Source organism: Humulus lupulus, chromosome 5 (assembly GCF_963169125.1).
Source record: "Humulus lupulus chromosome 5, drHumLupu1.1, whole genome shotgun sequence".
Taxonomy (NCBI): Eukaryota; Viridiplantae; Streptophyta; class Magnoliopsida; order Rosales; family Cannabaceae; genus Humulus; species Humulus lupulus.
The window spans coordinates 25,287,866-25,359,954 of NC_084797.1; the positions used below are offsets into that span (position 1 = coordinate 25,287,866).

At 36.2% G+C, this 72,089-nt stretch overlaps 2 protein-coding genes, 1 long non-coding RNA gene and 1 other non-coding gene across 6 annotated transcripts; 2 read left to right on the forward strand and 2 right to left on the reverse strand.

The window, feature by feature from the left end:
- The first annotated feature begins 6,205 nt into the window (after positions 1 to 6,205).
- Positions 6,206 to 6,312, forward strand: LOC133780940 (small nucleolar RNA R71). The gene has a single exon (XR_009869745.1). It is a non-coding gene; the product is annotated as a small nucleolar RNA R71 (small nucleolar RNA).
- A 20,895-nt stretch (positions 6,313 to 27,207) lies between these two features.
- LOC133834646 (uncharacterized) lies at positions 27,208 to 37,691 on the reverse strand. 3 transcript variants are annotated; one of them, XR_009893406.1, is made up of 8 exons: positions 37,225 to 37,691; positions 37,093 to 37,129; positions 36,806 to 36,875; positions 28,719 to 28,814; positions 28,393 to 28,634; positions 27,980 to 28,318; positions 27,762 to 27,856; positions 27,208 to 27,680 (listed from the first exon to the last, which is right to left on the reverse strand). It is a non-coding gene; the product is annotated as an uncharacterized LOC133834646 (long non-coding RNA). The 3 variants fall into 3 exon arrangements; XR_009893407.1 differs by having other exon boundaries at positions 27,762 to 28,037; XR_009893405.1 differs by having other exon boundaries at positions 27,762 to 28,318.
- On the reverse strand, positions 30,244 to 32,139 carry LOC133777635 (uncharacterized). The gene is made up of 5 exons (XM_062217321.1): positions 32,049 to 32,139; positions 31,849 to 31,961; positions 31,311 to 31,631; positions 31,142 to 31,231; positions 30,244 to 31,066 (listed from the first exon to the last, which is right to left on the reverse strand). Exons 1-5 carry the CDS (start codon positions 32,137 to 32,139, stop codon positions 30,380 to 30,382), a joined length of 1,302 nt encoding a protein of 433 aa, XP_062073305.1. The 3' UTR covers positions 30,244 to 30,379.
- A 1,065-nt stretch (positions 37,692 to 38,756) lies between the features above and the next one.
- On the forward strand, positions 38,757 to 40,988 carry LOC133834644 (ABC transporter G family member 8-like). The gene has a single exon (XM_062264318.1). It carries the CDS (start codon positions 38,908 to 38,910, stop codon positions 40,744 to 40,746), a length of 1,839 nt encoding a protein of 612 aa, XP_062120302.1. The 5' UTR covers positions 38,757 to 38,907; the 3' UTR covers positions 40,747 to 40,988.
- Positions 40,989 to 72,089: the final 31,101 nt, after the last annotated feature.

The following is a 72,089-nucleotide window of genomic DNA, read 5'->3' on the forward strand; positions in this document are numbered from 1 at the left end:
TAAAAACATAAAAGGAGACTACATCCTCGAATCGAATAACGCTCGGCCCCTTGACTCCATTCACCATCGATACACATCCTCTAAGCGTCATGAATCTTACCGCTTCTAAAGCTTATTTTCCTGCACATAAACAGAAAGGAATGAGCCTAATGCCCAGCAAGGAAAATCTAACACATAGTCATATACATAATTTCATAAGAAACATAAAGACTTAACATAATACATATAACATACACTTATTATAATGGCCATTATTACTTGGGGTCCCATAGACTAAACAAGCATATGCCCATGGAATTAGTGGGGTCCTACTAGCTAAGTAGGTCATATGCCCATAATCCATTTGGGGTCTTGTTAGTCATATGGGTCATATGCCCAAGCCTACAAACATACATACATATCATAACACATTAATAACACAAAGCATATAGATAACATAAGCACATAACATATTGATTCTAGCCTATTTTCCTTACCAAAGTTACCGGGATATAATGGACTGAGTTGGGACTTTTTGGAACACTCCTAAAACCATAAGAAAGAGTGAGTCTAAAGAAAGGAGATGAAATGAAAGAGATGGAAAGACTAAACCATTTGAGAAACACGCTTACCGAACTTATGTGCTCAAGAACTTAGATTCCCTAACCAAAATGAAGATTAAGGTTAGAGATTGAGTAGAAGACTATGAGAAAGAAAATAACATAATACAGAAAGGAACTAGAGTTTTGGTTACCTCAAAGACTTGAAAGACCAATCTACACCTCCACCGAAATACTATAGAACTCACTTCCCAAAGTGTTTGATAAGCTTATGATGTTTAAGCTTATAGTTTTCCCAAACCAGGTGTTTACACTCTCACACTCACTTAGCACTAGCAGCTTCTGAACTTAGAGCAAAAGGTGAATAATGGCTGGGTACTAGGTCTTATTTATAGAGTTTGGGAATGAAAGTATCTTGATTTTACTTGAATAAAAATAATGGCTTTTTAGGTGAAAATCATTTGAATAATCGTTCAGCAGAGGCTGAAGACTCGTTCAAAAGATGCTGGACTGTTGAAGGAGTTTGAATGGCTGAAAGGAAATGAATTCAAAAACGTTTGAAAACATACTGGAGGAGGCGATATATCGCCCCCTATAGGCGATATATCGCCTGGGCCAGTATGCCCGAGGCGACCGTGCATCGTTTCGTGTTTTCCGTATTTACGTGCTGCGATATATCGCCCCCTATAGCTGCGATATATCGGCACACGCTGAATATTTAAACACAAAATTACACATTTTTAGCTAAGTTTGAATGGAGTAAACAGCCTTGACTAAGCCTTCAACGTATTCAAAGCTGCTGACTGACCCTATAACATTCAAACTTTATTCCTTATTAAATTAAATCCTCAAAAATCTTTAATCCTTAATCACCATTCATAACATGTGCTTAAAATCCTATTGGTTGATGTCTAAACCTTATAATATAATAAATATAATCCTTAATATCAGTCACATTAATCAAACCTTAGGTTATACTTAATATTCTTAAACTATAGATTAAACTTAGAAAATCTATAAGTACTACTATGAGTGTCCAAATAATTCCCGGTCTGAACCAAAAATCCATAGTAACAAAGATAACACTAAACATACTATAACACTGCTAAACAATTAGCTAAGTAAAGTTCTTGGACTCTACAACAAGTTAAAGAACTCAAATAATACAATCAGTTAGAATACTAACCACTCAGAATTGAGATTGAATTGACCTATGATCAACTACATGATATGACTAGAATAGATAATTACGGTATGTTTACTTATCTTATCAACTATCAATATCGGTCATGTCCGATGTAACAAATACATCCGATCTTATCTACTTTGCTAATGTTCTGGAAAGAACATAACACCACAATGTGTAAGTAGATCATATCGTAGATTGACAAGTCAGTGTAAATCATGTGCACTGACTAATCTTAGGACTAACTTATTTTGAACATATAATCATATTTATATTCCATTATGATTACGTCACTATAAATACGATTAGCTATATGATTGGGATTTAATAGAAGTTTATATTAAACAAATAATCATGAAAATAAAACATATGAGCAAAGTGATTGACCAAGTCAAAAAAATTATTTCTATTCTTTTATTGATAATAAAATGAGATTACAAAGAATTTGAGTTTTAATTAGGGCATAAAACCCCAACATGATATGCTATGAGTTTTACGATATGAATATGTTCCTATTGTGTTTCCTTGAATATTGTTATATTTGTTTGTACTTCCTTACTGGGCTTTTAGCTCACCCCCTTACTTTCCCTCTTTCATGTAATAAATAGGGTTTCTCTTTGGCACGTGTTGTGATGTGGAGAGCTCCGTCTTCTAGGTGTGTATGGCGTGGGGAATATCCTACGAATGAATAAACGATCAGCATAAGCGTCGAGTTTTAAAGAATCATGTTATGGACTTTAGGTGTAAACTTATCACTGAGACTTAAATTTTTATTTTCCTTAAACATATCATAAGAACACTTTATTTTTTTTTATTTTAGATATTGGGCCCAACTTGCATGTTTTATCAAGGCCCCACTAAATTTCATATGTTAAATGCTATTTTCTAATTATTTATGGGATAAGAAGCATTTTACAAAGTAATAGAATATGACGCTTTACAAATTGCCTAAATCATCTTCCTAATATTAAAAAATATACAAAATATTACTAAATCTAATTATAAAATTTGGATTAATATAAAAAAAAATAACTCAAACAAAGTTTGTAGGATCAAGCCTATTCATTGATGATTGAAATAGCTTCTATCACAATTTTGAAACTCAAACACCTATACACATTCAACACAAAATATGAGAACAAAAAAAATTGAAAAAAACTTAGAAAAATAAAATATTATCATCAAAACAATGATTTAGTAATTCATGCCTATTTTGAAGCTCAAAAACACCTTACAATGACAAAAATCCTGTCAAAATCTGACAAGAAACACCAAGAACCCATGAGAAATAATACCCACGGCCAAATGTATTTTTTTCCTCTAAAAAACCAAAATAGAATGATTTCTAGGCTATATATCAGTTTATAATGAAGAAAAGTTGTAAAAAATGATGAAAAAACAAAAAAAAAAGTTTGAAAACCAAACCCTCGTCAATCGTACAACCAGAAATGGCGTTTTTGGCTTTTGGGTTTCTGCTTCAGAGAGGGAGATGAGGGAAATGAGGTCAAAGTGAAGGGGAAAGGGGTTTTAAAACCCTTTTACTTCGGTTTTTATATATAAATCGAAGTGAAAGGGTCTCAAAAAACTAAGGACCTTGTTTGGTACGTGCACTTTTCCACTTCGGTTCTTTCATAAAAATCGAACTGGAAACTTCCCTTTCGGTGTACCAACCAAACATGACCCTCATCTTATTGCTCTATTTACTTCGTTTTTTATGAAAGCGAAGTAGTAGGATATTATTTTTAAGCGCCATTCCCACAAGCGAAGTAAAAACCCTTTTAGAAGCTTTTACTTCAGTTTTTAATAATTGTTTGTATAAAAAAACGAAGTAGAAGCCTATATTTCTAGTAGTGCTAAGCATGTATCATCTAGGATTTCATCTCAACAAGCAAGCAAACAAGTTCTAGGAAAACAACATTTTCATATATTATTTTTATTTTCAAAATTCCGCAAACATAGAGATTGTCCAATCACAAAAAATGTATTCAAAATCATGATCAAGCTATCAAATATTTAAGTGGACCCATGTAAACCAAAAGAAATATTCAACCAAGCACATATATTTTTAGGTTTCATTCCATTCAATTTATACAACAAACTAATCAACATATTGTCATTGGCTAATCATTATCAGCTTGATTCAACAACACTCTAAACACCTTAAGCAAACCACAACTAAAACAAAATAAAATAAACAACAATGTAATATATAAAGACACAACCTAACAACTATAAATCCCCTCCCTAAACTTAACCCAAACATTGTCTCCAATGTTTAAAGAAAAACTAAGGAAAGAAACTTACTTGAAACACTCAGAATGCTTATGACAAAGGGCCTTCTTTGGAACTCATCCCACTGCAGCTCATCATAAAGGCGTTGCGGCTCTAATATCCTGAGCCACTTCTACTGCTCTCTATTTTCCTCAATGTCGCGACTCCTATCTGCGCCGTCACAGCGCAACCTCTTATATATATATATATTTCACGATTTTCATGGTTCAATATTACAAGTCTAATACTAAATGACATAAATTAAAACTAATCCTACGAAAATAAATATTCAAAATACAAAAATTAAAATGTTAATAATCCAAAACTTAAACAAAACTACAAAGGCAAATAAAAGATTGGGATGCCTCCCAATGGTGCTATCCTTAATGTCATTTAGTCGGACGCTGACCTTCTTGTTATATTCAACTCAGGTCCAAGCCACCCCTCTAGTCCTTGAGGGTCAAAGTGCCATGAGTGGACGCTCGTCTCTTGATATTGCAATTTTTTGTACCTTTCCACCGCTCATGTAACAATCGAGCTTTCCCACTAAAGATCCTTTTTACACGATGATAAACTATTTGAATACCACACTGTCTCATGGACCTTTTCTTAGTGACTTCTAACTCAGCACCTCTTATTTTCACCACATCAACTCTACAACATTTGGAAATTTCCATTGCTGCAAAAACATTAAATGTTACGTTCTCTTTTTCCACTCGTAACTTCAATTCCCCCTTTTGTACGTCAATTAATGCCCCACTAGTAGCTAAAATTGGCCTTGCAAAAATTATTGGGATATTAGTATCTTCCTCCATGTAAAAAATAATAAAATTTGCAAGGAAGATAAATTTTTCCACCTTTACTAAAACATCCTCAATAACTCCACGAGGATATTTGACTGAGCGATCCACCATTTGAAGTGTCATAGTAGTTGGCCTCACTTCTTCCAATTTCAGTTTTCAATAGATAGATAGAGGCATTTGATTCACACTTGCCCTTAAATCACAAAGTGCTTTCTCAAAAACCACATTCCTTATAGTACTAGGAATATTGTGAAACTACCTGGATCTTTAAGCTTTGGAGGTAGTTTCTTTTGAAGTATTGCGCTACACTCCTCAGTAAGTCTCACTGTCTCATAATTCATTCCTCTAACTTCCTTTTCTTTGACAAGATTTCCTTCATAAACTTCACATATTTCGACATTTATTCAAGTGCCTCAGCATAGGGAATGTTGATGTGAAGCTTTTGAAAAACATCTAAAAACTTGGAAAACTACTTGTCAAGTGTCTTCTTTTGAAGCCTGTACGGATATGGGATCTCGATGTGGTGTTCAAAACTCACTAGAAACTACTTCTTCTAAAGGTTCTCATTAACCTCTTCTTCAACCTTATCCTTCTTCTCATCAACCCCTTTTGGTAACGGAATAGACTTCTTTGCTGGCTCTTCTAATTCCTTACCACTCCTCAAGGATATCACATTGGAATGCTCCTTTGGGTTCACCACAGTATTACTAGGAAAAGTACCTTGAGGCTTACTCTGTAATATATTTTCCCAATTGACCAACTTGATTCTCCATAGTTCTGATGGATGCTCTAGTTTCAATGTTATTCAAGGTCAACAATGCAGCTTGAAATTTATTAGTCTTCTCTTGAGAAACCGATGGTTGTTACATTGCTTGAGGTGGAGCTTGAGACATGGGCTGCTGAAATTATTGTTGAGGACCCTGATTATTTCTCCATGAAAAATTAGTGTGATTCCTCCACCCTGGGTTGTAAGTGTTGGAGAAAGGGTTGTTGGCTTGCTTAATAAAATTCCCCATCGTATTCACTTGCTCCATATGGATAACATTATTCAACTCTGCTATCATAAAACACTTAAAAAGATGAGAACCTCCACACATTTCACACACCATATATATTTCCATGGCTTGAGCCGAGATAATATTTTTCTGTAACTGCTTTGTTAAGGTAGAAACTTGAGCAGTTAACACTGTGATAACATCAAGTTCATGAATCCCAGCTACTTTTTTGTTACTAGTAGCTCCCTCATTAGCCCATTGGCAGTTATTCATGGCCATTTCTTCCAACAACACATAGGCCTCATTATAGCACTTTTACCCATGAATGATCCTCCTTCTGTGGCATCAATGATGGTGCGCGTAGTAGTGCCCAACTCATTATAGATATTGTGGACCAACATCCACTTCTCAATGTCGTGATGAGGACACTTCCTCAAAAATTCCTTAATCCGCTCCCATGCGTCATATAATGACTCCCCATCAGTCTGAAAGAATTTATTAATCTCTTATCTCACCCTTGCAACCTTTGATGGGGGAAAGAACTTGGCGAGAAGCTTCTGTGCTAGATCCTCCCAAGTGTTAATAGAGTTGGCATGCAAAGAGTTTAACCAATTCTTGGATCTTTCCCTTAGTGAGAATGGGAACATCCTCAATCTGGTAGAATCATCACTCACCCCATTCATCTTAAAAGTTGCACACATCTCCAAGAAATTAGCTATGAGCATGTTTGGGTCCTTCATAAGTAGTCCACCAAACTAAATGGTGGACTGGGCCATTTTTAGTATTGCCATCTTGATCTCAAAAAATTTAGCGGCAACTGTGGGGGTGTTTGATGCATGAATGCACTCTCGTAACAGTTGAGAGTACATAATACCTTAAAGTTCGAGCCCCTTGGTCATGGGCTTGATCATGAGCTTCTGCAGCCTCTTCCCCTTCGACATTGTTGGCGGCATTATTTACTGTATTCCCCATGTTTGCAGTCATCCTTGCTTCCAACCTTTTATTCCTCCAGTTCTATCTACAACTTCTCCAATCTCACGTTTTATCAGTAATATCACAGATGTTTTACCTCGTCGCATAAACAGAAACTACCTGACATATGAAAATTCAGACACAAATCAAGTTAGAATAAAAATAAAATGTAAAACGTCGTACTCTAATATTTGTAAAACTTTGACATGCTCATAAACTTATAAAAGGAAAGCCACTTATTATATGAAAAATACTAGTGGGGCCTTGTTAAAACATGCAAGTTGGGTCCAATAGTTTAAAAGGAAAATAATAGTTTTCATGCAACGTTTTAAAAATTAAATAAAGTTCAAGTCCCACTGATAAGTTTTGAAAAGTTAAAAATAAACATAACATTATTCTTTAGAAAATTTGGCGTTAAACTGATCATTTGTTCGCCCATAGGATAACCCCACGACACACACACCCTGACGTCAGAACTCCTCACATCACCACGCGTGCCAAAGAGAAATCATATTTGTTACCTGGAAGGGAAAGTAACGGGTGAGCTAAAAGCCCAGTAATGAAGTACTAACAACACACAAGTAAACACAACAAAACATATTCACATTCATGCATCGTTATACATCATACTTAACTTCATTACATCATCATAAACATTATCATCATGAACATTATCATCATAAACATTTTCATCATGAACATTGTCATCATAAGCATCATCACCATATCTTTGTGAACATGGCCCCCTCATGTCACATCTTGAGGTAAACAAGAACTCTGGTCCTTGAATAACCTTGGCGCGTCCGCCCTATGAGTTACGTCTTCATATCCTTGGTAACTCGAGTTACGTCTTTATATCCTTAGTAACCCCTTTTGTCGTGTCGCGTTCAACATGCTAACAACCATTAAATAACATACAACATACAAAAATACATGCAATCTAGTCATATCAAAGCCAAGGAAAACTACATGAATTTCTTACAATCATCATATCATATCAAAATAGAATTTCATACATGGCACATCATCATATATATCATTTATATTCATACAAGCCAATCTTACCGTTCATAGCATAACAAATAGAATTTTATCTAACTTCCTTACTTCAAGTCCAAGCAAAGCAAAACTGACAAACTTAACAACGAGCTTATACCATAATCAAATAACATCATTTAGCATCACATAAGACATTGTGCCCAACTCATATACCCCATGTGTGCATGGGCCATGCACACATGGTACAATTTACACATAATTTCCAAACATGCACATTTTTGACATAGAATCACAAAAGAATAATGCAAATTCTACCTATTATCCGTGCATGGTTTTCAAGTAATTATTATATGGTTGAATAATATACATATTTTTTAACGTAAAAGTGCATTTGCATGCGAGATGCATAGTGGGAGAATTGTTAAAAAGTGACGTTAAAAACAATAATTCCAACACGCTTATGTCTAACTTTTTCAAATAAAGATTTAGCAACATAATTTCCTCACCATTATTTATTTCTTTTAAATTCCAAGTTGATTAAACCTCTTAAGGCATTATTTTTATTTCATAAAAATAATTTATTTAGCCATTTAAAAATATAATAATTCCATTTATTATCATTAAATCACATAGAAATAATAAAGGCTAGAAATTATTTAAAATACTTATAATTAGCATGTTTCCTTATAAAATAACAATTTAATTCAAAATAATAAAATTACAAACTTGGTGTGAGAAAAATATAATTTTTAGGTGTGAGAAAAATACATTTTATTTGTATTATTTTAAGACTTAATTTTAAGTAAAATAAATTCATAGGTGATGACCTAGTAATTAATTTTAAATTATTAAACTAAACTTTCAGCCACCATTAAATCTATTTAAAAATCGCAAGTGAATTAATCTCAACATTTTTCTTAATTAAGAAAAAAAAAATCATATCTATTACAATGAACATTCATGGTTACACTTAAAATACAATTTTTGATATTGACATAACTTAGGGCTATATTATATCACAAACACACAAATTTCCTTTCATTTAAAAACAACTTTCCAATATTTTACAAAAAAAACCAGCAACCATATACACTCTCAAAAATCACCATATTGAATTTAAAACCTAGTATTTTCTCTAAAAATATATAAAAATTCTGTAGGTATTTATTTGAGTAAAAATATCATTTTAATGTATATTAAAGTTCCATTTAATTTCTTAAAAACATCATAGCACTTGCAAAATTATTTAATCATTCAAAAATATTAATCTCATCATATTTGACACCATTTATACACAAAATCAGCAAGTACTTCAAATCATTAAATTCATCAATTTCATCATGCCTCACAAAATTCACACATTAATCATGCTTGTTTAATTAACAAAATTTAAACACAAACCCAAGCATGTTTCTATCATTCAAGTAATTCAAAAGAAAACAAAACTAACATATACTGATTTAAAATCTTACAAACACCCTATGATGTTTTTAGGATTACAATTGACATTAAAACATACAAGGAAAACAAACATGCTATGAACACCACCCCTAGGCCGAAACCCTTATAGCCCAAAATGATCAAATCTTTTCATGTTTAAAAAAAATGAAAACACCCATCATCATACTTAATAGATCACAAATTAACACCCTTGCATGCTTACACATAGAATCTTTAAGCCAAACCATACCTATCATCAAATCATAGGAAAAACCTTAGGCAACATATTATCAACACTACCATGCTTATGATTTTTAACATCAAAACAAATATTCATAATAAGATATTTACATAACACCATAAATCAATAATCAATCCAATACACACATACTATGAGTATACATATAAAAAGGTTACAACAATAAGAACCAAATCAAGAATAGGGGTTCCATTACCTCCTTTGATAGAAATCAAGGAACCCAAAAATAGTTATGGTCACCCTTTTGCTTGCTAGCCTCCAACACCTTATTGTTACCACCAAAACATTAGACCAAACAACAAAAAATCTCACATAGATCAATATTAGGAAATAAAAACACTCTTACCCTCTTATTGGCCAAAACCCTAACAACAATCCCTATGCTCTTGTGAGATTAGAACCTAGCACCACCAAGGACTTCCATTAAACTAGAACCAAGAAGAAGGGAAAAAGAAAATCACAATCCAAACTCATACCTTAGAGACCTCGAGTCCTTCTTCCTCCTCTTCTTCTTCCTTCACGTTTTCTCTTTTCTTTCTCCTCATTCTCTCTAGAAAATGGCAGCCTCTCTCTCCCTTTGTCTCTCTAGCTCGCCCACTCTCGCTCTCTCCTTCTCTCTAGGCTGACGGCACCAAATGAGCATAATGCTCTCTCCCTTTTTCCTTCCCTCCTTATTCTAATCTACCCATAACAGCCTAAGGAAAATAATTGGTAAGTTTCCTAATTGTGCCTATTTTCTCTTAATTTGATTTATTTGATTGAAGAAAAAAAATAAAGAAATATAAATTGGACAACTCAATTCCCTCCTTTCCCTCTTGTTGTCCACCCTTGTTGCCCTTTCTCTCATTTATTTTTTTTAATAAATAATTCTAATAAAAAGGAAACTAAAGTGTGTAGAAAGTTCTACACATGTCCACCATGCAACCATGCACATGCACACACTCAATAACTAGGGTGCATCACTACCTACCATGCACATTAGTATATTCAACCAAAACTCAATTATTCACATATTTAAAATAAATAAACAATCAACAAAAAAAATTCACTAAATACTACCAAACAATTCTAACAATTAATTTAAATAAACAAATAAAATAATTCACAACACTTAACAATTTAATAAAACCAAGCACAATTTAATAACTAAAAAAAATGGTGCGCTATAGAAAAACAACCAAATCAGAATAAAAATTAATTATTTTGATATCAATATAACAATCCCCAGCAACGGTGCCAAAATCTTGTTGTGATAATTTCAATGTGCAAGCATACACAATCATAGACAGGTAATAATATAGTTAAGTAGAGTATCGTCCCGCATAGATTGTGTTTTAACTACCAATAATTAAATTCCTAATTCTATTTGGCTAATAAAACTTGAATTCAAGAATATCAAGAACAAAAGCAAGAATTGATAAAACTAACAATTAACAAATAACAACAACAAATAAAAGAGAATTAATTCAATGGATATAAAGCTAGGATATTTAATTTTATCATCTTTCCACTCTATTACTTATTTAATTAACTCTATGGGCACGTATTGCATTGTATTGTATTGTATACAACACCATGGTTTGTAACGACCCAAATTCGCTTATAAGGCTTAAGGGCTTTGATTAGTAAATGGGATTAGAGTGAATATTATTGACTTAAATGTGTGAACATGTGATTGATGATGATTATATGATTATTAATGATATTATGTGATAATATGAAATATTTATGTGATATATGTGAGAACCACATTATTATGTGGGCAGGTTTATAGAGCGCAACTCGAGATGATCCTAGGGTCAGATAGCGGGTAAAGTCACAACGGGACTTAAAATATGACTTTGGACAAGTCATGGATATTTTAGGTATCGGGTAGAGATTTGGACTATCGGGTTATGAAAATAAATATATGGAGATATATTTGAGGTTAGGATGTCTAGGCGGGAATATTGGGGGATTTTACTGTTTTGGCCTCGGGGACGGTTCCGGCACCCCGAGTCGTGGGGTTAACTTAGTGAGTAAGCCAAACTTAGGAATCCTTTAGAAAATTAGACCGAAATTATCTTTTTCCTTTCAGCTGGTTATTCTCTCTCACTCTCAAGAAAAACAAAGGGAACCAACTATAAACACTCAAGAGAAAAACAGAGGAAAATTGGGGAAATTGGAGCTGAAGAATTGCTGGAAAGTTAGAGGAAATCGAGGGCAACTTAGAGGCTTAACACAACAAGCAATCAAGGACTAAATCAAGCTAAGGTAAGGATTAAATCCTATGTCATCTGAAGTCTAACCTTGAGTTCTCAGCTGGGTATTGAGGTATTGTTCAATTGATGATTAGGGCGGAATAGAGCTGGGGAAATCCTTGGAATTAGCTGTGTTTTGGCTTGAGGAAGGGTTCTATCAAGAAGGTAAGCTTTGTTTCATGAATTGGTAATTGGAATTTGAGTTTTGACTGATTATAATTGGGTGTTTGTGTTCTTAGAGTCTCAAGGATTGAAAGTAAGATTTATGTGGGTTATTGAACTGAATTTCTGTTGAATGATGTAGCATAAGTTGTGGTAATGTGGGTGTTGAATTAGGGAGTTTAGGGATGGTTTTGGCTGAGGTTTTTAGCTTTGAAATGATGGATTTTCTGGGTTCAAAGGGAAGGGCCGCGGCTCTGTTCTAGAGCGCTGCGGCCCTAGGATGAAAGGGCCAAGGAGGCTCAGCCAAGGGAGGGCGCTGCGGCGCCCAAAGTAAGGGTCACTGCGCGTGTTTTTTTTAGCATGGCATTGGTTCTGTTTTGAGGCTAGGGCTGCGGCTAAGCTTCAAGGGCCGCAGCCCTTGGTTGTACACATGAGCTTTTGAGGGTTTTAGGCATGGGGATGTGGTCTAGTATGCTCGGGGTTGATTCCACCACCGTGCTTGGTGGAATTCGGATTCCCGAGAGTTAGTTTTGTAATCGGAAACCTATATTCGAGTATTAATGGAACCCTATACTTTGGTTGTGACTAGGTGATAAAGACTTAGGCTCGAGAACGGATCGTGCTTGAGGGGCATTGCTCATAATTTAATAACTGCAAAGATTAAAGGTAAGAAAACTACACCCGATTGAATATTTGAACGGGACTAAGGGCTCCCTACTATAAATGATTGAAAGAATGGTATCATGCCATGTAAATTGTAACCAACGGCCTAAGCGAGCCACAGTTAACTTGTGCAAGTGGCACGACTCAGACACTGGTATCCGAGGACAACTTATTATGCACTGAGCTTGGTTTAAGCGGGCCTGAGTCAGTGGGTTAAACAGAGGGTGCGGCCTAAGGTGTCAGCCCTAGTATTTGTGTAAATTGAATATTGTATTTGGCTATAGATGAGATTGTTGAATATCCTAAGTGTGGTTGAAGTTGCTTGTACCTTGAAATATGCCTATATGCCATGGATTTGATAACTTAACATGCTTACTAGAATGTCTGTTTGAGATTGCTATATATATGTTGTGTATGTTGTTTTCTTGCTGGGCCTCGGCTCACGGGTGCTGCGTGGTGCAGGTAAAGGCAAAGGCAAGATCGATCAGCCTTGATTGGAGAGCTCTGCGGGGTGAATGTACATGGCATGCCGCTCATCCACCACGGTTAAGAAGGTTACAGGGACAGGAGGACCAGAACCTGTATTTTTCCTTAGTATGGCTAATGCATACTTTTAACTGTTGAAGTTTGTAAACCAGCTTTTAAACACTGATCTTTTGGGGATCCCTCCTGTAAACTGTTTATAATTTATAAAATGTATCTTTTGAGGCCAAAATGCCTTTTAACCCTATAACACTAAAGCTAATGACACGTTTTTGAATTAATGACTTGATTAGCAAGTCTTGCACTTTATAAGTACACAGTGTAGCGGACTTGGCTATCCAGGGCGTCACATGGTTAGTATTCACTTGTATTAAAATAATGTATTAAACTATATTATGTTTGGTACGCAATTGAAATATATTGTATTCCCGTTCCCGAAACCCGACCCTAGCCCCCAGCCCAGATCCCTCCCTGGACCCGACCCCAACCCGACCATGGCCCCAGACCTCGACCCCATCCCCAGCAATGACCCCCAACCACAGCTGAAGCCCCGGACCCCGGCCATATCTCCGGACCTCGACACTGGCTACGTAACCCGACCACGGCCACAGACCCTGACCGTAGCCCCGAATGTAACGTCCCGTAAAATCTCTTAACATAATTTTTGGGAAAACATAACCATTTTCTAAAAATAAGGTAACCGAAAATCCATTTAAAAAAAAAAACTTTTCAAAACATGCAAGATTTCGGAAGTATGCGCATACTTAAAATTAAATTACAGTGTCATAATTTTAAAACATTCAACAAGCCCAAAATAATTTCTTAGTTACCATATGTGTTCTATTCCCCAAAACATAAATTCCTAACAGGTCGGTCCACATGTACATCCTCGGAGATAAACTCCAGCGCTCACGATCCACTTTGCCTTTGAGCTTACCTACAACACGAAAGAACTAGGTAATTGAAACGCTTAGTAAGAATAACTTAACAAACATAACCACATCAACGAAGCAAGAATTTAAACTAACTGTAACTAGGCAGATAACGAACCAAGAATAGGATTCTGATGAAACCGAACACTAACATACAATTTAAGAATGTGCGAACGTCCTGGAAAACTTATGGTCACGCCTCATAACCAAAACTCATATCCTAAAAGTACACCTTCACACATAAAATCCCAAAGCATACATACAGTCTTAATTGGTAACATACATACTTACTTACTCAGTCATATCTTAACATACATACTTACTTATTCATTCATATCTTAACATACATACTTACTTATTCATTCATATCTTAACGTACATACATACTTAGTCATTCATATCTCAACATACATATGTACTTAGTCATTCATATCTTAACATACATACATACATACTTAGTCATTCATATCTTAACTTACATACATACTTAGTCATTCATATCTTAACATACATACTTACTTAGGGTTCCGGAGGAACCTTCAACATAACTTAGCATATCTTCACATAGTGTTGACGAGTGTAAACTAGTTACACTGGTTACCTAGACTCCTATAAGAATTCGACATACTTTCTTAGTCATAAAGATTTGATACCGGAATTAACTTACTTATGTGTCAAGGGATTTAACCAGACTCTTATGTCGCAGGTGTTAAACAGGACTTCTTACATGTTGTAGTGGCCAACCGACCTTAGTTACATAGTCACCGGTGGCGAACTGATTTCTTACTTAGTTCCCCAGTGGCTAGCAAGAATTCATAGTTGTCACGGTAGCTAGCCGGAATTGGAATCAACTTACTTATGTGTCCCAGAGTTTAATCGGGCTCTTATCTCACGGGTGTTAAACCAGACTTCTTACATATTGCGGTGGCCAACCGACCTTAGTTACGCAGTCACCGGTGGCGAACCGGTTTCTTACTTGGTTCCTGGTAGCTAGCCGAAGTTCGTAGTCGTTGCGGTAGCTAGCCAAACTACTTACCTTAGTCATGAATATGCGAACCCTCTAGGACCATGGTCTTGAGTAAACCTTCTAAGACTAGTTCAAATTATTAGCCTATAACTTAGTTATCTAAACTAGTCATTAACGTGTTGTATCCAAACATATCATAAGTTGTCCTACCCGGATTCTTTAGCGGTTTCTTGTGGAAATCTTCTATCCAGAAGCGAGCCTTCACTCTTAGATATCACTGTAGTGAAACCACACAATGACTCATATTAAACTATGGCATCTTCTTATAGTTAATATTTCACAATAGCTACATGAAATAAATTCTTAGAGACTCTAAACTATAGTCTCTTATACACTTAGGCTGGATTTCGTTTCAGTCTTAACAGTATCATAGGAAAATTGGTCTCGCAGCAACACGCTCACCGTGCCGTGCATTTTAATATTCTTTAAATTAAGAACTCTCTTATCAGATAGCTTGTATTTTTGTTTTTGGAAAAAGAGTTCTTCTCAACGCATATCTTTAGAAAATACCAACTTGTCATCCTCTTATGAAAGTTTACTGTTTTCTTTCATATGCCAAAATACCGCTTATTGACCCGATGCAAATAATATCTAACAATGTTGTCCCGTTCTCTTAAAGATTCTACAAAACCCAAACTCACATTATTACAAATTCTTACCCATAACCTAGGATCTCTCTTAATGTTATTTTTAAAAAGTAGGGCAACTGGACCCTTAACTTATAAAAAGGTAAAAATCAACTTTTCGTTAAGGTTCGAAATTACTACCTTTCAGTTTTTAGGCCAAACTTAAAAAAATTATTTCTCTTAAACCATGACACATTTTTCCCTAAAATTCTACAGGAGTCGTTGTACACATCTTAATTAATTCCCTTCAAAATTTTATAATTTTTGGGATTTCAAAACGCTTTCTAATTTTTAAAGCACTCTGTGCAATGCTTGCTGCCAAGAAGTTTTTCTCAGATTTTATGGTAACTTAGATAATTTATTCTCTTACACCGTAGCCCAGATCTTTCTCAAATTTTACAGTGATATTTATACATATCTAATTTAGCATCCTAAAAAATTTTATAATTTTTGGAATAATAAAACTTAACAAAATGTTTAAATCCATCTAGGAATGGCTTGCTACCCAGAAGTTTTGTTTCTAGATTCTAGGGCAAATTTTGAAAAAATCATATCTCTTATATCATAGCATATTTTCCTCTACAATTTTACAGAGATACTTATAAATATTTAAACTAACACATTACCCAATTTCATTATTTTTTTTATTAGTAAAACCCATTCAAAAGTCAAAATAATCGGGGCAGTGCATGCTACCCAGAAATTTTCCAGATTTACATCAAAATGCCAAAATGTGCATAACTTGGGTTTAAAAATACCTTTTTATGATTTTACAAAGCCTAACATCAAGAAATCACAAAAAAATATGCAACTACACAAATACTTTTCACAATCAGAGGCAGCAGGGTGCAATCTGACCCGTTGGAAGCCAGACAACGAAATTTTGGCAGCATGCATTTTTACACAACCTAACAACAATAATCAATTCTAGCATAACCCTAGCCACATGCATGCATGAAAATCATAAAATCACACCACCTCAACCTTAAGCATAAAATTAACTCCAAAGAACATTAAAATAACCTATACAACCAGATCTAGCAACATAAAATCATAAAACTCAAGAACAACCAAAAATTTCTACCTTCGATAGTTACAGCTTGGAGATGTGTTTTCCTTAGCTTCCTCAAACTCCCCCTTGTGCTCTACACTCTCAAAACCGAGCCCCAAGTTTCAAATGTAGCTTTTAAGAAAAGGATTAGGGTAGAAAACTTAGATGAGGAAGAAAACATGCAAACTAACAAGATTTCTTACCTTGCTTTCACTAGATCACCAAAGAGCTAACTCCTATAGATAATACTTGTACAAGCCTCTCTTGAACCCTAGAACACAAGATCAAATCCATGCATGGTTATTATATCACATCCATGCAACATAAACCCTTAGGGTTTCGGGTTCGGAGAGAAAGAGAGGAGAAAAAAATGGAGTAGGGTTCGAAACTTACACATCCTTAGTGTGCTCTTGAGCTCCTCCCTCCTTCAATGGGGAATTGCTCTTGGCTCATAGAGAGAAAATGGTAGCAATGAAGAGTATAGGGGCTAGGGTTCGGTTTTGGGTGATAGGAAATAGAAGAGGGTGTTTTTGTTTTCTTGAGAGAAAAGGAAATTTAAAAACATATATAAATATATGATTAGATGTGTATGAGTGGAATGAATAGGGTTAAACCAATGAGTGGGTAAGGCTCTTACACTTCCTAGGGTAGGTGTCCTAGGATCTTGAGAGCCCTAGGCATAGCCTTGCTTCCCCTCCCCCCCCCCCCCCTCTCTTTCTCTCCTCCCTTGGAAAAGACCTTTATGCCCTTGCTCCTTTTTACCTCTCTCCTTAGACACTCAAGAACCATTTGGTAATTTTAATTATCTAAAATCCCCTAAAATTTTACCCTATAATTTTTAAATATCACTTAGCTTGAATAATAAAATTAAATGTGACCCATAAAATAAAATTTGTCACATAACACGTAATTTCGGCAACTTTATCGAATTGGGCAAAATGCCCTAAGAGGCTCAAGCAAGAAATTCTCATTCTTATGCCCGATTGATAGAAATTCAAACCTTAATCAATTTTTCTTGAACTTATTGGCCCGACTATACAGTCCCAATGCCAGGAAAAAATTAAAATTTTATGCCATAGTATTTCCTATTTAATTAATCCGAGATTTTTACCCGATTAAGGTTTTTGACCCCGTTTACAACCAAAGGTCACAGTTTCTAAAAAAAATTGTACTTACCATAGTATGGCTAGCATTCAAACATCACAACTTCTTGTAACATACAATGTTCCCCTGAAATAATACATAATATAGGGGATCAAAATACTCGAGCTAGGGTTTACCCAGTGCCTTAAATGCAGGGTGTTACACCGGATCCCGAACCCAAGCTCGAGCCCACCCCGACCCCAGCCCCAAACCCCCACCCCGACCTCGACCACGACTTTGGCTACGGCCCAAACCTCGACCTTAGACCCCGACCTTGACCTTGACCCCGGCCTCGCCCTTGGCCCTGACCACTGGACCATGAACCTCGACTGAGTCCCCGTCCCCGGACCCCGACCCTTGACCTAGACCCCGGCCTTGAAACCCGACCTCGAAAACTCGATTCTTGCCCCGACCCCGAACCCCAACCCTTGACGCCGACCCTGAGCACAGACCTCAACCCCCGACCCCAGCTCCGACACTGACCCCGACCCTTGACCCGGATCTTACCACAATACAACTTAATTTAAAAAATATTACAATACGAGCTGGCACATACCAATTTTTATGTATTGAATAATACAGTTGTTATTGTATTAAATTTTGTGATTGTAATAATTAATACAATACAAAATTCATTCAAAACATAGTGTTCCACTTATTTAAAACAATTCGACCTCCTTATACGACATTTCAAACATGCCTTAAAAGACCCATTTTTTAGTATAGGCACTACGGTTATGCAAAAATTTTTGCAAACCGCCCAACCCAAATAAATAGCCCAAACCAACCCAAAAAACTGATAAAAAATGCAACCCGAAAACCGAGTTAAATTTAACCTGCTCAGTCTGTTAATTGGGCAGGTTGAAAAATAGGTCCAACCCACCCAATTAAACTTTTATTTTTTAAAAATATTTTTTTAATATTCTAATTACTGAATTTAAATTTATTTTTACAAAATAAATTAAATACATTTAAAAAAACAACAAAAAAACCGTAAATTTAGTTACCTTTCCTTTTCGTCTCTCTCTGTATCTCATTGACTCACTCTTTCGTCTCTTTCACTCCGCTCTGTTGCTGCCTCCCACTGTGACTCTGGCTGACCCAAACTTGATCTGCAGTGCCTATTTCCCTCATCTCTCAGTCTCAATAGTGGTTCTATTCTCTCGGCGAGTCGGCGGTGGTGCTCTTCTCTCTTGGCGAGTCGACGGGCATCGGCCAGTGCTCTCTTCTCTCTCAGACTCTCTCGATCTCCCTTCTCAACTTCTTCTTCGGTCTAAGGCTCTCTAAGTCGGTAAGAAACTATTAACTAAGATCTAAATATATATATAAATTTATAGGGGAATTCTCCTATAGGGGCTTCACTTTAAGAATATATTGATATGCATTCACACAATACACATAGAGATAGAGAATTAATTAATAAGTAATAACAAATTGATTTATTGATATTGCATCTTGTTGATTTATGTTCTTATTTTTTTTCCTTTTCTTTTCCAGTTTTGTTGATTATATCCATTGTTCTTTGCTGCTTGATTATATACTTTCTCAGCTTTGGTATAAGCTATAAAATGAATAATTATTTTTTAAAATTATTATCCAATACTCTAAACCATAATCTAGAGTTGTGAGTTTATGTTCATTAGTTTCTTTATTTTCATGAGATAAAATAGTTTATGTTGTGTTGTGATATGCTTATCATATACATTTAGTTTAGAATGTGTATGATATATTGTTTTGCAGATAATTACATATGGAAGAAAAAGGTGAAGATATGGATGCTATGGTGGATGAATGGAATAAATATGTATAAAATGAAGAAGTGCTTGGTGAAATTGAAAGACTCCAGAAAAGGAAGATGAGAGGGAAAAAGACATCAAATCTTTGGGAACATTTTACCATGGTTAAGAAAAAAATAGTTGTATATGGTCAAGAACAAGAAGTAGAAAGAACAAAATGCAATTATTGTAAAGCTGACTATGCTGCTAATAGCAAGAATTGTGGGACTAGTACATTGTGGAGTCACGTTGAGAGAAAGTGTCAGAAGTGTCCATTTAGCAACTGGAGAGAGCAGAATAAGAAATAAACGATGATAACTGATTTCACTAAGAAGACGCCTGCATCTGAAGTTAACTCAAGTGGGAAATACACAAAAAAGTTTAGTCATAGCACAATGAGAGAATTGATTTGCAAGTACTGTATAATTGACGAGCTTCCTTTTATGCATATTAAGGGGAAATGGTTATGCTTGCTTGTTACTCACTTTTTTCCAAAATTTCAGTTTCCTTCAAGATTTACAATTGCTCGAGATATCTACCAATTATTTTTTGAGGAAAAGAAAACATTGAGAAAGACGTTTGTCAATTGTAGGTTATCTTTGACTACTGATTGCTGGACCTCCGTACAAAATATTAGTTATATGTGCTTGGCTGCTCATTGGATTGATGATAATTGGAAAATGCAGAAAATGATTATTAGTTTCATTCAAGTCCCTAGCCTCAAAGGTGACATGGTGGCAAAAGAACTTATCAACTACCTCAATCATTGGGGGATTACTCAATTGTTCTTTATCACGATTGATAATGCCTCTTCAAACGAAGTAGCTTTAAGGAAGATAAAGGAGTATTTGTTAGAAAAGCAAAATGCTTTGGTTTTGGGTGGAGAGATGTTTCATATGCGTTGTTGTGCGCATATCTTAAACATGATTGTCACTGATGGTTTAAAATAAATTTATTATGCTATGGTCTGTGAGATCTTCTCCAACTAGGTTGAAGCAGTTTAAAGAAGCTTGCAAAGATTCAGATGTTGAATCAAAATCTTATATTATGTTTAGATGTGGTGACAAGATGGAACATTACATACATGATGCTAGAAGCTGCATTAAAGTTCAAGAAGGTTCTTAGGTATATGGAGGGGCATGCAAACTACACAAAGTATTTTGAAGAAGAAATACTCAATGGGGAAAAAGTGGATGGCATTCCAGGCACTACTGATTGGACTAATGCTAAAGTATTTGTTAAGTTTCTCAAAGCTTTTTATGAACTTACTTTGAAATTTAGCGGGACATTGTATGTCACATTAAATCTTTTCTTCGAAGAGATTCTTCAAGTTCAAGTTGAACTCAATCAAATGAAGAATAGTACATATGAGTTGATGAGCAGAATGGCAGAGAGCTTGCAGTTGAAGTTTGACAAGTATGGGGGCAATGTTGAGAAGATTAACCTGTTGCAATATGTTGCCTCTATTTTGGTTTTAGGTATCTCTATGATCCAATTAAAGCTGAAAACATGATTAAAAAAGTTGAGAATATGATGACAAGCTTGTATACATTTTATAAAAAGTTTGTTGTGCTTCCTAATTCTTCCAATGATCAACAAGCAAGTGAAAATGCCACCACCAATGCAAGTGAAAGTTCAACTAGCACTTCATTTCTTATCAAACTAAAGTTTCTTTCTAGTGAAGTAACTAGTAACGATTTGGATGACTATATTGTTGACAAAAAGGAAAAGATAGTTGAGAATAAGGATTTTGACATTTTAGATTGGTGGAAAAGGAATGATAGTAAGTATATCTTGTTGTGTCACACATTGCAAAAGATGTTCTGGTTGTTCAAATGTCTACAGTTGCTTGAATTTGCATTTTCTTCTCGAGGACGGATACTCAATCTATTTAGAAGCTCTTTGTATCCAAATATGGTTGCGGCTTTAATTTGTTCAAAGAATTGGTTGACTTGTGAATATGATGCTCCTATTGTGCTGAGACAATACATGGACGAAAAGAGGATTTGGAGAGATCCGAGCAAGTTGAGTCATGTATGTTATATGTATCATTTTGCTTTGTTGTTTTCTTATCCAAATTTAGTAGATATTAGTTTCTAATATGTTTAATTGTATTTCTATACTAGATGAATCATATATTACAAACACAGGAACTGAGACTACTACTCGTAGTACTTTGTGAGACTTCTGAATTTTGATGAAGTCTTAGGATGATTACCTATTGGATTTGGACAGGTTTGGTATTAGGTCTTTCCTCTTTTTATTTGAATTTGAACTACTCTTTTTTATTTGAAGTTGAACTAGGGACTAGTAGGCAATGCATCGCCTAAAAGCTTAAAATTTAGGCGATATGCCATATGGGCATGTCCAACTTCTCAAAAGTGATTTTAAACACCTCCAAATGCTCTCAGACGTTTTGGGCATCCTATTAGATACCTCAATGTATCACTTTGGACCCAAAAACATAATTTTTAAATACGTACAACAAAACGTCAAATTTGACATCTTCATTATGTGAAACCATTAAGTTTTACACAAAGATTGTGTAATACCACTTTGAGCTTTGTATTTTAATCAATCCTAACAATATAAATATATAAAAATAATGGAATAACTCTTATTTGAAATCATTACAGGATATGAGGACTAACATGAATGGAGGGGGAGAGCCTCCATTCATAAATGGATAGATTGTTTGGGTGGAATGTTAGGGGACTGAACAAAACAAGTAAACAAAAGGAGGTCATGAGAATGATTTCAAACAAGAAAATAGGTTTTGTTAGTCTCCTAGAAACAAGGGTAAAGGCTTCTAATATGGGGTCTTTATACCTAAACATGTTTAAAGGCTGGTGCTTCTCTACAAATTTACAGCACCATCCTAATGGGAGAATAGTGGTGGCCTGGAACCCAATGAGTTTTGATGTCGATATTCGAGGTGGTTCTAACCAATGGATGCATTTGATTATCCAATGCAAAAATGGAACTCAGTTTGCTTTAACAGTTGTGTATGCCTTTAATGATATGAAGGGCAGGGAACAGTTATGGATGGATTTAGATCGACTAGCTCATGGTATTAATATTCCTTGGATTGTTATGGGTGATTTTAATGCAGTTTTAGCTCCATCTGATAGATTTCCTTATAGAGGTAATGGTTCAGAGTTAGTTCCTTTCCAAAGATGTGTGGAGAATTGTAATCTAGCTGATGTGAAGTTTTCGGGCTCTTTCTTCACTTGGAATAATAAACAAGCTGGGAAGGACCGAGTGTATGCTAAACTTGACAGAGTTTTAGCTAATAATCGCTGGGTGGAGACATTTATTTCTGCAGAAGTAGTTTTTTTCCATGAAGGTGACATGGATCATTGTCCTTTCATGGTGAATTTTGGGTCAACTCCTGAGACCAGGAAACCTTTTAAATTCTTTAATTTCTGGTGTAATCTTGATGGGTTTCAGAGAATAGTGACTGAAAGCTGGGCTAAGGATGTAAAGGGAACTCCAATGTACTGCCTAATTTCAAAGCTAAAAAGACTTAGAGTAGATCTGAGACATCTTAACAGAAATGGGAAGGGTGATGTGTTTGTTCAGGAGATGCAGTTGCTTCAAAAGTTGCTTGATATTCAGGGGAAGCTTCAAGAAGACCCTGGAAACAGCCAACTGATTGCAGAGGAGATCACTAGAAGGAAGGAGTATCAGGAAGCTAACAACAATAAGATCCATTTCCTCAAGCAGAAGGTCAAAGAGGAGTGGTTAAAACAAGGAGATGAGAACACAAAATTATTTCATAATAGTATTCGGCACAGAAATATTCAGAATGCCATATACTCTATTTGGGATATGAAGGGTAATTGGTTGGATAGGCAGGAAGATGTGCAACAAGCTTTTAAGGATTACTATACTGAGTTACTTGGCACAGAAATGAGTGGGAGAAGATCTGTTTTGAACTCAGTAGTGCAGCAAGGAGCTACTGTATCATCACAGCAAGCTGAGTTTTTGTGTGGAAGTTATACTCCAGAGGAGGTCAGAGCTGCTCTTTTTTCAATCCCTGATGAAAAATCTCCTGGGCCAGACGGGTACAGTAGTGCATTCTATAAACAAACGTGGGAAGTCACTGGTAATGATCTTATTCAGGCAGTTCTCTCATTTCTTCACTCGGGGAGGATACTTAAAGAAATTAATACTACCAATATCATTCTTATCCCTAAGTCGAGTTGTCCTAAGAATGTGAGTGACTTTAGGCCTATAGCTTGTTGTAATGTGGTATATAAGATTGCAATAAAGCTGATTTGCAATAGGCTCAGGGAGATTCTTCCATGGATTATTTCTGAAAACCAGAGTGGTTTTATCAAAGGTAGAAACATAGCTCATAATATTATGCTATGTCAGGATTTGGTTAGAGAGTATGGAAGGAAAAATGCTAAAGCAGCTTGCCTTGTTAAGATTGACCTTCAGAAGGCCTATGACTCTCTTGATTGGAACTTCTTACAAGAAATGATGGCTGCTCTTAAATTTCCAACCCAGTTTATTCAACTAGTTATGGTTTGTGTCTCAACAGCTAGATTCTCGATTGTGATTAATGGGACCCCTTCAGATTTGATTCAGGCTAGAAGAGGTTTAAGGCAAGGGGATCCAATGTCCCCTCTTTTGTTTGTGATTGGGATGGAGTACTTATCTAGAATACTAGCTAGAGTAGCTTTACACTCTGACTTTCACTATCATCCTAGATGTGGCTGTTTGCAATTAACTCACTTGTGCTTTGCAGATGATTTATTGTTGTTCAGTAGGGGGGATTTCAAAGCAGCGTATATGCTATTAAGAGGGTTCCAATTATTTTCGGAGTCCTCTGGGTTGAAGGCTAACCAGAAGAAATCCCCCATATATGGAGCTGGGATGAAAGAGGAGGACTGGTATCATCTAACAGAGGCTTCTGGTTTTCAGAGAAGTAGTCTCCCTTTCTTGTATTTAGGGATGTCTATTAGTAATAAGCGAATTTCTATATCTGAGTGTGAATGTTTGGTGGATAAGATGGTGAAAAGGTTGAGAATTTGGAGTTCTAGGAATCTGTCCTATGCTGGCCGGTGTGTCCTCATAAATTCTGTTTTACTCTCCATAAACAATTACTGGTCCCAAATAGTTATTTTGCCTCAAACTGTGATAAAGAGAATCAATCAGATTTGCAGAAGCTTCCTTTGGAATGGTGGTGACAGATCGAATGGGAAAGGGAGAGTTTCCTGGGCTGAAGTAACTCTTCCTAAGCAGAGAGGAGGGCTGGGGTTCAGAGATGTGGGGCTGTGGAATAGGTGTGCCATTGGAAAACATGTCTGGGCAATAGCGAAAAAAGAAGAGAACCTGTGGGTGAAATGGATTCATGCGATTTACTTAAAACAAGAAGACTGGTGGAGCTATACAGCGCCTAGCTCCAACAGCTGGTATTGGCAAAGAATTGTAAGGATTAAGGAGGAGTTCAAGGAGTCTTATCAAGGAACTATGCTCAACTGGGATCGTTATAGTATAGCCAACTTGTATAAGTTGATGAAGAATACCTCCCAGATTAGATGGAAATTTGCTGCTATCTGGGATAGATTAGGCATACCAAAGCATAAGTTTGTCTCTTGGTTGGTGTTAAAGCAGAGGATGCCTACTAAAGACAGACTTTTTCGGTTTGGAATAGCCCAAGACTCTACTTGTGTCATCTGTGGTCAGTTTGATGAAAGCCACAGACACTTATTTTTTGAATGCCAGTTTAGTAAGAGTTGTCTAATCTCTATATTGAACTGGTTACGAATTGGATCACACCAATGTGAGCTGACTGGTTTGATGAATTGGATAAGGCGTTGCAGACAGTCTGATTGTAAAAGAAGAGTGTATCTGTGTTCTCTTGCTGCCTGTGTGTACCACATATGGTCGGCTAGAAACTCAGCTTTTTGGTCTCATCAGGTCCCTTTAATTTCCTGTGTCTCTCAGAACATTAAAGCAGATATTTGTGGTAGATTGAGATTGTTATTTGATAGGAATCTTGGTAAGGAGGATTTGATCTGGGTGAGGGAGTTATATTGTAATTAATGTAGTTTAGTTGTTTTGTTTTGTGTTTGGTGTCTGTATTGATTGGTGTTTGTAAGTAGTTGTTGTGATTAATACAAGTTTGCTGATTTACCAAAAAAAAAATGGAATAACTCTTATAATTATATAGGAAATAATATAAAATAAATTAAATATATTTTTGTTACACGTTGAATAATAATATCCCCACGATTATGAAGTAACCAAATAAATTGATTCGATAGGTCATGAAACATAACATATAGCATCAATAATTATTCATTCCTAACTAATACATAATAAAAGTCGATGCAAATACCATTTAAGATACATAATCTAGTCTGAAAGGTTAAACACGAAAATCTAGAATACTAGAACTAAGCTAAACCAACCTTTAAATTCCAACTACTCAAGGATCAATTTAGAATATACTAGTTTCAATACGAACATTTCCTGAAAAGTGACTAAGGGACCTTTAATTATAATAAAAGTCATGCATGGTTAGCATGATTACAATAAAACAGAGAAACCATAATGACTATAAGAGGAAAGGAATTGCACGTGCACACCATAGCATTCACTAGATCCCTAACTTCTATTAGCACCTAACATCATAAATTCAATAGCTTGTTTGATTACCACCATTATAATGGGTTTCAAATATTACCCTATACAAGTTCTAAGTCTTGACACCTACAAGTGCAGTAACTTGGCATTTGAACTCACTTATTATAATGGCACCGAGACTAGTTCGTGAACAATAGTATACATACATCATAATCAATTACGATCTTCATCATGTAAAGCTCAATCCAAGGAAACAAGATTGCAAGAAATATATTCTCTATACAAAAAATATATTTGGCATGCCACTGAAGTTACATACCCTCAAAATAGTCCAGAAATAGCACGCAAGATACATTTTTAATTTTTCAAACATTTTATAACACATAAAAATTGGAGTACTCAAACAATTCATTTTAAATTAAAAAATCCAATAAACAAGTTGAATCCCTAACTCTTTAGTATTGCTAATCTTTGTATAGAAGACACTCCTGAGACCAACCTCTTAAACTCTAGTTCACTTAGCCTACTGGAAATTCACTTAGTCATACAATCTTCAATTGATCAAGCCACTATCATCATGGTAAAGTACTCTTCAAATTAAGTCCAACTACCATTTAAAATAGTTGAAAATCTCTACTTAGTGGCATGCACATTAGAGTTCCATGATGGCCGGTGGTGTCCCCTAAATAATCACTACAAAAAACAAGGGCTATACCAAGAACAAACGTCGCCGGTAGAAGCCCATATGTCCTCGGTAGACACTATGCTGAGAACATGTCCTCGGTAGAAAGTTCTCGATACGACCTCGTCAGTAGAGGAAAACTTCTACCAAGGACATTAAATATGTTCTCGGTATAGGTTGTACTGAGGATAATAGTTCTCAGTATAGAGTTAACAATATCATCGGTGAAACCTGTCTTATTTTGTCATCTGGATGGGCTATGCTAAGGACACTGTCCTCAGTATAGACTGAACCGAATTTTTTTAATTTGTGCAATATTTATTTATTTATTGATTTACTTTGAAGTAAATGTAAAACAATAGATTAAAATTAAACAATTATATTAAACATATAAATAAAAACATAAGAGTACATTTGCTCAATCAAAATAAAGAGTTGTCCTAAACATGAAAATGTAATAGTCCATAATAATAAAATTCATACATAAGTCCTACTAACTTGGTGCTCCAACATAGGGATCATCAAGTGGTGGTGGGGCACATTAAGATCTCGGGGTGATACAATGAGTCCAGATGTGCTCCTCTAATTGTCGAACACACTCTCTCATCTCAGCCATCTCTTCATCTATAGTTTGTGGAGGATCAATAGTAAATGGAGTTTGGCCCCTTATGTTAAGGATACGCCCATATCCTTTCTGGTATCCACGTCATTTTTCGAAGACAGTTTGTACCAAAGACAAGTCGTCATCTTCAGGCGCGCTCGAAATTGGTGTGGAACTCTCAGTATCAATTGACTGTGTCTGTTGTGTGTTGCGATATGCACGCAATTCATCCTATGATACAATATATAATGTAATTATGTATTGTAAATAAAAAATAAAAAATTTGAAAATGTTTTAAAAAACTTAACGTACCTAGGGTTTTTTGGCTGTTTTTGTCACCCACCCTGTGCATGATTTATGGTGAGTATTGATCCAACTATCTTGGATCGGCTCAAGTTTCCCAGTCTCTAAATTGCATCGTCACATACATATTTTTTTTAAAAAAAATTAAACGTAAATAAGAAAAACAAACTTAAAAAGAATTAATTAAATAATTTTTTTGTAGCGGAGTGCTGGGATTGACTGAGAACCTCCGTAGGTGAGCTCTTTTAGTTTCTTCCTATTTTCCTTGTTGACCCCAGAACGTTTCTGCAAAAAGTTTCTGTTCGTAATATATTTAATTAAGAGAGTTAAGTTTAGCAAGAAATTAATACCAAAATGTCTAGGTGTCGAAAAAATTCAATGGCTTTTTGCCACTGCGTATCTGTGCAACCACCATAACGATTTTCTGGCCCATTAATCGTTAAATGTTCCTTAATATCATACTTCCAATCAAAATACTTTTTGGCACATGATGTATCAATGCCTCTCAAGATCCCAGGCATGTGCCCTTGTCCATATCTGGTACGCTCGATATAAAAAAACTCATCCTAAATTACAAACATTTATTAATAAATATGATATATAATTAAATAGAATTAACATAAATATAGAAATGACTTACCTCTAGATGTATAAGTATTCTTTGTTTCGAGTCATTTGGTACTTTTGACCATTGAGGACAGTCTGGATCTATGTATTGTCGAACAAGCAATCCCAACTCTCTTGAGAAATGTGAGTTGTAATCTTTAATCTCTTTATATGTTATCCCTCGCACGTTCCACTCGAGAGGGAGAGGACGCCACAACTCTTCCCTTTTTTCTCGCGTGTTCAATCCTTTGTGGCATCCACGCTTGTTTGGAGGCGCTATTGCATGTAAATTTAGTATTTCAACATTAATATGTATTAAGTGTTAAAATTTAAGGAGTGTGTCAATGTGTAATGTATTACCTCATTCACAATTAGCTGGGATATCTGATGGTCCACGTGGAGGATCGCATCCTCCACCATCACCCTCGTGAGATTGAGCAATAACGTCAGCCATATCTGAAAAATATAGATATTAAAATTATATTTATACTAAACACAATAACTATAATAATCAATTATTATTGTAAAACATAATTACTTCAACATAAAATTACATATAATAAAATCATACTATAAAATTACCACTCAATCATCACTATAATAATCTTCACTATCACCACCGGTTTCTATGTGTTCATCTTCCTCTTCATCATCTTCTTCTATGAATTCAGCTTCCTCTTCCTCCCCCTCTTCTTCCTCCTCCACCTCCTCCTCTTCCTCCTCCTCAATTGCAACATTATCTTTCTCAACAAATTGTAATGGAGCCCTCGTATGTTCAAAGCTGATTTGTGGCAACGGACCAAGATCAACGAATAATTGGAAATCAGAGGAACTAGTGTCGTGCATAACATCTACTTCTACATCCTCCAGTTGTTCTTCAACTAGTGGGATGTCCCACACATTTCTGTGAAGCACTACTTGGACGACTTTCCAGTGAGATTTATTTTTAAGGTCATCAATGTAGAAAACTTAGTTAGCCTGAGTTGCTAAGATAAATCTGTCATCTTTGAACGCCTCCGAACTAGTTTTAATACTATTTATGTTTTTCTCAGACTTTAATCCTGAAGATCGATTAGTGTCAAACCATTTGCACTTAAATAATACAACAGAACAACCAGAAAGATAGGCATCACTAAAACTTATTCCAACTAGCCGTAATAATTATTATTTTCAACTCCTGTTACAGAGACTCCACTGTTTTGAGTTTTGCGATTCTTGTCCCTATCATAACACAAAAATCTAACTCCATTTACAACACGACCAGGGTACGAAGCAACGAGAGTTGAAAAACTGTTTGCTAAAGAGATTAATTCTTCATATACTTCTGAAGAACTCGTTTGCTGAAGATGATAAATATTACTATAAAAAAATTAGGAAATTCATTTCTATGCAATTGGTCTAGGTTTTCAACACCTCGAGTCTGAAGAATTTCCATATCACTACAACAAAAATGAGTTTTAGGGGCGACATGTAACCCGAAAAGTCGCCCCTGATTAGTCGCCCATGAAAAAATGTCCCTAAAGGGTACATTAGGGGCGACTCGAAGGATCGCCCCTGATATTCAAATATCAGAGGCGACACAGTCACCCCTAAAACTTGAAATGTCGCCTCAAAAATTTGAAAATTTTGAATTATTTTTTTCGATATGTCGCCCTTGATACTCCATTAGTCGCCCCTAATACTTAATTATTAGGGGCGACATGTAGCCCCTAATACTATACTATGTCACCCCAAATGGTTGCACGTGGCATATTATCAGGGGCGACACTGTCGCCCCTGATACTATTTTATTTATAAAAAATTATAAAATAAATTAATTAAATACAATTTTAATTAATTATTTATCGAAATTATTATTTAAAATTTAAATAATTGAAAAAAAATATATTAAAAATAAAAATATTATATTAAATATTCAAATTAGTTTATTAAAATAACAATTGTACATATTCATAATACATTAACATAGCAAATATTCATATTGTTCATAAAATTTAACAATAATTAATAATAAAATAAACCTAGTCTCCTAAATCAGCTGCCTCGTCCTCCTCTCTATTGTCTTCTTGTTGTGGTTGTTGCGGTGGCTGTGGTTGTGATTGCTGCGGTGGCGGCATCGGCCAAGGATATTGGGGAGGTAATGTGGACGATCCAGCTCCATACATGTAGGGATACGATGGCTGGGAGGACGGTGGAATCGGACACGGATAAGGTGTTGCTCCGTACATATATGGAGGTACCATATGTTGAGACGGCGCTGCCCCGTACATAGAAGGATGAGTTGGAGCTGGAGGTTGAGAAGACGAAGTCCTAGAAATATTGTCACTATCAGGCACAGGCGGCATCTGAACGTTTGGTGGACGAAATGAAGGTACAAAATATTGAGTTAAGAAATTAACTTGATCAGTCAATTTCTGTAGATTATTCTCCAATTTTTCTATATATTCTCTTGAACGATGAGGAGGAACTTGAGACTCGCTGAAGTGAGAGTGTTGGGTAGATGATGACCCCGACCCCGACCCCGACCTCGACCTCGACCCCGACCTCGACCCCTTCAATTTGCGGCCCACTCCTCGCACATGTCCACGCCTTTGGCCTAATACTTTTTGTAGCACCTCCACCTGATCAACTGATGACGGACTATCATTATTAGAAGCATCAGTGGATGTTTGCTGAGTTTGTAACTCAAAATCAGCCTTCAGTTTTTCCTGTTTTCAAAAAATGTTAGACACTAACATTAAATATGACTCTATTAATATTAAAAAAATATAATTCAAACTTACATAATCTTGGCGAGCATCATCGTTCACGAAATCATTTGTTGCTTTCTTCCAATGATAATCCTTCCATGACTCAATGAGGTTCGGGTTTGTCTAAAAAATATAACTCAAATGTTAGAGAACATATAATTTAAAAGAAGATAATTTTGATAATATTTTATCTTTTACTTACTTTTTCAAAACGGATGGCTGCCAGCGATTTTGTACCCTGCGTTGTAGAATACTTTTGTTTCTTCCGATTTTCCTTATTCTTTATGGAGCGCGCAATAAATTGTGGACTTGTAAATAACTGACAGATCTGCTTCCACTCCTCCTTGTTAACATCGTTGGTTGGGTTGTTTAGAACCTTATCCCAATCCTCCTGTCCATTGTAGTGTTTCTCAAAGTGTTCGTGTCTTAGTGTTTTCCTATTACGGTATCGGTCTTTCATCTCTCGATCGATACCATCTAAACACTTTAAGAAATCCTCGCGACCCACTATTTGATAATAGTACTAAATTGAAAATTAAACATATTAATAATATATGTACTATATTAAAGACAAATTTTATAAAAAATATATTTAATACTATTTTTACCTGAATTATGCCAAGGACCTGATCCTTTTATTGTTTAGGCACTAATTCCCATGAACCGTAATGTCCAGGAACTTTCGTTTTAATTTGGGTTCCCACAAGGTGGACAAAAGCAGCGTGCTCGCCCCCAACAACCTTGTACGTTCGTGGGCAAAACGCTACTTCCAGTGGTTTTCCATTTTTACGCCGCCTCTCCTCTAGATCTTTTCCAATAGCTGCGCCACGACCCTTTTTCTTAGTTGGGATTCCTGTATTTTTTTATTATTAATAATACATAGAATATTAGTATATACATGATAAACATATTTGAGTAAATAAAATAACAAAAAAATTACCTGACTCGCATGTAGTCGGGATCCTAGTAGGATCCGGTGGAGGATCACCGCCAGCGTCTCCACCGTGAGCTCTAGCCACATCTACTGACATCTACTAACACGACAGTAATTTAACCTATCTATTTTAATATTTAATTATTATTTATAATTAATTTATTGAGTATTATTTCAATTGATTAGGTAATTTGAAACATGTTATTTGGAAACGAACTTTTTATTTCTCAATATGTATAATACATGAACACTAGATACAAAACTAAGTAGAATAGTCACTATCCTCACTAATTACATCAACATCTATCGGGCACACATCATCAGTATTATCATCACTAAGGTCGACGATTAATTCATCCTCATCTTCTGCTTCTTCTACATTGTAGTGATGATAATACTGATGATGTGTGCCCGATAGATGTTGATGTAATTAGTGAGGATAGTGATTATTCTACTTAGTTTTGTATCTAGTGTTCAATGTATTATACATATTGAGAAATAAAAAGTTCGTTTCCAAATAGCATGTTTCAAATTACCTAATCAATTGAAATAATACTCAATAAATTAATTATAAATAATAATTAAATATTAAAATAGATAGGTTAAATTACTATCGTGTTAGTAGATGTCAGTAGATGTGGCTAGAGCTCACGGTGGAGACGCTGGCGGTGATCCTCCACCGGAGCCTACTAGGATCCCGACTACATGCGATTCAGGTAATTTTTTTGTTATTTTATTTACTCACATATGTTTATCATGTATATACTAATATTCTATGTATTATTAATAAAAAAAATACAGGAATCCCAACTAAGAAAAAGGGTCGTGGCGCAGCTATTGGAAAAGATCTAGAGGAGAGGCGGCGTCAAAATGGAAAACCACTGGAAGTAGCGTTTTGCCCACGAACGTACAAGGTTGTTGGGGGCGAGCACGCTGCTTTTGTCCGCCTTGTGGGAACCCAAATTAAAACGAAAGTTCCCGGACATTACGGTTCATGGGAATTAGTGCCTAAACAATACAAGGATCAGGTCCTTGGCATAATTCAGGTAAAAATAGTATTAAATATATTTTTTATAAAATTTGTCTTTAATATAGTACATATATTATTAATATGTTTAATTTTCAATTTAGTACTATTATCAAATAGCGGGCCGCGAGGATTTCTTAAAGTGTTTAGATGGTATCGATCGAGAGATGAAAGACCGATACCGTAATAGGAAAACACTAAGACACGAACACTTTGAGAAACACTACAATGGACCGGAGGATTAGGATAAGGTTCTAAACAACCCAACCAATGATGTTAACAAGGAGGAGTGGAAGCAGATCTGTCAGTTATTTACAAGTCCATAATTTATTGCGCGCTCCATAAAGAATAAGGAAAATCGGAAGAAACAAAAGTATTCTACAACGCAGGGTACAAAATCGCTGGCAGCCATCCGTTTTGAAAAAGTAAGTAAAAGATAAAATATTATCAAAATTATCTTCTTTTAAATTATATGTTCTCTAACATTTGAGTTATATTTTTTAGACAAACCCGGACCTCATTGAGTCATGGAAGGATTATCATTGGAAGAAAACAACAAATGATTTCGTGAATGATGCTCGCCAAGATTATGTAAGTTTGAATTATATTTTTTAATATTAATATAGTCATATTTAATGTTAGTGTCTAACATTTTTTGAAAACAGGAAAAACTGAAGGCTGATTTTGAGTTACAAACTCAGCAAACATCCACTGATGCTTCTAATAATGATAGTCCGTCATCAGTTGATCAGGTGGAGGTGCTACAAAAAGTATTAGGCCAAAGGCGTGGACATGTGCGAGGAGTGGGCCGCAAATTGAAGGGGTCGGGGTCGGGGTCGAGGTCGAGGTCGGGGTCGGGGTCATCATCTACCCAACACTCTCACTTCAGCGAGTCTCAAGTTCCTCCTCATCGTTCAAGAGAATATATAGAAAAATTGGAGAATAATCTACAGAAATTGACTGATCAAGTTAATTTCTTAACTCAATATTTTGTACCTTCATTTCGTCCACCAAACGTTCAGATGCCGCCTGTGCCTGATAGTGACAATATTTCTAGGACTTCGTCTTCTCAACCTCCAGCTCCAACTCATCCTTCTATGTACGGGGCAGCACCGTCTCAACATATGGTACCTCCATATATGTACGGAGCAACACTTTATCCGTGTCCGATTCCACCGTCCTCCCAGCCATCGTATCCCTACATGTATGGAGCTGGATCGTCCACATTACCTCCCCAATATCCTTGGCCGATGCCGCCACCGCAGCAATCACAACCACAGCCACCGCAACAACCACAACAAGAAGACAATAGGGAGGAGGACGAGGCAGCTGATTTAGGAGACTAGGTTTATTTTATTATTAATTATTGTTAAATTTTATGAACAATATGAATATTTGCTATGTTAATGTATTATGAATATGTACAATTGTTATTTTAATAAACTAATTTGAATATTTAATATAATATTTTTATTTTTAATATATTTGTTTTCAATTATTTAAATTTTAAATAATAATTTCGATAAATAATTAATTAAAATTGTATTTAATTAATTTATTTTTTTATTTTTTTTATAAATAAAATAGTATTAGGGGCGACATTGTCGCCCCTGATAATATGTCACGTGCAACCATTTGGGGTGACATAGTATAGTATTAGGGGCGACTAATGGAGTATCAGGGGCGACATATCGACAAAAATAATTCAAAATTTTCAAATTTTTGAGGCGACATTTTAAGTTTTAGGGGCGACCCCCTTCAAGTCGCCCCTAATGTACCCTTTAGGGACATTTTTTCACGGGCGACTTTTCAGGTTATTAGGGGCAACATGCGTCACCCCTAAAACTCATTTTTGTTGTAGTGTCATTGCTGTCATTTAGAATATACCAATCCGACGTTTTCTTCACTTCATCATCAAAAGTTGTCAAGGATTTCTTACCAATTTGACGACCCTGATATCGAAAAACTTGCATTTTTTTATGTGATGAACCAACATCTACATTTCGGTCTGGACGATTGAACTTTGTTTCAACTCATTTCAAATACATGGAGCAAAATGTTAATGCCTCATCAACCACATATCCTACTGCTATTGACCCCTCAAGACTTGCTTTATTACAGACATAGTTCTTCAACTTTTTCATATACCTTTCAAAATGATACATCCACCTCATGTGAACCGGTCCTCCAAGTATTGCTTATTCCGGTAAATGTATTAGTAGATGGACCATGATATCAAAAAAAGCAGGGGGAAAATGTTTTCTAACTTGCAAATAATCTCAACAATTAAAGTTTTGACTCACGGAAAACTTATCATCAAACTTACAATTAATTTGTGTGTGTTCTAATCCACCTTTTCACTTCATTTTTATAAGGGTAAAGAACATCTCTCATTCATGTTTACAATATACATATAATGTGATTTACACTCATAATATTATTACATATTTGTAAAAATTTCGGCTGCACCTCCCCATAGTTCTCATAAGTGCGCAAACTAAAATTAAGTCTACCCACCAATGAGAACAAAAAAGATGCATACTGAAATCTCTACAAATGAAACAGTAAAAAGTAACAAATCACACTATCGGTATATAGTAATCCCAAACAGTCCGAACTGGACAATTCAGAGAGAGGCAAATTTAAGAGTCATTAATGACTCACCCTCTTCGAACGGGTCTAAGGCTTTTAGTGAAAATAGAAATAATTAAAAAATTATCACTATGTGATAATAACACACTATCCTATCTTTGGTAATAATTTCTTATTACCAAAGACAAACAAATAGATAAATTTTTTGTCTTATAATACTTGTGTTGTTTTCAATGAATTATAATGTTTTATGATGTCTAATTGTAATATGTTTAATAATTATCTTTATTTGTTTATATTTAATTATTTAAATTTATTAATAATTAATCTTTGGTTAAATATTAAATTTAGTAATTTTAACACTATTTTGATTAGAATAAAAATTATTTTAAAAGTATTAGGCTTACTTTTTTTCTTCTAAATTAAACTACTTTATTATTTTCAATTAATATATAATAAATTTTAATTAGTTTTATATTTAATATTTAACATGAAAATGTTCACTAATATTTATAATATTTATTTTCATGATAATTAAAAAATTATTAAATTTACTTGTTAACTCACTAATGAAATCAATTAAATGTTTGTTTTATTGAAAAATTATTTTATTAAACATTTTAGCTGATATCCTAAATTTATAAAAAAAAAATCTGCAGCATAACGACTATATTTTCATCTATCTCAAAATAAAAAACATGCAATAAACACCCAAAAAATACCCATGCAAAACTACAGAACATTGCAAACACATTTGTATAACTAAAAGTCAAATTACATACAAAAAATATACTATTAAAGTATAAGACTAACTAAAAGTAATTCACTTAAAGGTAATCTAAAATAAAATTTATAAGTTCTATAATCTATTAAATTTAATTTTGTACATAATATTTACCAAATAACAAAAAATCCATTTTAATACAAAGAATAAAATACTAATTAACTAGTTAACAATTTTCTAATTCCTAATCTCATTTTTACTAATAAGCATTTTTAAAATCTAATAATAAAAACATTCACCCTAATATAATAACAGATTTTTATTAAAACTAATATTAATTCATTTATATAAAAAAACATAAATCATTCAAAAATTGTAGAATAAAAATCAAACAAAACAGAAAAATTAAAAACAAATTACCTTTAAAGTCCACTTCAAATCCCTCATTGGAGCTCAAGAAAAATCACACGAACACCTTCAAATAAAAAGTCTACAAAATACAAAAATAGATTTCTATTTTATAAAGATATATGAGGAAATTAATTTTACCTTATGAAACAGAAAGAAACTTTTAACTTGGGAAAGTTTTGGACCAGATTTTTAAGAGGGAAATTGAGCATTTTGTGTAGAGAGAGGAGGAGAAGAAGAGAAAGATTCGTCTCTGTAAAAAATGAGAGAAAGAAGAAGAAGAAAAGGGTCAGGCGCACCTGAGATATTTATTGACGTTCTCGATATAGCAACCTACTATTTTCCCAACCCAAAAAAAAAGTTAGTATTTGAAAATGCATATAAGTAATAATGTTCTCGGTATAAGTGAATAGCCGCAAAATCTTATATACTTTTGTTTATAAGTAGTCCAAATGGTCACCGGTGTTGTTGGAAAATGTACTCATAATCTTGCCGGAGAATGGCGAAGAGTTGAACAAAATGATTGGTCGGAATTTGTTCAAATTGCGATGCTGACTCCAATGGAACTAACCACTCGTAGAGTAGTGATCGGAAAGTGATCAAAATCTCACGACAACAAATCATTTTTTTTCGCGCATACGAACACATGAGTTGTCAAATAGCAGCGAGACATTGGCGGTGCGGTCGTTTCTGGCGAATGGTGCATTCATCTCCGGCACATGGTGGCAATGGAGGCTCCGAAGTTGGCTGATCTGGTTTTGCCGACGGTGCCGGGCAAGTGAGGGAGGAAAAGAGAAATGGGGAAAGGAGCTTTGACCCAGTGGGTTCCACCAGTGTTGAAAAGTAATTTTATGTGAAAAAAAAATATGTTGGGTTTTTACAGTATATACTATATAGTTTGTTGAAAATATTAGCATTTTTTTTATTATAATGAATTAAATTATGAAGAAGTTTTGTGTCAACTTGTTATATACATGCAGAGATACGGATGAATCACGGACGTACATCTATTTAATGCAAATATTCGTCGGGAAGGGAATGCATAAAGTTTGGTAATTCATCCAAAGGCTAAGTGACAAAAACTTATATCGGAATGAGAGAGAGAGAAAGACAAGAGAGACCTGTGTCATTAGTGAAACAATGGACTCGTGAACTAGCAGGACCTTATTATTATTATTATTGTATAGCAAATTCCACTACTTCCAACCACGTCTCACTAGCTATATCTTTTTCTTGACTATTTTGCCACCTGAAATATAGATATATATTACATATACCAACAAAAAGACAATGTTTATAATTTGTTCACATGCAATTTTTCTCCTTATTCCTAGAAAAACTTGGATCAAAAAATAAAAATAAAAAACACGAAAATGAGAGAGAGATGAGGATAAGAACAGTGCTAATTTCACACGATATTATTAAGGATATTGTGTTTTGTCTCATTATCTGTTTGGATGTGTGTTTTGACAAATTACTTTTTGGACCCTATATTTTGTAAAATTGTTAAAATAGTTACCTAACTCAATTTTGATGAAGAAAAAATTGAATATAACAACACAGTTTTTAAGGAGAATGATTTTATTTTTGTTCAGAATTTTAGTTTGGTAAATTATTTTAATCATTTTATAAAACATAGGGTCCAAAAAATAATTTGTCAAAATACATGGTTCAAACATGAAAAAAAACAAGGTCCAAAAAAGTATAAACCCTATTATTAAATTAGATGCGTGGTTCTCTCTGCATCTGGTCCGCCATAGGCTACTATTTTCAGCTCGACCAATTAACTTGTTGTGATTATGAATATGGGAAACAGATTTTTTTTCATGAATATGCGTATGTAAATTGTAATTAGCATATTATGATATAATATTTTCTTTAGTTTGTACGTGACAGTATAACCGTTTTTTATTTTAATAAAATCCATGTCAAGATATTATCGGAAATAAACCTCAAATGTTTTTATTCTAACATCATTCTTCTTATCCTCCTAACCAACTAATAATGCAAGTAAAATTAATCTTCCTTAATAACCACCTCTATATCTCCCTTGAACCAAACTTGATCTCTCTCTCTCTCTCTTTCTCTCTCACTCTCCTCCTCATTCTTCATCCATGGAATTCCAATCTCACTCCCCACCACTGCCGTCGCCACTGGTCAAAACCTACGAAGTAACAGCCTCATCAATCTCCTACACAAAGTCAACCACATGTACCATAACATCATTTCCACCGTTGGATCTCGTCTTCAAATCATGCACAAAATCCCCACCAACCCATATACTCCGAGATGTCTCCTTCACCGCCTGCCCCTCTGAAATCCTCGCCGTGGTCGGTCCAAGCGGCGCCGGAAAATCTACTCTTCTGGACATCTTAGCAGCCCGGACTTCCCCTACCAAGGGCACCCTTTTCCTCAACTCTTCTCCTCTCAACCCTTCATCTTTTCGCAAGCTCTCATCATACGTACCTCAACACGACGCATGTCTCCCTCTCCTAACAGTCTCTGAAACATTCGCCTTCGCTGCCCGCCTCCTCTTCCCCAAGACCTCCGACGTCAACGACATCATTACGTCTATCCTGACCGATCTCAAGCTGAGCCATCTGGCTGATGTTTTGCTCGGACATGGTCTCTCAGGTGGTGAACGACGACGCGTTTCGATAGGGTTGAGTCTTCTTCATGACCCTGCTGTTTTGATTCTAGACGAGCCAACCTCTGGTCTTGATAGTACTTCGGCTTTTAATGTCATGCAAATCCTTAAGTCCATTTGCGTTTCACGTTACCGGACTGTCGTTTTGTCTATTCACCAACCGAGCTTTAAAATACTCTCTTCCATTGATAGAATCCTCTTGTTGTCCAAGGGAAGTGTTGTTCACCATGGTACACTTTCTTCTCTTCAATCATTCTTGCTCTCTAATGGCTTTACTGTCCCTTCACAGCTCAATGCTTTAGAATACGCCATGGAAATACTCAGTCAACTTCATGAGTTAAAACCGGCCATTACTACTCCCTCTCCAAATGACAATACCAGTACACCTTCTTCTTCTTTTTCTGATAATAATAATATAAATTATAGTACTCATATCTCAAATATGGTGAGGTATAAGAGCTCAAGAATACATGAAGTACTGACCTTGTACTACAGGTTTTGGAGGATCATTTACAGAACAAGAGAGCTTCTATTAACCAACACTTTGGAGGCTCTCATCGTTGGTCTTGTCTTAGGAACCATTTACATAAACATAGGATTCAACAAAGAAGGCATCGAAAAAAGGTTTGGTCTGTTCGCTTTCACTCTCACTTTCCTTCTCTCTTCCACAACCGAAACGCTTCCCATATTCATCAATGAAAGACCAATACTTATAAGGGAAACATCAAGTGGGGTTTATAGGCTATCATCTTATCTAATAGCCAACACCCTTGTTTTCTTGCCTTACTTGTTTGCCATAGCGGTCATATACTCAGTCTCAGTCTATTTTTTAGTAGGGCTTTGTGCTACTTGGCAAGCCTTTGCTTACTTTGTACTAGTCATTTGGGTAATAGTTCTTATGGCGAACTCTTTTGTCCTCTTCTTAAGCTCATTGGCCCCAAATTACATTGCCGGAACTTCACTCGTCACTATACTTTTAGGGGCTTTTTTTCTCTTTTCGGGTTATTTCATCTCACAAGATTGTATGCCTAAGTACTGGCTTTTCATGCACTTTTTTTCAATGTACAAATATGCCCTTGATGCCCTTCTTATAAACGAATATAGTTGCCTTGTATCAACGTGTTTGATGTGGTATGAAGAAGATAATAAAGAATGCATGGTGACTGGAGGCGACGTTTTGCAGAAGAGAGGGCTCGATGAGAGGCAAAGGTGGACTAATATTTACATCTTGATTGGGTTTTTTGTGCTTTATCGGGTGCTTTGGCTGCTGGTTTTGATCAGAAGGGTTTCAAGGTCAAAAAAGTGAAATATTTTCATAGAAGTTGATGAAGTATATTAAGAAATTTTAAGTAAATTTTGTCAACTTGTGATATAACTTCATGTTGCCAGAATGAGATTAAAAGATGACTGCTCTCCCTCGTCTTTTTGTTCTGGAACATCAAATTAACGAATCAAATACAACAATAGATTTCATTTCAAATTTGTAACTTTATCTCCTATGTACCTGCTTTGCATTTTTTTTAATAGATGAAGCACGATGATCAAATATATATATATATATATATATATATCTTCTATATACGAAATACGAAATACTTGATTTTAAAAGATTTTTTTATTCTATATATTTGACAGAATATATTTTTAAAATTAATTAAAAATAAACATTTATTAATTATATTAATATAAAAAAAATACTATACAGGGTCTACCTCCTATTTCAATGTTTTACTCTACCTGCGTCTCTGAGAATATACTTTTAAAATTAATTAAAAATAAATTTAAAAATTATTAAATATCATTATTATAATAATATTTAATACAAAATTAAGTATTTAATAATTATATCAATATAAATATAATTTTAAATGTTATAAAATATCATTATTATAATAATATATAATACAAAATTAAATATTTAATATTTATATTGATATAAATTTAAATATTATAAAATATTATTTTTATTATAATATATAATCTTAATTTTATAAAATTTTGATAGATAAATATTTAGTAATTATATTAATATAAATTCATGTATTATAAACTATCATTATTATACTAATATTTAATATAAAATTATATATTTAATAATTAAAACAAGTTTTATTTTTATTTTTAACATATATATTTTAATTTTAATTGTTAAATCAACCTAATTTAACTGCATTATCACGATATATATATCTCGATCCAATCTATTATATCCATGATGATAATTGTATGTATAAATATGTAACGTGGTGTACTCATCATTGAATATAATTCATTTTTTGGAAAGAAAAGTTTCCATATCATCAGTATACTATTAATTTCTCATTAAGTAGTGATAATTTTGATATCATAATTGGTTGCACATTGGTGAGAATCTCTTGGAACATTTGTTGAGAACATAAAGTCACTATTATTAATATACCCATTATTATTATTATTTATTGTAGAACTGAAGTCACCATCACGGGTGGCTTTGGAAGTGATTAATAAGCACAGTACGTATGATAAGAGGAAGAAAACAAAAGGAGTGGACCAATTTGATTTGATTAGATCTTGTTTTTCATTTATTTATTTAAGGGACCTCTTCACGGGTTCCTCTTTCTTCGCTTTTTCGTCCGTGAACTCTTCTATTAATTATATATTAACTTTCTCTATTATACAAAGGTGGCAGTGGTACTCTCTCCGTGTCCGTGATGCGCAGACTACCTCTGGATTTGTCAATAGTATCATACCCCTAAAAACGGAACCACCCCCACATTCTTTTCTTGGCTATACAGCTACAATATTAGAAGACACAGGCTTTCTCAGCTTTTTTTTTTTTTTTTTTTCAATCTTAAATATATAGGAAATTATCTTTTATGAGATTTTTTTTACAAGTTTATAAAAATATGGCTTTTTTTTTTCTTCAAAAAAACTTACTTTATGATTTTTTTTTTAAATAAATAAATTTTATGGAATTAGTTTACTATTTTTTTTTATAAAAAATAATTTATGTCACAGATTTACTATTAATTAAATTTATTTAAATTAAGAGATTGTTTTAGCCATTTAAATATTTTTCATTTGATTATTTTTATATTAGTTTTATTATATATATAATATCGACTTAGTATTTTAAAAAGGTAACAGTAGCACACTATATTTTTATTTATTATTATTTGTTTATGTGTATGGTTATTTTGAATTTAATTATATTAATTGTTAAGTGTTTAAATATTTTAAATGATTTTAATTGTTTTATTTATTTGAATAATGGTGATTGGTTGTGCATGAGTTTTGATTGTGTGCATGTGTGAGCATAGTAAGTAGTGATAGACATGCCTGATTGTGTGTGTGCAAGTGAATAGCATGCATGATGAGCATGCAAGAGAATGTAATGAACCTAGACTAGGGAAAGTGAGTGATTTCTCTATTTTTAGAAAGACTATCAACTTGAGAATTCTAGAAGGTTAGTGATTCATACTAGAGAGAGAAGAGGAAACAAAAATTGTAATAGAAATGAGAGAGTGGCGTGAGCTTGGAAGAGCAAGGGCGAAAGAATTTTTCCTTATTAATTTATTGTCTTCCTTTTCTTGATTGAAAATAGAGAAAACAATATTAGGTAAGTAATCACTATGTGATTGATTCTATTAGTTGTCTTTCGCTAATTTTTAGTGAAAATTGGAATTGATTATGTGAGTTGTCTCATACTTGGACAAGATAGTGAGAAAGAGAAAGAAGTGGTGAGCAAGGAAAAGAGTTGTCATTTTTTAAAAATTCCTGTAACTTTGGACTGAGGCTCGGTAAAACCACCATAACTTGATATGTAGGAGTCTAATTTTAATGAATTTGGTACTGTTAAAAAGCTAATTAAAATATCTACAACTTTTGCGAAATAGAGTTTTTCTTAAAACGCAACGAATAAGAGTCAAAATAGGGGCCCAATCTATGGGACATTTTGGGCTGCGAGATTATTTTAGTGTTTTGATTTAGGGTAAATATATAATGGAAAAAATGAATATTGGGGATTCATTTTTCCTTGGGGCTCCGAAAATACAGAGAGGAAAAGAAAGAAGGAAAGAGGAAGTGAAGAAAGGGCCTTCAAATTTTCTAGGGTATGAATTGAAGTTTATGGTTTCATTCTTTCTTTTTCTTCTTCTTGGTTCTAAGTTTGTGAAATTCCTGGTGATGTTAGGTGAATTTCACAAGAGCATTTGTGGAGATGCTTCCCTAGTAGCATGAAAGGAGGAGTGAATTAGTGCGCTACCTTCTCCCCAAGGCCTCCTCGATCTTCTTGGACTTTGTTTATGTCTGATTCCACCCGAACTGCTAATGTAGATTTTTTCCGGTAATGGCCCCGACACACTTTTCGCCTAAATAAGTTATTTTTCATCTTCCGATAGTTCTGACCTGCAGAGTGAGCTCCAAAAACTTGCAACCTATGACCAAAAAGTTTCAAATTAGGTAGAGTAACTAATAGAGTAGAAGGTAAGATTATATATTCTATGTCTTAGGGTTTGGTCTACAAGGGTAAGATTATACTTCTTAGTCTCTTATGATTGATTGATGAGAATTTGGTTTTGGATAGTAATAGGTTGATTATTATGCTAAGGGTTGTAGATTTCGACGTAGCGTACTTAAGGTGAGGAAGGATTTTGTCTTGATGTTGTTTTTATTTTTGGGTTTCACCTATGTGAAATGTTGTAATAGAACTTGTTAGGATTGTTGCATGTTTATGTGTGGCTTATTCGTTTTATGTTCTCTCCATGATCTAGAATACGCATGTGGAGTTTCTAATTGATTTTCAATCATCTTGTTCATGTGTTTGATGAGGTGATTTTGGTTGGGCCTAATCTAGGGTTCTTATGATAGCAAAAGAATTGATTATATGTATATGTTTGATGTTTTTAAAAATAGAGGCATGTTGGAGTTTCAAAATATTTTATGAGTTATGATTATTTTTATTTTTCTTTAAAAGATTAATATTGGGTCATGGTTGTTTTATTAAATTTGATGTCTTGATAATAAAGATGCAAATTGGATATTAGTAATGTGCTATATGGGTTTCGGCCTAGGGTATTTAAAAATGGATTGTGAGTTTGTTTTTGCTTCTTGATTCTATTTTTAAAAAGGGATATTAGTATGCTATGTGGGATTCGACATTGTGAGTATAGTTTGGTTTAGACTAGTTTGATTTTTTATTGTTGTTAGTTTTGCATGCTAGTTGTAATTTTAAGTTGTCCAAAGTGTAGAAACGTGTTAGAGTAAAATGTTAAATTGATAAAAATAATTATGAGCATTTTAAGCATTACTATGTGATTTTGTGCTTGCTTATTTTTAATTGATTTAGAATGTTTTTTTTTTTCACAGATGATTTAAAATGGATTAAATTATGTCATGAGTCATGCTATATGTTAAAATGAGAAAATGTATAAATTTTGTACATATGTTCTTGCACTTGTTTGAGAAACCCTATGATTTTATGTGAGATTACATGTTTAAAAGATAAGAAAATTAAATAAACATGTGCTGAAACTTTATTTTAAAAGTTGTAAAATTGAGACTCGTGAATATGCAAGATTATTTTAATGTACATGTAAAAGATATTTTTTACCAAGTTTAATTAATTATAAATAATGTGATTTTATGACATAATGATTTCTAGAAAAAAAAAATATAAAGATGTCATATTTTATTTAGCCTAAAGAAAAATGTTATTTTCTTAATTTTGCCATATTCAAAAAGGATCTTTAAATAAAGTTAAATAATTATTTTGAAAAGTGGGTTTCCAAAATAAATTATTAAATAATTAACAAGTTAATATTTTGTACAACTTACGCTGTGATCATTATGACTAAAATAAATTTTGAAATAAAATTTATGTATGATATCGTTAAGTTTTACGAGAATAAATAATAGCAAAATAAAGTTGGTAATTCATTTTTGAGATTAATGATACTTACTAAATTTTTGTAAAATCATAAAGAAAATAAGTATAATATTTCCAACTTTAATTGAGTTTTTGAGAATGGTCTCAAGTATGCATGTTACATGCAAATGCATTTTTACTCACAATTACATGCTATTTGATTAAGTCTATGTTTATTGTTTAAGATCATTGAGGATTGATTAGTGAAATGACATTATTTTTTTATGATTTTATGTGAGACATAGGAGTATGATTTTATGTATGGATTTGTTGCTAGGATTAAGACTATGGTGCAACTTATGTGAGATAGGTGCCATGTGTGCATGGCCCATGCCCACGTGGGATGTGCTTAAAGTGTTCATGTGTATTTTACATGATATTAAGACGAGTGTTTGATTCCTATTCTAGGCTCGTTGTGAAGTATTAGGAGGTTAGCTAGAATTCTTATGCTTTTATGTTGAATTGTATAATCAGTTGTGAGTTAAATTGTTATGTATGTATGTGTTGTATGACTGTATGAAAAACAGAGTGTTGTCAGCCAGCTGAACGCAACACAACAAAGGAGTTACTAAGTTATAATGTAGCTCGTATGATGAACGTGCTGATGATATTATGGGACCTGAGATCCTGATTACTTCACAAAGGAGGATTTACTGGGTTATGCTTTTCTAACGCCCTGGATAACCAAGACCGTTACACTGTGTGTTTAAAATAGTGCAGGACTTGCTAATCAAGTATTTCAAATGAAAATGTGATCCTATAGTCATAAACATGTAGAGTTAAAAAGATTTTGGTCATAAACAGATAATTCTCATTAAAATGATTGTTTAGTACATGGGATCCCAAAACAGGGTTTAAAAGACATATTTACAAAAAAATTCCAAAAGTTATAACTAAACATGGCCATTCTAATGGAAAAATATAAGTTTTAGGTTTCTGTCCCTGTACAAACCCTCAACCGTGGCGGTCGAGCAGCTGACAATGTACACCTCGCCCCCAGAGCTCTCCAACTCATGGTTGAACCATCAAACCCTTGCCTTTACCTGCACCACGTAGCATCCGTGAGCTGAGGCCCAACAAAAAAACTCTATTGCATTGCATAATCAAAAATAGTAAACAGATAACTCACAAATCATTAATCAAATATTCAATAGACCACATCATTCACATAATCAGTGATATCAGCCAACCAACCAATAATTAACCATCCTGACAATGAGCATGCCATAAGCATCAGATTAACATCAATAAACATATCACACAATATCTAGGGTACACGCCCTTAGGTCGCTCCCTCTATTTAAGTCACTGTCTTTGGCTCACTTAGGGCAAGCGCAGTGTTCAACCCACTGACTCTGGCTCGCTTAGGCCAAGCTCAGTGATTATTTGATTAACCTCAGCTACCAGTGGATGAGTCGCGTCCTGCGAGTCGCGTCCTGTGAGCAAATATTGATTCCGACACTCTTAGGCTGTTTATCACATGTCCCCATGGCATAATACCATCTTATGACATCACATACAAGTATAGGAAACTCTTAGTCCCAACATAACCACATAATTGGGTGCAGTTTTCTTACCTTTGATTCCAAGCGCTTGGGCTAACTGAAGCTACACTTGAGCACGATCCCGATCCGAGCCCTAGCGGAAACCTAGTCATAACCATAAAATAGAACCATCATTAACTCAATTCTGTAACCCAACTTCAGGACCAATCCCAAGCCCTCGGGAAGCCCACTTCCACTAAATGGGGTGGTGGAATCGACCCCCAAGCAAAAACCCTAAGAAAAACACCCAAAACCCACTTCTAGAGACAGGGTAGCGCTACAACGCCACATGGTGGGCGCTACAGCGCTACAAACAGGGACAAAAACCCCCCCAGGAAATGAATCCTAGCATTGTAGCGCGCCAAGGCTAGCGCTACAAACAACATGCATGGATTTTCTAGGTTTTCCCTTTGAACTTCCCCGAGCCAAAGCTCTACCAAACCACTCCAAACTTATCCAACCTCAAAATTGACCTTACAACCCACTATAACTCAACCGAAACAACCCATCAACATCAAAATCTCAGCCAAAAACATCATCAAACACAAAAATCACACTTGAGCTCAAGAGCTCAAGAACACCATCAGAAAACCAGAAACCTAGAACTTTAAGGTTAGAATTGATTACCTTAACTGAGAGAATCCAACCTTAGGTTGTTTCTATGCCCTTACAGCCTTTATTTCCTCAAATCCCCAAGCTCAAGCCCCTTGATTTTCATCCAAAACTCAAAATCAGAATCAACTTCTTCAAATTTAGAAAACTTAAACCAAACTCTTAAACCTTACCTTAACTTGAGCTAAATCCTACTGAACTTCGAGCCACTCCAAGGATCAGAGTCCTAGGACCTTGCCTAGACTTTTCTCTGAGTTTCTAGCTCCAAGATCCACAAGAAATGGTGAAGATTAGGCCAACCAAATGGAGGAGAAAGAGGTCTCTGTTTTTTTTCCTTCTCCTTATCTTTTCTTTCCTTCAGCTTCCAATTCTTTCTACAAATTCCACTAACTCCAAATAAACAGAATAACACTTATCCCGTTAAAACACCAAAAGACCTTTTTTCCCTCCAAAATAAACCTAAGCCTTTAAACACTCTAAGGGCATTTTGGCCATTTGCTCCCAATTCTCGTGTAATGCCCGAATTCTCCGATGTGTTTAACGGCATGAACAGTAGGCTGGGAGGGCCATACTTGCTTAATTATGTTATTAATTGATTAAATGCATGTATATGTTGATTATATTATGATATGATGTGAAATGCATGCATATGAGTCCATATTTACAATTACAGGGGTGTGATGATAATTTGGCCCGTTGAGGGTAATTTGTGTATTTGGGTGCATGATATGATTTGTGAATGAGATTCCATTATTATGGAGATATATTCGAGCTAAGCAACATGAGACGGTTATTTTTAGTGGATTAGCGGTTTTGCCATAACGGGGTCAATTTTGGGGTAATAAAAATGTTCATTTGGTGATAGATTGGGAATATTTGAGATCAGGGTGAAATTCTGGAGGTTTTGACTATAATGTCCCCGGGGGTGTTTTCGGGACCCCGAGCATTAGGTTTTATTTGAGGTTACTTAAGGTTGAAGTAGCTTATCAGATAGAGCATACGATAGAAAACCTTTCGTTCCCCTTCGTTAGTTCATTTTCATCACCCGGAGCACATTTGACGAAATCTTGAGTTCTAGGAGTCGGAATCGAGTGAGGATCGAGGCATAGTGATCCTAGGAAATATTAGAAGCTTCTTAACTGAAGGATTCGACGGAAAACAACCCAATTGAAGGTAATCGAAGTTTAATTTTTGAGTTTTTCTGAGTTTCTAAGCTTTGAATTGATTTTGTGAATTGTTGAGTTTCCGATCCGTTTAAACCTTGGGTTTTGAGGGTTTTGATGCATGGGGAAGCTTGGGAAATTTGATTTGATGATTGGGGAATGTTTTGGTATGTTTTTGGAAGATTTGGAGGGTTTAAAACACGTTTGGGAATGGCCCAGGGTTGGGGGCTGCGGCCATGTTCTTGGGCGCCGCGGCCCTAGTTCGAAGAAGCAGGTGTCAGGAAATTGGCCTTACTGGGTGCCGCGGCCTGGGCCGCAGACCTAGCCTCAGAGAACCCTAGGGGCCGCGACCCAGGGTGCTAGGGTCGCAGCCCTTGCCTTGTTTTCGCCCCGTTTGCTCGTTTTGACCCCGAGAACCTAGTTTTAGGCCTCGGGAGTGTCCTTACTACTTGGATTAGTTTGGATTGATCTCTTGGAGGTTAGATAATGGTTTGAGAGCCTTGATTATCTTGATTATTAATGGTATCCCATATGTGTTGTGATTAGGTAACCGCTAAAGGACTAAAAGCTAAACTGTTCTCAAAGGTTGTTCTTTTGCTTACTCTAGCTCGAATCAAAGGTAAGAAAACTGCACCCAAAGTGTGACATGCATGGATATTTGTGAGGCATGTTGATTGTATAAATATGGACATGGATTGAATACAGAATCGACAAAAGTGTTAGTATTAGCTGTGAAGCTGTGACTTATTTGTCAGGTTCGGCAGTGATACTGGACACAGGTCAGGTAGCACTGATTTATTTGTCAGAACGGCCTTAGCGTGAATCACACAAGCCAACAGAGATTAGATCTAATCGACTACTAGCATTGAATGACTCAAGGAGCATTAATGCCTGACCGACCCTGAGGGTCGATGAATAAATAGAGCTTGGAGGCTAGTGACTTACCTAGTAGTCACTCTCCCGCTAAAAAGAGAGCTTGGAGGCTAGTGGCTTACCTAGCAGCCACTCTCCCGCTAGAAAACAGAGCTTGGAGGCTAGTGGCTTACCTAGTAGCCACTCTTTCGCTAGAAAACAGAGCTTGGAGGCTAGTGCTTACCTAGCAGCCATTCTCCCGCTAGAAAAGAGAGCTTGGAGGCTAGTGGCTTACCTAACAGCCACTTTCCCGCTAAAATCATGTGATGTTCATTTGCTTGTTTGAAAGCTTTATGATTCAGTGTGATTATAATGATAATCATTTGATAATGTTTATGAAAAGTATTATGTTTTCTTGCTGGGCTATGGCTCATGGGTGCTATGTGGTGCAGGTAAAGGGAAAGAAAATCTCACCTAGCCATGAGTAGAGAGCTGATGTGGTGATGTGTACATATGCGACCGCTTGACCACCACGACCAAGGAGTTCTCAGAGGAACTAGGGGGTTTACCGTATTTTTGCCGCTTAGGTCGGCGGGAATGTAAATTTGAAACAGTAACGACCATTTTGTACTGAGAACCACTTGTAAATGTTTTGTTTAGCTCTGTAGAGCAGTTTGTAATAAAATCTCCATTTCCTTTTTATTGGTTTTATACCTTAACCTGTTAATTACACTTAGAGCACGTTTTTGACCAAAGGACTCAGGTAACGAGTCAAATTTCCAATCCACCGTTCACCGTAATTGTTCTGGGGTAGCCAGGGCGTTACAACTTGGTATCAGAGCAATGCCAAGGTTGAGGTTCCTGTAGACTGGCTGGGCATGTACACACATCACTGAAGTCAAGCTCAACTCATGGTTTGGTAACTCTTTACGTAGTTATGTTTATAAATGCCTAAGTGTGGTGCAAATGCTTTACCTGTAAGCCTGAAATATTATGAACTGTTATGTGATACATGCTGAGTGCTGAGTGCCATAAACATGTATCCGTTTATGAATATTGAATGACTGTGGAATATGATAATTGTCTGCTTGTTCTTGGACCGTGAGGCGGCAAGAGGTTTAGTTATGACTACCTGACTGGCCGTATTGACTATTGTTTCAGTAAGGTATCAGTGATAGAATGAACCCAGAACAGACAGAAACTACAGCTGGCCAGAGTGGTCAGGGTTAGAATAATGACAATAGTCAGGGTCAAGAGAATGACCAATCCCAAATTCCACAGCCAGCACCTGCAAACTGGCAGCAGTTGTTTAATGATTTGTAGGCTATAGTATTGAAACAGGGAGAGGAGCTTCATCTCCTGAGGCAGCAGCAAGTGCCTGCAGTGGTTAATGTACCAGAGGCACCTTCTATGTCAGTGCCAATTATTGGGCAACTGCCTGGGGTTGAAAACAGACTGGAACCTCTTCATGAGCTGTTCAGGAAACAACAACCTCCTATTTTTGAAGGCAGTGTTGATCCTATCAAGGCTGAACAATGGATGAGCATGCTTACCACTATTCTTGACTTTATGAAGGTAGTTGGCAGTGAGAGGGTGGCCTGTGCTGCCTATATGTTTTGGGATGATGCCCGGATTTGGTGGGAAGTGGTTGGCCAAACCAAGGATGTTAATCTCCTGAACTGGGAGGAGTTTCAGACCTTGTTTAATGAGAAGTACTATAATGATGCTATTAGAGCGGCGAAGGCCGATGAATTTATGAGGCTATTTCAGGGAAGCTTATCAGTAACTGAATATGCCTTAAAGTTTGACCGTTTGGCAAAGTTTGCCAAAGAGCTGATGCCCACTGATGGGACCAGGAGAGAGAGATTCTTACAGGGGCTACAGCCCAGGTTAGCCCGTGAGGTTCGCATCACCACTATGGCAGGAGTCACTACTTATGCACAGGTGGTGGAAAAGGCACTCACAGCTGAGAGTGCAGAGATTAAGATCTGGCGTGACAGTGCAGCCAGAAGGGATTTCAGGAGGACAGTTCCTCCATTTGTTGTTTCTGGTAGGGGTGTTGGCCCCAGTGATCAGAAGAGGAAGGGTCCTGATACCTTCCCAGTTCCAGGTCCTGACAGGAGACCTCGTGGTATTACTATATAGGTCAACCTAGAAGCAGTGAAGCCTGGAAGACTCGTCCTGAATGCCCTAAGTGCAAGAAGCGCCATTTGGGAGAGTGTAGGGCAAAGGCCTGCTATTTGTGCGGAGTAGTGGGACACCTTAGGAAAGATTGCCCTCAGATAGGGAAAGAAGAACCCAGAAAGGTGGATAGCTTGGCCCCAGCTCGAGTGTTCACATTGACTCAAGCAGAAGCTAAGGCTTCCCCCTCAGTTGTTATAGGTCAGCTTCTTAGTGCAGGAATCCCTTATCATGTGTTAATTGATTCTGGTGCTACACATTCCTTTGTTGCTAGTAGCAATATTGATAGGTTGTGTAGACCTTGTGATTTCTATGCTGTGGGGTTTGGTACTTTGTTACCCACTGGAGAGATAGTGGTGTCCAGAAGGTGGGTCAGATCTTTGCCAGTGACAGTAGAGGGCAGAGAGTTGTCAGTGGACCTGATAGAGTTAGTTATGACTGACTTTGATATGATATTGGGTATGGATTGGTTGGCAAAGTATGGGGCAACCATTGACTGCAGAAGGAAGATGGTCACCTTTGAGCCTGAAGGTGAGGATCCTTTTGTGTTTGTTGGTACTGTGCATGGACCCCGCATTCCTATGATTTCTGTGTTGAGGACCAGGGATCTACTGCAGAAAGGTTGCATTGGATTCTTAGCCAGTGTGGTTGACACCACTCAGGTCATGCCAGTGAGACCAGAGGACACTAGACTTGTATGTGAGTTTCTAGATGTGTTTCCAGAAGGTTTGCCAGGATTGCCACCACACAGAGAGATTGAGTTTGTTATAGAATTGGCACCAGGGACGGAGCCAGTGTCTAGAGAACCATACAGAATGGACCCAACTGAGTTGAAAGAATTGAAAGTGCAGTTGCAAGAGCTGCTAGATATGGGTTTCATTAGACCTAGTTTCTCCCCCTGGGGTGCGCCAGTTCTGTTTGTAAAGAAGAAAGATGGTTCTCTGAGAATGTGTATAGATTTCAGGGAACTGAATAAGTTGACAATTAAGAATAAGTATCCTTTGCCAAGGATAAATGATATGTTTGATCAGTTGCAAGGTATGAAGGTATTCTCTAAGATCGACCTTCGTTCTGGTTATCATCAGTTGAGGGTCAAGGAGGGAGATATACCGAAGACTGCTTTTCGTACTAGGTATGGGCATTATGAGTTTCTAGTTATGTCATTTGGATTGACTAATGCCCCTGCTGCTTTCATGGATGTGATGAACAGAGTGTTCAGGGATTACTTAGACCAGTTTGTGATCGTCTTCATCGATGATATTATGGTATATTCTCAGACTGAGTTAGAACATGAGCATCATCTGAGGTTGGTCCTACAGAGACTAAGAGAACACAGGTTGTTTGCAAAGTTCAAGAAGTGTGAGTTCTGGTTGTCTCAGGTATCCTTTCTTGGACACATTGTTAGTAAAGAGGGGATTAAGGTAGATCCAGCGAAGATCGAAGCGGTCAGAGATTGGCCAAGGCCAAAGAATGCTTTTGAGGTTTGAAGTTTCCTTGGATTGGCTGGTTATTACAGGCGGTTTGTGGAAGGGTTCTCGAAGATTGCTGGTGTTTTGACTGAGCTGACACGCAAGAGCCAGAAGTTTGTGTGGTCAGATAAGTGTGAGAACAGCTTCCAGGAACTGAAGCAGAGGTTGATTACAGCTCCGATTCTGAGTCTTCCGACAGATCAGCAGAAGTTTTTGATTTATTGTGATGCTTCTCATCAGGGTTTGGGCTGTGTTTTGATGCAATCAGAAAAGGTTATAGCTTATGCTTCTCGGCAGCTGAAGGAGTACGAGAAGAGATATCCTACTCATGATCTAGAGTTGGCGGCGGTGGTTTTTGCTTTAAAGATATGGAGGCATTATCTCTATGGAGAGAAATGTGAGATCTATACAGACCACAAGAGCTGAAGTACTTCTTCACCCAGAAAGACCTGAACATGAGGCAAAGGCGTTGGCTGGAGTTAGTAAAAGACTATGATTGTGAGATTTTGTATCATCCAGGGAAAGCCAACGTGGTAGCTGATGCTTTGAGCCGGAAAGGTCCGGGGCAGATTCATGGTATGAGGCTGATAGCTAGAGAGTTAGCAGATGATATGACCAGAGCTGGTATAGAGTTGCTGGTGGGCCAATTGGCTAATATTACGCTACAGTCTACATTGTTAGAGAGGATCAAAGAAGGTCATTTGAGTGATCCACAGCTGATCAAGATTAGAGAGGATGTTCTGGCTGGAGCATCTAGGGATTATATAGTGTCTGAGGTAGGTTTGTTGAGATACAAGGGGCGGATATGTGTTCCGTTAGACACTGCATTGAGGCGAGAGATTCTGGATGAACCTCACACTACACCTTACTCTTTGCATCCAGGCACCACGAAGATGTACCAGGATGTGAGATCGTTATATTGGTGGCCAGGGATGAAGAGAGATGTAGTAGAGTATGTGGCTAAGTGCTTGACATGTCAACAGGTCAAGGCTGAGCATCAGAGGCCGGTAGGGACACTGCAGCCTCTGGATATCCCGGAGTGGAAGTAGGAAGACATCACAATGGATTTTGTGGTGGGCTTACCCAGGACTACTGGTCAACATGATTCTATTTGGGTGATAGTGGATCGCTACACCAAGTCAGCTCACTTTCTGCCAGTGAGGACTACATATATAGTTGATCAGTATGCAGATCTCTATGTGAGAGAGATCGTGCGGCTCCATGGTGCACCTAGATCGATCATGTCAGATCGAGACCCTACGTTCACTTCCAAGTTTTGGAAGAGTTTACAGATAGCCATGGGTACACAGCTGAAGTTCAGTATAGCTTATCATCCTCAGACAGATGGGCAATCTGAGAGGACGATCCAGATTCTGGAGGACATGCTGAGAGCATGTATACTGGATTTCGGTGGGTCATGGAGTAAGTATCTACCTTTGGTAGAATTCTCCTATAACAAAAGTTACCAATCTACCATTCGAGTAGCACCTTATGAGATGCTATATGGTAGGAAGTGCAGATCTCCCATCCATTGGGATGAGACAGGAGAAAGGAGATACTTAGGTCTTGATGCAGTTCAGAGGACCAGTGAGGCTATAGAGAAGATTAGAGCAAGAATGCTTGCTTCTCAGGGTAGACAGAAGAGCTATGCAGATCCCAAGCGCAGGAACGTAGAGTTCCATGTAGGAGACTATGTTTTCCTCAGAGTCTCACCATGGAAAGGGGTGAGAAGGTTCGGGAAGAAAGGCAAGATGAGTCCTAGATTTGTAGGTCCATTTGAGATCCTGGAGAGGATTGGTCAGGTGGCTTACAGATTGGCTTTGCCTCTGGCGTTGTCTGCTGTGCATAATGTATTTCATGTATCAGCTCTTTGGAGGTATGTATCTGATGTGGGCCATATTCTGAGTTACGAAGATCTGGAGCTTGAGCCAAATCTCTCCTTTGAGGAGCAGCCGGTTCAGATACCTGATAGAAAGGATAAGGTCCTCAGGAATAAGACAATACCTTTGGTTAAGGTATTGTGGAGGAACAACAAGGTCGAGGAGGCGACCTGGGAGTTAGAGTCAGATATGCAGAGTCAGTATCCCGAGCTGTTCAGGTAAATTTCGGGGACGAAATTTCAGTAAGGAGGGGATAGTTGTAATGCCTGAATTCTCTGATGTGTTTAATGGCATGAACAGTAGGCCTGGAGGGCCATACTTGCTTAATTATGTTATTAATTGATTAAATGCATGTATATTGATTATATTATGATATGATGTGAAATGCATGCATATGGGTCCATATTTACAATTACAGGGGTGTGATGATAATTTGGCCCGTTGAGGGTAATTTATGTATTTGGGTGCATGATATGATTTGTGAATGAGATTTCATTATTATGGAGATATATTCGAGCTAAGAAACATGAGACGGTTATTTTTAGTGGATTAGCGGTTTTGCCATAACGGGGTCAATTTTGGGGTAATAGAAATGTTCATTTGGTGATAGATTGGGAATATTTGAGATCAGGGTGAAATTCTGGAGGCTTTGACTATAATGTCCCCGGGGGTGTTTTCGGGACCCCGAGCATTAGGTTTTATTTGAGGTTACTTAAGGTTGAAGTAGCTTATCAGATAGAGCATACGATAGAAAACCTTTCGTTCCCCTTCGTTAGTTCATTTTCGCCACCCGGAGCACATTTGACGAAATCTTGAGTTCCAGGAGTCGGAATCGAGTGAGGATCGAGGCATAGTGATCCTAGGAAATATTAGAAGCTTCTTAACTGAAGGATTCGACGGAAAACAACCCAATTGAAGGTAATCGAAGTTTAATTTTTGAGTTTTTCTGAGTTTCTAAGCTTTGAATTGATTTTGTGAATTGTTGAGTTTCCGATCCGTTTAAACCTTGGGTTTTGAGGGTTTTGATGCATGGGGAAGCTTGGGAACTTTGATTTGATGATTGGGGAATGTTTGGGTATGTTTTTGGAAGATTTGGAGGGTTTAAAACACGTTTGGGAATGGCCCAGGGTTGGGGGTTGCGGCCCTGTTCTTGGGCGCCGCGGCCCTAGTTCGAAGAAGCAGGTGTCAGGAAATTGGCCTTGCTGGGTGCCGCGGCCTGGGCCGCAGACCTAGCCTCAGAGAACCCTGGGGGCCGCGGCCCAAGGTGCTAGGGCCACAGCCCTTGCCCTGTTTTCGCCCCGTTTGCTCGTTTTGACCCCGGGAACCTAGTTTTAGGCCTCGGGAGTGTCCTTACTACTTGGATAAGTTTGGATTGATCTCTTGGAGGTTAGATAATGGTTTGAGAGCCTTGATTATCTTGATTATTAATGGTATCCCATATGTGTTGTGATTAGGTAACCGCTAAAGGACTAAAAGCTAAACCGTTCTCAAAGGTTGTTCTTTTGCTCATTCTAGCTCGAATCAAAGGTAAGAAAATTGCACCCAAAGTGTGACATGCATGGATATTTGTGAGGCATGTTGATTGTATAAATATGGACATGGATTGAATACAGAATCGACAAAAGTGTTAGTATTAGTTGTGAAGCTGTGACTTATTTGTCAGGTTCGGCAGTGATACTAGACACAGGTCAGGTAGTACTGATTTATTTGTCAGAACGGCCTTAGCGTGAATCACGCAAGCCAACAGAGATTTGATCTAATCGACTACTAGCATTGAATGACTCAAGGAGCATTAATGCCTGACCGACCCTGAGGGTCGATGAATAAATAGAGCTTGGAGGCTAGTGGCTTACCTAGCAGCCACTCTCCCGCTAAAAAGAGAGCTTGGAGGCTAGTGGCTTACCTAGCAGCTACTCTCCCGCTAGAAACAGAGCTTGGAGGCTAGTGGCTTACCTAGCAGCCATTCTCCCGCTAGAAAACAGAGCTTGGAGGCTAGTGGCTTACCTAGCAGCCATTCTCCCGCTAGAAAAGAGAGCTTAGAGGCTAGTGGCTTACCTAACAACCACTCTCCCGCTAAAATCATGTGATGTTCATTTGCTTGTTTGAAAGCTTTATGATTCAGTGTGATTATAATGATAATCATTTGATAATGTTTATGAAAAGTATTATGTTTTCTTGCTGGGCTATGGCTCATGGGTGCTATGTGGTGCAGGTAAAGGGAAAGAAAAGCTCACCTAGCCATGAGTAGAGAGTTGATGTGGTGATGTGTACATATGCGGCCGCTTGACCACCACGACCAAGGAGTTCTCAGAGGAACTAGGGGGTTTACCGTATTTTTGCCGCTTAGGTCGGCGGGAATGTAAATTTGAAACAGTAACGACCATTTTGTACTTAGAACCACTTGTAAATGTTTTGTTTAGCTCTGCAGAGCAGTTTGTAATAAAATCTCCATTTCCTTTTTATTGGTTTTATACCTTAACCTGTTAATTACACTTAGAGCACGTTTTTTACCAAAGGACTCAGGTAACGAGTCAAATTTCTGGTCCACCGTTCACCGTAACTGTTCTGGGGTAGCCAGGGCGTTACATCTCGCTACTTCCTCGAGTGTCCCTAACATTTACCTCTTAATTCCCGTAATCTAATTAATCACCAATTATTTTCCCCAATGCCTAATAATCTCCAATATATTTCCCAAGTTCCCAGAAATACCCCCACGCTCTCCCGAGCCGGGTATAAATCCCCACTGTGACTATTTCGCTCAACCGCTCACTAGGATCGCCTCGAGCCACAAGCTGCAAATATATCCACATAATAATGTGGTCTCAATAATTTGTCACATATAATTACATTTATGCCATCAACGGGACAAAATTACAAACATGCCCTTGTGAACAAAACAGGGCCCACATGCATATTCAACACTCATAAACATGCATCTAACCATATCCATATACTCATCTAATCATGCATGCCATATTATTATAAATTTAATCAATAATTCACATAAATACCAATGATGCCCTCCCGGCACACTAATCAAGGCCCTTAAGTCTTATTAGCAATTTTTGGGTCGTTACAGCTTTACTGGTTAACTCATAGAACTGTTTTGCTTTATTTGTTATGATGAATTTTTCAGATAAAGTGTATGAGATTATGATATGTCTATGATATGTCATTTTAAGCTTATGTACGGTGAGAATAATTTTGTATTGTAATTATGTGAATTTTTGTTCTTGTTTGTGCTAGGACTAATGCCCTAAAAGTATGTAAAGAAATTTTATTGATTTAAATAAAGTAGAATTTTATTATTTTTTAATGTTATAATTATTGTTTGAATTAATTATATAATAATATCAAGAAAATTCATTATTTATTCATGAGAATATGATCTTGTATTAGTATGAGAGAATTAAGATGATATATAATGAATAAAATAGTCACTAACATATTAAAGTAAGGAATCTTTAATGAATGGTTACTAGTACGATTTACTAAGCACAAGAGACACAAGTGATCTAGATTCAGATTGCCGGTGTGGATAAACATCTTAGTAAAGGTGTTGTATATAATAGATATTATATATGATAAAACATATTAGAATTAATTATCCTTATAAACTTACAGTTTGACATAAAGATTTAATTCTTATCATAATAGATAATCATTTGTAGATCAGTCTAAATCCTAAGTATTCATGAACTCTTGTTTAAGTTTCTTGGATCTATTGATTCACTCATTAAGGTTTCTTAGAATAATGAGGCTAATGACTTTTGTTTTCGAGATTCAATATCTTGAATGGCTAGAAACATGATTTACAATAATGGAATCTATACTTTCCTAATAGATCAAATATTGGTGTAGCGTCCCGAAATTTTACTTAGCTAGATAGTAGTAGTAGTAGTAGCTATAGAATTTTAGTTTTCGTGGATATTGGTCAAAGCTGTGATTTAGTTGGAAACTCGTAGACATAGTTATGGATTTTATAAGTTTAACCTATGGTTTAGAAATATTAATTTTAACATAAGGTTTGATTAATATAGTTGGTCCTAAGAATATTATTTATTATAACCTAAGGTTTAGATATAATGATTAAGGACGTGACACCTTTCACAAGCATGTTTATTAAGGATTTAAGTATTTTTAATGAATAGTTTAATTAAAAGAAAGATCTAGAAAATCTAGAACCTTCCATTATCTGTTAGGATCACGTTTTACTCAGTCAAAGTGGTTTAAACAAATTTCAAATTATCTTGAAATGTGCAAAAATGTGTTTAAAATATCAGCGTATGCCGATATATCGCAGCTTTAGGGGCTGATATGTCGCCTATAACTGATACGGAAAAAATGTCGAATTCGCACGAACGAAACCACAGACCTTCGATATCATGGTAGGGGCGATATATCGCCTACCCTAGGTGATATATCAGCTCCAGTGACCAATTTTTGAACTTCGTAGAATTCTGAACTAAAAACAGCCCCCAACAACCTTGACTCGTTCATGAATGTTTTTGACCGAGTTTTGGGCATCTGTTGAACAGATAATTCAAATTTATTCATTTTAAAGGAGTTAGTTTCACTCATTGAACTCTATAAGTAGGACCCTTCACTCAGCCGTTTTATTCATCTTCAAGCACAGTTCAGAGCCTTCAAGCTGCTAAAATTGTTCTAGAGAGAAACACTAGGGTTTTGGGGTTAAAGCTTTCAAATCTAAAGCTTTCAAACACTTGGGAAGTAAGTTTTTATGTGATTTTCGGTGTTTGAGGTATAGATCGAGGTTCTAAGCTATCCAAGGTATTTATTATCTTCAGGTTTAGTTCACTATAGTTTCTATTATTCTTTCATTTTTCTTCAAATCCTAACTTGTGATAATGACTTTTGGTTAGGTGTTCAATTCCTTTGAAACATAAGGTTCTCAGTAAGTTCTTATCTCGATGGTTTAGATCTTCTCTTCATCTTCATTTCTTTAGAAACTTATGGTTTCTTTATGTTTGGTTTTAGGAGTTTCAATCCCGCTCTTGTCTCCAATATTCCAGTTTTTAGTAAGAAAAATTAGGTAGTTTAGTATTATGACTTAGTTTATGTAGTTTATGATATAGTTTATGTTTGTATGACCTAACATTTCAAGTACAATAAAGGGGTAAGTGTGTCTGGACCTAAGGTGTCCAATGATGTATGACAGACTATGTCCGGTAGGCTCGGTTGCCAAAACTTTATGACGGACCTAAGTGATGTCCGGTGTATGACAGACTTATGTCCGGGGATTAATTGCCACCCCTGTATGAACACTTATCTTTTTATTATATATGATTTGTTATTATTACCCATAATTACAATTATGATTATGACTTATGACCCATAGTTATGATTATGAATTATGATCTATGAATTATGACCTATGAGTTATGACTTAGGGTATGATTTATGATTTATGACTTAGATTATGATGTAGAATTATGACTTAAGCTATGATATGACCTAGAGTTTTTTGTTTGTATGACTCATGTGAATTTATGTTATGTATGATTATATGACTAACTTTTGTTTGTATTTTTCTTACTGGGCTTAGAAGCTCACTCCTTATGATGTTGCTATTTCAGGCAATTAAGGATAGAAAGGTCGGTGGCGAGTGGGGACCTAAAAGCTTCGTGATGTACTCGTGGGGACCATATAGTCGAGGAAGATCAAGCGGGCCTATTTCTTTATTTTCATTAAAGAATTTTTTTCTTTTAAATCTTTATTTAAATGTTGCTCATTTTTATGTTAAAGACAATTATTTTATTTTTGTAAAACCATGGATTCATGTATTTATTTTCAAGATTTTATTCGATAAAAGATCAATGTTTATGATTATGACCCAATGTTGTGTTCTCGATAATTTATGAGAAATTAGGGTGTTACAATTGGTTCCCTTAACGGTTAATTCTGGAAGTGAATAGTTATTGAGCTCAAGTCCATAATTTGATTATAGATTACATATTCGCTAGTGAATTAATGGTACTTAAAGATCAAGAGGTAATTATAAGGGTAAAATGGTAATATTTATCAGCTCTAATTAATGAACCAATAAATGGAAGACAAAACTACATTTATTGATTATATCAATGGACTACAAGAGAAAACTTTGCAAATATAATTCTATAAATACTTAGAGTGCAAATCCATATGTATAGTGGAGTAATCATTGAATTAATAAATAAGATTATTAGATTAAATAGTTTAATTAATAATATGGTTTATTGGAGCTTTGTATTATAGGTCCATGGTCCCTAGATCACCTCTGTCCTACGTACACTATCATAGGTCCAGGGCAAGGAAATAATTATGTGATAGTTATGGACAATTGATTAATTATGATTTAATTAATTATTCAACTATATAGTTTATATTTTAGAAAAATTATATGTTAAAATTAATATTAATCATGTTTGGATTAATATTTATCTTATTTATAATAAGATATTTATTAATTTATTTAAAACTGATATTTTAAGATAAAGTTAATTTTGAATTGACTGATATTTATTTTGGGATAAATATATTATCTTAAATAAAACAAATGAGAAAATTAGGGATAACTCTAATAGACATGACACACTCACTATGCAGTGAGTGTGTGGCACCACTTAGGAAGAGAAATATCCCTAGGAATTTGAATTTTGAATTTCAAATTTATTTATTTATTTATTTAATTATTCTTTTTAAATAGGATTTAAAATAAAGAGTATTTGCGACGAAAGTACCTAAATTATTATGTTTGTAGCACTTAAGTAGCCAAGTTATTCTTTTGGCGTTGAAAGTACATTCCGTCCATGTTTTGGTTGTAGTTTAATGTAGTTATTTTTTTCGTCGTCAAGACAACTTGCATAGTGTGAAATTTGTTTATAACTTGGGTACTTTCACCGCAATCATCTCTTAAATTGGGTACTTTCGCCGCCAAAAAAATAACTTAAGTACTTAAGTGCTACAAATGTAATAACTTAGGTACTTTCGCCGCAAATAACCCTAAAATAAATAATTGAATATGTTATAACTAATCAGTTTTATTTTAAATAAAATAAAGATTAATTAATTAAGTTAAATATCTTTATAAAACTGAACGGGTGATACTTTCAAGAAGATTTTTTTAAAGTGAACAAAGTTGTTTGATTGTCAAACTCTCTTTCAGAAAAAGAAAGCGATAGGTTTTTCTAAACCTGAAAATCTATTCACAACATCCTCTCTCTTATCAAACCTCTTTAGATCTTATGTGTTAAGTACATCTAGAGAGTTCTAAATCAACTTTTGAATCCTACATACCCACACACGTCCTTGTGTGTTTGAGGATTTGCCTGAAAGATCAAGGTGTGAGCTTTCAAAAGAAGGATAGGAAGAACATTGATTTATACAAAAAGATTTGTGGACTCTTGATAGGCTACAAGAGGTAATCTTGTAGAGCACCAATTTTTTTTTTTAGTTTAATTAATTTTGTGCTTTAATTTTTTTTATTAATTGTTAAGTGTTATGAAATTATTTTTAATTGTTTGGTAGAAATTATGTGAATTTAATTTTGTTAATTGTTTATTTAATTTTTTTTTATTTGTAAGTAAATGAGTTTTTCTTGTATTCACCATGGTGCATGGTTAGTAGAAATGCACCTTAGCACTTGTGTGTGTGCATGTACATGATTGCATTGTGAGCATGCAATAGTTTTCCCATCCATTATTCTAGATTTTTCCTTTTATTTGTTTTTTAGTTTTTATTTAATTAAAAGGAAAATAATGAGAGAAATAAAGAGAGAATGCTCTAGAAAGCTTGTGTTCACATAAGAAAGAAGTTGGAAACAAATGGTAAGAAATGATAGAGTTGTTATTTTTGAATTTTCGTAACCCTGGACCCAACCTCAGTAAAATAGTCATAACTTGAGCTGTAGAGATTTGATTTAGACAAAATTTGTATTGTTAGAAAGCTATCTAAATTATATACATTTTTTGTCAAATAACATTTTCCATAAAACACAACAAATAAGGATCAAATTTGAGTCCCAGGTGGCAGGACCCTAGAACTACAAAAATTAGACTTTTCCTTATAAGTGTGGTGTGCCAATGAAGGAAAGAGAGAAGTTAGTGGGCTGTCAATTGTCAAAGCGATTTGATTGGCTAAGTATAATTATTAATTGATTTTATTTTTTATTTTGGGAAAATAAAGGAAAATTATAATTACCTTTTCCTTAGCTAGGTTTTTGTGATTAGGGTCTTTAAATAGAAAATAAAAGAAAAAAGCTTGAAGACTCATTTGGGCCTTGTGGCTGCGGTAACCTAGAGGGAAAGAAGAGACAAGAGAAGAAAAGAAGAAGGAAAGAAGAAGGGAAGATGAGGCTTCGAATCCCCTAATAAGGTATGAGTTTGGGTTTATGATTTCATTTTTCCTGCTCTTCTTGGTTCTAAGTTTGGTGGAATTCATGGTGATGCTAGGATTTAATCTCAAAAGAGCATAGGGAGGTGTTGGCCTAGGGTTTTGGCTACAAGGGTAAGGTAATTCTCTAGTCCCTTGTGTTTCTTGATATGAGATTTTGATTTAGTTGGTCTAGTGGTTTGGTGATGATTATAAGGTGTTGGAGGCTATCAATTAAATGGGTGACCATAGTTATTTGTGGGTTTTGATTTCTATCAAAGGAGGTAATGGAGATTCTAGTGCCCTTATATTTTACTTGATGTGTTGCATGTTGTGTTCTTTTGATTTGAGTAGTCTTCTTGGAAAAATGTAAAACACCCTAGACTAATATTTTGTAAAACATCTCCATGCTCATAAACGTATAGAAGAAAAGCTCTTATTATATGAAAATTCCAGTGGGGCCTTGCTAAAACATGAAAGTTAGGCCCAATAGTTTAAAATAAAATAAAAATTCTCATGCAACATTTTTAAAAATTAATATAGTTCAAGTCCCACTGATAAGTTTTGAAACAAAAATAAAACATAACATCATTCTTTAAAATTGGCGTTTAAGTTGATCGTTTACTTGCCCATAGGATACCCCCACGCCATACACACTCTGACGTCGGAACTCCCCACATCACCACATGTGCCAAAGAGAAACCCTATTTATTACCTGAAAGGGAAAAAGTAAGGGGTGAGCTAAAAGCCCAGTAAGGAAGTACAAACAACATACAAAGAAAACACAACTAAAAACATAATCATATTCATACATCATTATACATCATAGTTAAACGTCATCATCATGCATCATGCTTAAACATGATCATCATACATTATACATTATACATCATTCATCAATAGCATATTCAAGCATCAACATCATACACATTATCAGTACATCCTTGTGAACATGGCCCCCTCTCTTGTCCATGTCACACCTTGAGGTAAACAGGAGCTCTGGTCCTTGAATAACCTCGGCGCGTCCGGCCTATGAGTTACATCATACCTTAGTAACTCGGGCTAAGTCTTAGATCCTTAGTAACCCAATTGTTGTATCGTGTTCAACACGCTAACAACCATTTGCATTACATACAACATACAAAAATACATGCAATCCAATAGTATCAACACAAAAGGATATACATGATTGATCAAAATTTACCGTATCAACTCACAATAGAATTTCATACTTCATATCACATGGTACCTCATCATACATATCCAATCTTACCGTTTCATAGCATAAATAAAAAGAATTCGATCTAACTTCCTTACTAGGCTTTTAGCTCACCCCCTTACTTTCCCCTTTCAGGTAATAAATAGGATTTCTCTTTGGCAATCGTGGTGATGTGGGGAGTTCCGACGTCAGAGTGTGTATGGCGTGAGGGTATCCTATGGGCGAGTAAACGATAAGCTTAAACGCCAATTTTAAAGAATGATGTTATGTTTTATCTTGGTTTCAAAACTTATCAGTGGGACTTGACCTATATTTATTTTTAAAAATGTTGCATGAGAACTTTTATTTTACTTTAAACTATTGGCCAAACTTATGTTTTAGCAAGGCCCCACAAGAATTTTCATATAATAAGAGGTTTTCTTCTATAAGCTTATGATCATGGAGATGTTATACAAAGTATTAATCTAGGGCGATTTACAAATGGTATCAGAGACGGCTGTCCATGTTTCCAAGGACCCTCCCCATACACGCTAAAGACGAGAAAATCTCACCTCACCGTGTCGTAAGTATTTGTTCTATATGTTATTGTTTATAGAAACATCTACTTAAGGAAATCCACGCGATACCCAAGGTCCAGCTTGAGGAGGACCCCTACGATTAGAGGATTGAGGTGTTGAAAACAATGGTGGTGGTTTGCGATCATTTACAAAGAATTATGAACAAAAGAAGAGCATTCCTATGGCCCATAGAACAATACTGGGTGTTAAGGGAAGCACTGTCAGTGTATCCTAAGGCCCTCCTCCAGTTAGCCATGTCATGGCACGACGTCATTCAAGACGACCTGGACTTTAGCACCATCGAGTACGTGATCTACGATCTTCTGGACAACTACAATTTTAGTCGTGAGGAGCCGGTTATGGTAAAGACGGAAAATGGAGAGATGGAGGAGCATTATGAGACGGTAAACGATTGGGAAGGAGCCATGGCATGTCAAGAGGTAGTTCGCACCATACCACAAGTGAGCGCTAGGATGAGGGTGATGGCAAGCACTCCTGACTACTTTCACATTCTGGAGGACATCTTCGACTGTAGCTCAGGGGACGAGTCCACAGTTGAGGACTAGAGTCCACCACATAGATCGTTTAGTGAAATGTTAATGAATAAGATGGGATTTTAAAAAAAAAAACCCTAAGGACTTATGTTTTGGTTATTGAACACTTTATGAGTTGTTTGAATTTTGGAATAATTTTGAGCACACTTTGAATGCTATGGTTTAATATTTTTTTTTCTCTTGCAAACTCTAAATGGTGTGGATTTGAAATGTATGATTTTCATGAATATCTATGAAACCATTATGTGATTATTCTCCCTTATAATTTTCTTATGGTGCCTTAGAATCTCATAATGTCGATTAGAGGAAGAGGAGGCAAGGGAAGAGGAGGAGGCCGAGGAAAGGGTGTCTCCATGAGATCTAAGGCCATGACAATTCCTGAAGTAGGAATGCCATCAGTCCAACATGTAGCCCCAGCTACACCAACTGTGGATCTGGCCACAGAGGTAGCAAGATTAAGGGAACAACTAAGGCTGAGAGATGAGAAATTATCACATACTAGACAAGAACCCCAAGTGCCCTAAATTCCTCAAGTTCCGCAAGTACCAGTGGTGTAGCCTTAGCCACCAACACCACCACATGCATCACTACACGTGACTTATGGGTTCAAGCCAGTTTATGAACGTTTCAGAAAGCAAGCCCCACCGACCTTTGAAGGGAAAGCTGACCCCATGGTTGCAGAAGATTGGTTAAGATCAGTTGAGGCCATCTTCGATCATATGGAGTTAAATGATTGCCAGAGAATCTCATGTGCAGCCCACTTACTTAAGTTGGATGCGCGGATATGATGGGATGTGATTAAACAGACTCGAGACCTAAATACCATGACTTGGGCAAATTTTGTTCAGGCTTTTAGCAAGAAGTATTATAGTGTGTCCATGTTAGCAACCAAAGTAGATGAGTTCGTGACTTTGGTTTAGGAAAACCTATCTGTCACTCATTATGCACAGAAGTTCGATAGGTTGGAAAAATTTGCTCCTGAAGTTGTACCAAATGAAGCTATGTGAGTCTAAAGGTTCGTGAGGAGACTCAAGCCTATGATTTCTAGGGACGTTAAGATGACCAATGCTGAAGTGGTTAGTTATGCCGAAGTACTAGAAAGGGCACGTGAGGCAGAATACTTGGAGGATCGGATATAAAAGGACAATGCTGCTAGAAGAGAGGCCCACCAAAACAAGGGCTTCAATGAGGGCAATAAGAGGAAAGTTAATGAAGGGCAGAATAGTGGCCCCGACAAGAGACTAAGACCCCCAGCCACAAATAACAGCAGTCACAACACTCAGAATCACCCTAGCAACCGCAATAGTCGCTATAATGATCGGAACCATGGGAATCACTAAAGCAACATAATAGAGCACCCCACTTGTCCTAAATGCTCAAAAAGACATGTGGGAGAATGCTAGGTCGACACCAACAAATATTTCAAGTAAGGTCAAGCAGGACATCTGAGAAAGGATTGCCCACAATGGAAGACGGGAGAAAACAGTAACAACAATCTAGTGTCAGCACGAGTTTTTGCCTTAATCCAGAATGAAGCAGCCAAGAGTCCTTATTGATTCTGGAGCGTCTCACTCTTATATTTCCATGAATATGATTGATAAGTTGGGTATGCCTTATAAATTGTTTAAGCATAGTTTTAGTACAATGTTACAGTCGGGAGACATGATATTGTCAACTAGGTGGTTACATTCAACACCTATAACGATAGAGGGTAGGGAGTGCCTGACAGACCTTATAGAACTAAATATACCAGACTATGATATCATACTTGGCATGGATTGGTTATCCAAACATGGAGCGTCGATTGACTATCGGAAGAAAACTGTGGAGTTCAAACCAGAAGAAGAGGAACTCTTTTCTTTTAAAGGAGAATTAGTGGGTTTTCGTACACCCATAATATCGGCACTGGAGGCACGGAATATGATGCATCATGGTTGTTCGACATTTCTGGCTAGTGTGGTGGATAAATCCAAGGAAACAGAGTTGAGACCAGAGAAGGTGCATATTGTTTGCGAGTTTCCGGAAGTGTTTGCCAAGGAATTACCAGGATTACCCCCGGACAGAGAAATCGAATTCGTGATCGAACTTGCACTAGAAACAACGCCGATATCTAAAGCACCCTATCGAATGGCACTGTAGAGTTGAAGGAACTTCAGAACCAGCTACATTAATTATTGGATAAGGGGTTCATAAGATCTAGTCATTTTCCATGGGGAACACCAGTCCTTTTTGTGAAAAAGAAGGACGGGAGCATGAGAATGTGCATCGATTACCTAGAACCCAATAAGGTCACCATTAAGAACAAATATCCTTTGTCGAGGATAGATGACCTTTTTGATTAACTGCAAGGGGCAGCAGTATTCTCAAAGATTGATCTGCGATCTGGGTATCATTAGTTGAAAGTAAAGGAGGGAGACATTTCGAAAGATAACTTCAAAACTCACTACGGGCACTATGAGTTCCTAGTGATGTCTTTTGGACTCACTAATGCCCCAACAACATTCATGGACATGACGAACAGGCTATTTAAGGACTATTTGGACAAGTTTGTAGTAGTGTTCATAGACGATATCCTTATCCACTCGAAGACCAAGGAGAAGCATGAGGAACATTTGAGGTTGACCCTAAAAAGACTACGAGAACATCAGCTATACACTAAGTTCTCTAAGTGTGAGTTTTTGCTGGAACAAGTAACTTTCCTAGGGCATATAGTGTCCAAGAATGGGATAGCAGTGGATCCATCAAATATCGAGGCCATTAGGGACTGGCCCCAGCCGAAGAATGCCTTAGAGTTTCGAAGCTTCTTAGGATTGGCAGGTTATTATCGGAAGTTTGTCGAGGGTTTTTCAAAGATCACCACACCCTTGACCAACTTGACCTGCAAACATCAGAAGTTTGCATGGACCGAGAAATGTGAAGAAAGCTTTTAGACAATGAAGGATAAGTTGATTTATGCGCCTATCCTTTATGTTCCCATAGAGGGTGGAAAAATTGTGGTGTATTGTGATGCATCAAAGAACGACTTAGGGTGTGTGTTGATGCAGGATGGGAAGGTGGTAGCTTATGCTTCCAAACAGCTCAAGGACTATGAGCAACGATATCTCACTCATGATCATGAGTTTGCAGCAGTGGTGTTCGCACTAAAGATATGGAGACATCGCCTATATGGGGACAAGTGCGAAATCTACACTAACCACAAAAGTCTGAAATACCTTCACTCAGAAGGAACTGTATATGAGGCAGCGAAGGTGGTTGGAATTAGTGAAAGACTACGATTGTGAAATTCTATACCACCCAGGGAAGGCCAATGTGGTTGCAGATGCATTGAGTAGGCGGGGACATGGGAGTGTCTCAGCACTGAATACAATAGAGATGCCTCTTCAGAAGGAGATTATAAATTTTGACATTGAATTCGTGACAGGAGGCATAGCGAACTTCACGCTAGAATCCTCCCTACAGGAACAAATTAGAGGCGAACAGAAAGTGGATGAAGCCTTAATGAAGCAAGAGGCTTTGGTACAAGAAAGTGGTAGCAGTGATTTCACAATGTCCAATGGTGGATTGCTACGATACAATGATAGAATTTTTGTGCCTGAAAATGATGAGATTAAGGAAAGTATTATGAAAAAGGCACATACAACCCCTTATTCCTTACACCCAGGGTCCACGAAGATGTACCAAGACCTTAAGGCACTGTATTGGTGGCCTGGAATGAAGAGGGATATTGCTGAGTTTGTTGCAAGATGCTTGACATGCCAACAAGTCAAAGCAGAACACCAAAGGCCAGTAGGGTTACTTCAACTGCTTTACGTTCTGGAATGGAAATGGGAGGATATAGCAATGGATTTTGTGGTATGGTTACCCAGGACCACAAAGTAGCATGAGTCTGTTTGGGTAATAGTGGATAGGCTCACTAAGTCCGCCCATTTTCTACCAGTTAAGACCACCCACTCGGCGGACGAATATGCAGAATTATATATGAATGAGATAGTGAGACTTCATGTGGTTCCAACGTCGATAATTTCCGATCGAGGGTCAATGTTCACATCGAACTTTTGGAAAGGACTACAGAGAGCTATGGGAACAAGGTTAAAGTTTAGCACGACATTTCATCCTCAGACCGATGGGCAGTTTGAGAGAACTATACAGATTCTAGAGGACATTTTGAGATGTTGTGCTTTGGACATTTTCAAAGTTTTGGAACCGATACCTACCCCTAATGGAGTTCTCCTATAGTAAAAGTTATCAATCAACTATTGGGATGGCTCCATATGAGATGCTTTATGGGCGCAAGTGTAAATCTCCTTTGCACTGGGATGTGGTAGGGGAGAAACATATTTTAGGTCCCGAGGCAGTTAGGGAAGCCAGTGAGGCGATCGAGAAAATTCGCCAAAGGATGCTTACCGTGCAGAGTAAGGAAAAGAATTACGCAGACCTTAAGAGAAAGGACATCGAGTTTTCAGTTGGCGAGTTTGTGTTCTTGAGAGTCTCGCCGATGAAGGGTGTTATTCGTTTTGGAAAGAAAGGGAAGTTGAGCCCTAGATATATAGGTCCATTTGAGATTTTGGACAGAGTAGGGCAAGTTGTGTACCGTTTAGCACTGCCCCCAGCACTAGCCGAAACGCATAATGTCTTTCACATCTCGATGTTTCGTAAGTATGTGTTAAATCCCTCTCATGTTTTGAGTTACGAGTCGTTACAGTTGAAGTAGGACATGAGATACGATGAACAACCCAAGCGTGTTATCAAAAAGGGAATCAAGGAACTGAGATCTAAAAGGATTCCATTAGATAAGGTAACGTGGAAGAATAGTATGGAACGAGAAACAACATGGGAGTTGGAGGAGGACATGAGAGAAATATACCCTGAATTTAAGGAAGGTATATTGTAGCGCACACTTTTTTTATTTTTATTAATTTTGTGTTTTGTTTTATTTAATTGTTAAGTGTTATGATTTTTTATTTTTATTTTTTAGAATTGTTGGTAGAAATTGTTTGAATTTAATTGTTAATTGTTTTGTTTATTTATTAATTTAATTTGTGAATAAATGAGTTTTTGTTGAATGCACCAAGGTGCATGGCAGGTAGTGATGCACCCTAGAAATTAAGTGTGTGCATGTGCATGGATTTCACGGTGCACTTGCATAGAATTTTCTACACACTTTTATTTCCTTTTATTAGAATTATTTTAGTTAATTAAAATGAAAAAAAATAAAGATATGGAAAGGGAAAGGAGTGGGTGTGTGAAGCATAGTGGGAAAGAGGCTACTTCTTTTCCTATTTTATTTGGCAATTAAAATAAATCAAATTGAAGACAATAGCTAATATGGGAAAGGGAGGTTGTCATCTTTTATCCTATTGATTATGTTTCCTTTATTGAAGACAATCAAATAAAATAATTAGGGAAAATGAATTTGAATGAGAAACTTACCCATTCCCATTAGGATTAGTGTGGCTAGATTAGATTAAAAGGAAGGAAAGAAAACAAAAGAGCCTTTATGCTCATAAGGAGTCGTCGGCTATGAGGAGAAGGAGAGAGAGAGAGTGTGTGCATGAGAACTAGAGAGAGAAAGAGAGAAAGGAAGAAAGAAAGGAAGAAGGAGAGGAAGAAGAAGAAGGTTTTGGAAAAATCTAGGTTGGTTTTCTTGATCCTTGAGTAAATTAAATCCTCTAATCTATATCATCAACTTTTAATCTCTAGTATACATGTTAATGCTTTTTTTTTTCTTTTTTGTGGGTTTCGAAAATCCTAGGGTGCCCAAGATCATTGTGCTCTTGTGTTCTTGAACACAATCAAGAGAGGTAATAGAAAATTTTCCCCAATCTCTTGTTGTTTGGGTGATTGTAATGTCTTGGGTCATGTTTGGGTTTTGTCTTGTAAATAGGATTGTAATCTATGGCAATCTCAATGTTGGGTCACTTTGATGAGGTGGTTATGTTTTATGATTATGATATTTTTGAAAGCATGATGGGTTTAAATGAGGAATCTTGTTGTATGTTCTTGGGTAGACCTAATGATTTATTTTTTTTCTTAAAAAGGGCATGAAAATTTGGTGATATATTTTGAAAATAGTACTATGGATGTTTCGTCCTTATGAGTATGTTTTAAGGTGGTTTGATTAATTATTTTATGCTAATGGTAATATTAAAATACTTAAAAAGGTGTAGAAACATGTTAGGGTCCATGTGGATATAAATGAGATTTTTGGTTTTATTTTATGTTTAAGCCATGAGAGTTTCGGCCTAGGGTTCTTGTGTCATGTATATGTATGATTGATCTTGAAATATGCCTATGATTTGAATGTCTATGTGATGTTAGGGATTTTTCTTAGAATGATAATATG

Coding starts and splice junctions, on each gene's coding strand:
- LOC133777635 (XM_062217321.1), bottom strand. CDS start 32,139: ATGTCAGTAGATGTGGCTAGAGCTCACGGTGGAGACGCTGGCGGTGAT. Junction 31,632..31,848: donor TTTGCCCACGAACGTACAAG/GTTGTTGGGGGC, acceptor TTTTCAATTTAG/TACTATTATCAAATAGTGGG. Junction 31,232..31,310: donor CAGCCATCCGTTTTGAAAAA/GTAAGTAAAAGA, acceptor TATATTTTTTAG/ACAAACCCGAACCTCATTGA.
- LOC133834644 (XM_062264318.1), top strand. CDS start 38,908: ATGGAATTCCAATCTCACTCCCCACCACTGCCGTCGCCACTGGTCAAA.